At 45.6% G+C, this 57,918-nt stretch overlaps 1 protein-coding gene across 1 annotated transcript; it reads right to left on the bottom strand.

Annotated features, from left to right (window-relative positions):
* Positions 1–35,221: 35,221 nt before the first annotated feature.
* Positions 35,222–53,128, bottom strand: GPR139 (G protein-coupled receptor 139). Its single transcript, XM_050317836.1, has 2 exons — positions 52,995–53,128; positions 35,222–39,640 (listed from the first exon to the last, which is right to left on the bottom strand). Exons 1-2 carry the CDS (start codon positions 53,113–53,115, stop codon positions 38,706–38,708), a joined length of 1,056 nt encoding a protein of 351 aa, XP_050173793.1. The 5' UTR covers positions 53,116–53,128; the 3' UTR covers positions 35,222–38,705.
* Between the last annotated feature and the right edge of the window lie 4,790 nt (positions 53,129–57,918).

The raw sequence follows: 57,918 nt of genomic DNA, 5'->3' as shown, positions 1-57,918 counted from the left end.
CCCTTGTGCCTCTGGAAGAAGTGGGTGACAACTCACTTATATACTATTTGAAGCTAAATGAGTTTCTCTCGTAAGAGCAATTCTATGCAATATTTTTCTGTAAATATGGCAAGGCATTTGCATGTGTGGTCCTACCTACCACCACAGTTCAAGACGTGCAGCTTTCATGCTTTTATTCCTGTGACAGTCCTGCACATTTGGGAGCAGAGATGTGGAGGACCTTTGGGAAGTCAGGAGGCTTTCAGGAGAGAAACAGGCTTGAGTTTGTGTACTGCTTGTGTGCACTGTGTTGTGCTTCTCTATCTCTGCCCAGCATTTGCTTTGCTTTAACTGAGACCCAGTGTGGTCAAATTATATCTTTGGGAAAAAGTAAAGGAAAATCGTATTGAGTGTTTTCTCTCAGTGTTAAGAGCAGAGTAAAATGCTTAGATGAGTGCTTCTGCCATTCCTTCAGAATGCAGTTCTTATTTTAGAGAGTTTAACTTTAAAGTAAAATAACTTTGTCAGAATTATATTATTAGAGAAACTTCCTGCTGGGCCTGAGCAGTGACTTCTAAAGCTTCCAGGAAACTTCTTAGCTTACACCACTGACATGTTGCAGAGATGTCCTGACTAAATACATGCTGGGAATCTCAGCCAGTTTAGCCAAAGCCCATCCACTGTTCTCAACAGGACAAAGGTACTGGATTTACGCAAACTCAAGGGGCTTCATCACCTGTCTCCAGATTCCCCAGCTGGTACAGTTGGGTGCCAGACCCACGTCTTCCCATCACTCCTGGTGTGACTGCCTTGGCTCCAACAAGGTGTTTTGGGATGCTGCATCCAGAGCAGACGGTCCCCAGTGGCCGTGGCCACCTCCTGCCCAGAGCCGCTGCCCGGAGCCGGGTGAGCTGCCCCATGTTCCGCTCCGGATGGCTGACTGCACTCAGCCGGGAGAGAAGCGATCCAGAAATCTCTGACTTACCTCACAGCAAGCAAATGAAGCGTGCGAGAAGCTTAATTAATTAATGCTTGTAAGACAGTGAGCTCTCCGGAGAAAAGCAGCCAGGCGGGGGTGGGGAGGTGGCAGCCAAGGGCGGCTCTGGGAATTCCTGAATTTTCATTAGGTCTGGCTGAAAACTTCCTGTCAAAACACTGAGCCGTGTGGTTTCTGCCGGTTGGAGCTGGGTCAGGTGCTCCTCGCCTCGGCCACCCCAAAGAAGGGGATTATTGTAATGTCTGCACAGCCAGGATCCAGGGATCAGCTGCAGGTGCCAACCTGATGTGTGTCAGTGGGGCTGTTGAAAACAATTGGCTGAATTTTTCCACCATGAACACAACAGTTTTGCATAAATGTGGTGACTTTTCTGGTGTGGGTAATCTAAATTAATTTTAGTCATACTCAAATCACATCCATTTCATTAAGAAAGTAAAAATAGCAAAAGAAAGAATCTCTATGCAGAAGAGGGCATCTCCTGTCCCCAGATTCCCCACTCTGCTGCCTCTCTGCTGGTGTAAGTGCTGGGCATCTCCACTGGCCCAGGAAGTGTGACCTGCCAGGCACTGCAGCCTCTCTGCTGGCCAAGAGAGAGTCCTGCCCAGGGGCTGACAGTGAGCTGATGTCCAAGCCTGGCCAAAGCCCAGCTCTACCCAAACCCAAGCAGGAGAAAAGCACTGTCATTTCTGTGCCAGCTGAGTTGCCAGGCTGGAAAAGTCATTCATGTAAGTAAATGATTTGCCACTATCTGATGACTCCATGGTCACCATCAATAACCCTAACACAGTCTGTGATTATACCACAAGAGAAGAGTAAAATAATTTCCCTCCAAAGAGACCATAATTAGGTGCACTGATGTCAGCACATCCTCACAGCTCCAAGGCTTTGACATCATCTCATAAATTAGGAAGATTTTCAGGCCAGACAGCACTTTAGTAGTCTACATGGGCATTGAAGGGCTGTTGTAATGAGCCTTGTAAAATGAAATGCTGACTATAAAAAGGAGGAAACAACTGATTGCCTTCAGCATTCAGGAAGATGTATGAGGCCAAAATAAGTTTAGCAGATGTAATCAGCTCCCATCTCCTTTTAGCGTGTGCCTGAGTTGGTAACTTTGCAGTTACCAATGGCAGGGGAGAGAAGAACCACCTACCTAAGACACATAGGCCATGGTAGCAGAGTAAGGAGATGAGCAGAAGAAGAGACTGTAAAGTCTTGCTGTCAGAGAGAAGCAAGGCTGCAGTGAGGTGGAATAAGTGTTTCTTTGCTTTGCAAACAAATCATGACCTTGGTTATCTGGGCCCTGATCTTGCTTTCCCTGAAGCTGGTGCCAAAGTGCTCCTTGTGCTCCCCATTGCACAACAGGCTCCAGCCTGTTTAATCCGTAAGGGATACTCTGCCCCTGCAAATGATCCGTGTGAGCAGGGTGGGGAGCCAGTCAGTGTGGTTCCCTGTGCCAACAACAAAGCTGATCTCATGGGAAGTTACTGTGCCAATGCTTTTAGACAGTAAACTTTTGGGCAGAAGTCATGCAAACGTTCAGATTAATTTAGATACGCAAGTAGCCCAGGAAAATCGATGGAATCACTTAGATGATTAAAATTACTCTGTCCAAAGTGTCTCTAGCCTCTGTACAGGTCCCTGGTCTGTATGGATGGCTTGCACGCAGATCTGTGCACTTGTGAAGATTAAAAAAGAACTTTTTCATTAAGAGAACTTGCTCTGCTTGAATGCAGAGAAGGTGACTGAATAAAGTGAGTTATTCTTTTCCCACTGGCATGTGTTGTTTCTAGGTCTTTGTGTTGCAGTATACAGATACTGTCTGTGAGAGACATGGAAAACTGTTATGCCAAGCTCTGAGAGTCCCTGGTGCTTGCAAGTGTGGTTTCTTTATTTTTAGTATTTCCTGGATAAGGGTTGAATCCATCCATGTGCAAAAGATCACAACTGACAGAGAGGGGAGGCATGCATGTGTTTCGAGACATGTGCCTGGGGTGGCTGTGGTTATATAAGGGCTCTTTTGACACGGCCAATTACATAAAATGGTAATACAGGAGAGGAAGGCAGTGCGTGGATGCAGAGAAGGAATTTGGCTGTAGCAGTGGAGCCTGTGTCACCACAGGTGATGGCAATAAAGCAGGAGAAGGGTCACCAGGCAGGTATATCAGGATTAGGCCTGCCCAGTAATCCCCAGGTGCTGCTGACTTGGAGCAAGTGAAGCAGGAATCCTCCTGCTGCAGCCCCTGTGTTGGATGGCCATCAGCAGCCATATGGCAATGCCTCTGCAAGCACTGGGCTGAATGAGGCCATGAAGCATCCCAGAGAATAAGATGCAATCTTTGGAAATCTGCTTCTTTCGTTATGTTTTTAACCAAAATGTCTTTACCGAGCTGCAGGACGCAGGGCAGTTCTGCCACTGCAGTGGCAGGAGGGGGCAGCAGGACTAGTGCTTGTTTAACGAGGTGTGTGTGCACAGCCCCCAGAGGACATCCACGGGGATGCCCAGTGAAGCATATGCTCTGGCGGCAGGAGCTCAGTCCCCAGGGGAGGATCCACTGCTCCGAACTCCCTGAAGCTGGGACATGGCACTGGGAAAGGTTTTCCTCAGTGAAAAAGAAATTCAGAATTGTCAGGGCAGGCGGTAGTTGATCAGCCCAAATCATAACGTGGACTCTTCTCAGCATACAAGGAGGGTTTCACCGCTAGAGCCTGCTCATCTCTCTCTGTAGGTAACACTCTTGCTCTGGCATCACCCCTGCCTCTCTGGTGGATGGCACTGTGCCTGCTGGCAGAAAGGGAGAGAGGATGAAGGTTTGTGCCACTTGGCCTGTCCTACTGAATTTCAGACACGAAATCAGAGATCTCCCATGAGAAAGCCATAACATACGTGTACTTCCTGTGTTTTAACCTATGCCAACCTTTCCAAGTGTAAAGGCCAGCACTGTGTGCAACCAAAGGGTCACAAAGGGCTAAATTTTGTCACTAGAGCAAAGCTGTGATTACCTGCTGTGCAGATTCCGATGAGCCATACTGTCTCTGCAGCTTGTGGCATGGACTCAGGACGTGGTGACCCCTCTGTGACACAGCTCTTCTTCATGGGGCAGATTTTTGTTGGTAATAACCAGGGTGAACCGGGACACTGGGGCTCCTACCCCCACCCTGCCTGCCCGCCCGTGTGAGCATGGCAGGGTGTCACTCTCAGCATCAGCTGGGAGCGTGTGGTGCAGGCTGGCCAGCTTCCATGCGTTCCCAACAGATGGTGCTGCGATGCCACGGAAAGCTGAAGGCATGCATGAAGGAGGAGAGGTTTTAGGGAGTTTCCCTGCTCCCCGTGCTTTCCCCCACGGTTTCCCAGCTGAATTGCAGTGGGTTTTGTTTTCCCAGAGCAGTCTCCACAGGCTTTCCCTGGCTTCAGTGTTTATTCCTAACAGCTCAACAGCAGGACCCAGCCTGCAGAGCTTCCACCTCTCTGCTCACTCCACTCGTCCACCTGCTTTGGTAGATGAGCTGTGACCCACGACAGATTCATGATGAGCTTGATGGAGACATCCCATTACATCCACAGCCTGTGACGTGGGAGCAGCTCTGCCACGTGCCCTTGGCACAGGGGCTTCAGCCAGCCCCTGCCACACTGTATGGATGTGGTTTGGCACTGCCACCCCTCCTCCTGCCTAAACATTATTTATATTTTACAGTCTTTCCTTTCTTGATATACTGGTGGGGCTTTTAATGTCTCAGGGCTTTGAAGTCTTATGGGTTTTAGGGCTGGCAGTGGGGGAGTGTTCACAAGCTGTGATGAGCAGTTATGCTGGCAAGGAAGCCATCTGTGAATGGATGGTTTGTGTCTTGGACAGATATTGTGTCCTGGTTTTTCTCTCCTGGCACCTTTAAATCTTCTGCCCACCTGCTCAGACTGTAGGGGTGGTAAGATCCTGTTGCATGGACCTTCCCCAGGAGACATTTCTCCAGCTCTGCGGCCACTGGGGGCCAATAAAGGTCAGGTACCATCTGCAGCCCTGGGTACCTCCTGCCTGTCCTGCCAGGTGCTTGTCAGGGCCTGATTGCACTAACAGATCTTAAGTGTCTTAATCAGCTTTACCTGGGGCCTCCCCTTGCCCCCATGTGTGCTGGGAGCTCTATTTAAGCTCAGCCCAGGGGCTGTATCCCATTTCTGAGTTATATTGTAAGGGTGGGAGTCTTGATCTTGCCCTGCCTGGCCAAGAAGCTGCTCTGTCACTGTGACCTTGCCTAGTGACCTCAACTCCTGCTGGAACCTGGTTGTGCTCTCTGCACCTGCCCTGCTCAAGTGTCAGGTACTGTGGGGTGTCCCTGCTCTGCAGGCTCTCATTGTGTTTAGTCCAGAGGGTGCAGACCTTGCTGTGTTCTGCCATTGCTTGTGCTCTGTTTCTGAACCCAAGGGAAGCTGCAAGTGCTTCAGGCAAGGGAAGAGGCAATTAATGGGATATTCATGTGGTTTGATTTCATCAGTGCAAGGGGAAGGGGAGTAAAGTACATCTCCATGTGTGCTGTTAGTACTTACCTGCCTGCTTCCTGCTGTTGTTACTTGTAGGAGCTGTGCTTGAGCAGCTCAGTTGTTGCCTTGCTGGAGGTGCAGGGTATATCTGCTGACCCTCTCTGAACCTTCTCCTACTTCTTCATGACTTTAGAAATGCATTTTCCTCTAGTGTTATGTGACAAAGGTGTGTTAAGCCAGGGTGTTAAGCTCACAAAAGACTTGTGAGTGATGGAGAGCTTCCCTCTTGGTAGTGGAGTATTTCTTTGGGAATGTGCTCCAGGTTGAGCACCCAACCTGGCACCAGTGCAGCTGCTGGGGACCCGTGTGGGAGCTCTGATGAAACATCAGCTGTTCATGATTTTTGAGAGACTATTGGAGTCAACACGTGTAAGTTTGATTCATATCTTCTTCATTTAAAAATTATATCCTTCTTCTATTCCCTTTCCTCTGGAAGATCTGATACTTTCAAAACACTTTAGAAACAAATTAAGTAATCTTTAGGGGCTACTACAGAATGACCCTGGGAAACTGAACTGAAATGGAACTCTTTTGATAAGGGCTGGAGATTCAGCCTCTTACCTTGGTCTCATGTCAACATTGGCTTTAAGACCACCACATAACGTCTACAGTGAGCAGGAATTTTGTGGCTGCACTGAGTGAGAATTGTTGCTGTCTTTAGTGTAAGCAAATAGGTACCTGTTAACCCCCAGAGCTTTGCTCAGAGCCTGTGCTCTCATGCTTGAGAGCTGTGTGAAGGGTGATAAAGGCTTTGTATCTCACCAGTTCTGACCTCAGGGCTTGGCTGGAGCAGGGTCTGGGGAAGGGTCTCTCTGTGGTGGCAGGCACAGGGGTTAGCTGTGCACCTCAGGGAGATGCTCTCTGAAGAGGGAGGCTAACGAAGTAACAAAACTCAGTCAACTTTAAGCTGAAAGAGTGGTTTTGCTGAGAAGCCTGCAGCAAGGTGTAGGTGCTGGGCAGTGGGATGCAGGCTGGAGAGGTTACAACCTGGGGAATATACAGTCATGTTGTGTTTAACACAGCAGCTTGGCTCTGCTGGCAGCCAGTAAAGCTGGCTCTGGTCTAGGAAGGGTGCATGGACTTTCCCCCCCTTGCTCCCTTCAGCCTGCCCTGCAGTGAGGTGCTCCTTTGCCCTGGCTTGGAGAGGAGTCACCTTTCTCCCCGCACTCTGAAGTCATGCTGGCTTTTGGTACAGCCTTGCTCAGGAGTGCCTGCACCCTGAGGATGCCTCAGGGAGGTGGAGAGGACGCTGTCTGCCCTGGGAACACACTGTAGAGATGCTGTGTGTGGTTCAGGCAAAGCCTGTGCCCAGCAGGGTCAGGAGCTGATGGCCATGGTGTGCTGAGGCACACTGCTGTTACATCCACTTGTCCCTAGAAGCACTCCTGGCCCTTCTGTGGGTGGGATTGACGTGTCTGTTCCTTCCTCTCTCTTCCCAAACACATGTTGGGAGTGTCCTGGTGTTCAGTCTGGCTGTGCTGTGATGCTGAGTTATGGTGACATCAATCCTGGAGAGGTGGTAGTGCAGAGACAGCAGATGTGGCAGGGTGCTCAGGGGGTGGTGCTGGGAGCAGCAGCAGAGGGATGTTTTCTGCCTTGCTTAGGTTGATGTTTGCCTGAGTGCAGACCTGCACAAACATTCAAACCTGCTCACATGCCTTCCTCGTGCTCCCTGCGTGCCGGCTTCTCTGCATCCTTTCAGTCTGCCTGCACTGCATGATGAATTTACTGTTGTTGAATTGTAACAGTGCTTAAAGAAGACAATAGGGAAAATACAAAAATACGTTTCAATAAAGAACTGAGCATTCAAACTCACTTTACAGGAGTTCCTTATGTCCCTGCCCAGCCCCTTGCACAGCCTGTGTGGCTCCTGTCACCAGGAGACATCGCTGAAATGAGGTGAGCCACGAACAGCCTCTCAAAGCATCGATCAAATCCAATTATTAAGAGACTCAAAAAGGAGCTTGGGCATTGATCTGTGAGCTGACAGCACTGTGCTGCTTGGCCAGGACTTTGATCTAAATGAGCACCCCGTCTTTCAGATCCAACATCATTCTCTTGCCAAAAATTGAAATTGCCCTTTTGTATCTTGAGGCCATGAAATTAAGTGATTCCTTTTCAGGTCATGTGCACCCCTGAAAAGCACAGACTGGGTTGATTTTCCAGAAACCCAGGGGAACCCTTGAATAAATGCACAATCAAGTGACTAGTTCCCCTAATTAATGCTGACAGTAAAATTTGATTCCCACCTCTGTGTAGAAGAAATGATGCTGATATCAATTCACCCTAATTTAGCTGAAATTACCTGAATGTATGCATGGCTGCACTTCAGAATAGTAAGAACATTTTGGCTCTATTCTCATATGAATATTTTTCCTTTGGATGCAGTCTCATTGAATTCAGAAAGACTTTTCAGCACTATATCCCTTTAAACAAATACCTGTTAAAATTAACCTAATTTCTTGGGTTGAAGTATTGTCCTGGAGGGAGAGCCCTGGTAGTGGTGGTGGTTTTATTGTACTTTTGTGTGGCAGGTGAAAAGCTCAGCAAGGCAGCCAGTCTCCTTTCTTCTCTTCCTCTGCCTTTGGCCTTTGAGCTCCACCTTGTAGCACAAAGAGATGAGAGGAAAATATCTGCTCAGTGGGGTATAGAACAGTAACTTGTACCCAAGTCAGCCTTTGTCACATGCCACCAGTTTGAGGAGAAGCAGGCTGCCTCCTTTGAACTTGCTTCTTGCATCCTGCCCTTACAGCAGCATCAGTGGACTGTGGCTCTGGGCTTGGTAGAGCTGAGGTTTTGCTCTGTGTCCAGGTTTTGGGGATTTGGCTTCTGCCTGCACAGGGAAACACTGAAATCTGGTGGATGTCTGCATAGGGTCTTGCTCAGCCATCTGGTGCTCTGTGCAGGCCTTGGTGATTGGGATCTTGGCTAACCCGTCCAGGATTGACGCTGTTGCAATCCTGGAGCATCCACATTATTCATGTGGCTCTGCTGCCGCAGTTGTGGGAGTGGGTGACTGTTTGTCACACATGGACCTCCCATGGATGGGCCCCTTGAAGATTCTAATATCTGCTGGTGTCACCACAAACTCATCTCCTTTTGGCCCTCCGTGTCTCCCCTGGCCCTGACATTCCCACTGTGCAGCCCCAGTTACAGATGATATTTCCCCGATTCCAGGAGGTCTGATAGTTAAATTACATTCTGCAGGTTTTCAGGGCCCATAAGGTGAGTTTTTAACCTGTTGCCTGTGTCTGATATGATTTCTGGCTATTCTCAAGTTTCAGTCCTCCTGGAGGGCTGAACACTGGGCAGCCCTGCTGGGAGTGCAGGGGCTCTGTGGGGAGGTAGCCTGGTTGAGTGGTAGTGATGGGATCTTTCCCCTCCCTTGGAAGAAGCACAGTGAAGGCAGGTGATGGGAGGTTAGGTTAGAGGTGGCTGCTGCAGTGAGCAGGAGCACCTGCACAGCTGTCCTCTCGAGAGCATGTCCCTGAGATCCTGGACCCCAAAACTCAAGAGGAGTTTTGCTCTTGATGGCTCCCTCCCTTGCTCCCCAACTCCCTTCCCCAGCGTGGTGGTGGGTGATGCACCCATCCCACTGTGGGCTGTCTGCAGGAGATCTGGGCTTTAACTGGCCCGGGCTGGACCAGGGAGAAGCCAGTTTGCCCAAGAGGGTGGGAGTGAAGCATCCCTTTGCAGGGAGACCCGGGCTGTCCAGTACCAGGGCTGGTGGCACTAGGTGGCACCACTGAATTGGGATCAAGGGGATTGGACACGCAGGACTCGTGAGCTGGCAGCTGTCTCCCGAGGGACTTGGGGAGAGCTGCTCAGGGGTATTTGAGCACCAGAGCTGCCTTTGGCCCTGGCCTCCCTGTGCTGTTGGCCTTTGGAACTTCTCCCTCTTCCCAGCCCAGAGATGTGGGGTCAGGTCCCAGCAGGGCTGGAGGAGCTGTTGGTTCATCAGAGCAGGAGTAGAACACAGCTGCTGAATATTGCTGGAGCCTCTTAATCCCTCACCAGCACTTTGTGGCCTGGATGGGTAATTAGCCCTTCTGGCAGCAATTTGTGGCAGCGGGAAGGAGGGGATTTTCCTTTTCCCTGTTTCACTTTATCATCTTTCCATTTCTGGCCTTTTATCTTGGTCCATCATTACAGGGTCTTTGCTATAAGCTCATGCTTTGCTCCGAGCCAGCCTGTACAAAGAACTCGCTGTAGGTGCTGCTGACAGGGACACAAGTAAGAAAACTGCAGGAAGAGCTACTCAGAAGATTTTTTTTTTCTACAAGCTTTTTATTAGAACATAATATTAATCAAAGCCTTTAGTGGAACATCTAGTTTTTGAAATTGGAAAGCAATACTTTCTGGGGGTATTTTTGTTGTAAATATTTAATGTCCCACTTCTGTAATGCAACCCAAGTATAAAGTAATGGAAAAATAGTGTTGGGAAGGATAATAGACTGCATGCAAGAAAATTTGAGACTAATTATCCAAACTAATTAAAATAAGTTGCTGTAACTGAATAGTGATTGATTAAAATTTGCTATTATGCTATGAGAACAAACATATGCAAAATATTCTTTTGTTGTGGGAAAAATTATTGCTGCCCACTTGTTCCCTGCTGCTCACACTGTGGTGATCAGGAGCAAACCCAGTGAGCAGGGCTGTGCTGCCTGCTGCTGGAGGGGAATTATGTTTCTTGTGCTAGTGCAGGGAGTAGGGTTGGTCGTGGTTCCTTTGGGAAGTGCACAGAGCCTGCAGGGAGTCCTGGGGCTGGTGGTAACAGCAGAGTGTGGGGCAGTGTGACTTTGCTGCTCTTTGCATTTGAGCATCCCTATTTTGGAGTTGGACCAGCCCCAGACCTGCCCAGGGAGGCCCTTGGGCAGACTCAGAGAATGCAGCGTGAAATTCCTATAGCTACTCCTGATGTATTACTCAAAGCTTAGATGGTTATTACATTTATTCTATAAATACATTATCCTATTACCCACAGTAATACCATAACTATACACTAATATGTTATTATGTGCTTAGGTTTTTCTACCTCTGGTGCAAACTTGTCCCTCTGTGGAAAATCACTCTGAGCTTTCCTCGTGGTCTGCCTGCTGTCTGCTCCTGCCTGCCCAGCACTGACTCCAGCCTTGTCTGACTCCCATTCTGCCTCCTCCCTGGGAAGGGCAACAGCTGAAATGCAATGCAAGAAAACTCATTTCCCCTTAAAATATAAAACATGTCAGTGATGTATAGCAGCTGCTGCTGTTGATGTCAGTGAATTCTTATTTAGGTTCAAATGTGTTCAGCTTTTTGACTTTCCATTCAGAAAACGTGAGAGGGAATAACAGTGGATGAGTAAGCACAACTTTTGGCAGTTGGAGTTAAAGATGTCACCTGAGATTAGGCATCAGGAGCTTTTTAAAAAACTTACGTTATCTCTTTCATGCCATGAAGTATCAGTTAATGCACTGAATAGACTGTCACACAGGGTATCAGAACCATGATTAGGCAGTTTCTTAGAGCTTGCCTGTCAGCAGAAAGATATGGTCTTGACATCTCTTCCAAAATACTTTCCTGAGACTTTGTTTTGGGGAGAGACAGATAAAGTTTTCACTGATTAGATGAGGGGGACTTGAGAAACCAAATGGCAGGAGTGATAAAAACTGATGCATGATGGTGGAGGAAAAAGCTCTAGAGGCTGCAATGGATAGAGCTAGACTCAGGTGGGAGTAGAAAGAATCTGAAATGAGGCTAAACAAGCAATTGGCACTGTGTTCATCCTTTCTTCCCATTTTTCTCTTTTTCCAACCTCTAGCTGATCAGACAAACTGACCCATCCTTATTCCAAAAGGTCATTTCTTCTAAGAAGTGCAGAAGAGATGCTGAAATCAGCACTTTGCTTGTTTGTATGTGCCAGTGTCAGTATTTAGCACTGCCTGGTGTCAGTGACACTGGCTGCTGAGTCTGTAGCTGCTGCTTTCCAAGGGAATTTCAACTTGCTTGTCCCTGCTGTGCAGTTTGTCTCTTTGCTAATGCTTTACTGGGTTGGAATCTCACCTTTAGGGAAACCACTCTTCAAATGAGACCCCACAGAGAAAAAACAACTTGGGAATATTTCTCTGTTTCTGTGTTTTCTGAGAAGTGGGGCAAGCTTCCTAGAAGATGATCCTGTAACCTGTCCTCCTCTGCACGGGTACAGTGCTGTGGGCATGCCTGTCTCTGGGTTCTGAGCCTTCCAGGCTTGGACATGTCTAACATCAGCCATGCATCAGCTTACCTTCATCTGCTCCTTAGGAAAGGAAGGAACAGCGAGTGTTTTGTGATGCTAAGCTGCTATTGGTTCTTAATGGGTAATCCTTTATTAGCAGAGGCAGAGCCCAGGAAAACCTAGACTCCTTGAATGAAAAGCTTGCTGACAGTTCTGTTGACCAAGGAAACTTATCTCCCCATCTCAGGCTTCATCAAGCAGTGGAAGGTGTGGGTTTTATTTGTTTTTTAGCATGGTGAAGCATGGGGAATATGAAAGCTACTGTTCTTGAACATCACTCTTATAGAGCCAGCGTACAGTGACGATGCTGTGGCTTGTGTTGCTGGAGTGGTCTGTACAAAAGTGGCTTGAGTTAAATGAGCTGGTCCTGAGGCCCCTGGGGACTTGCTTGAGGGTGACAACTTTTACAGCATGTGGTACTTTGCCAAAGCCATGCAGAGCACCAGGCACTTATCCCAGCGTGGCAGTGGAGCCTCCAAGGAGCGCACAAGTGGCTCAGCTTCCCCATGGAGTGCTTGTGTTGGTGTCTGGCAGCTGCATTAGCCTCAGCAGGCTGTTGCACAGCATGTATGGCACTTCAGGGTAAAGGAAAAGGAAATAATGGTCTTGCCAAGGTCACTGTCTCAAAAGCATACAGTCTTGCTCCACTTAGACTCTGCACTGAAATCGATAGTTCAGCAGCCACCCTGATCTTGTGCTGCTGAAAGTCTCTCCAATCTCATTTTATGTAAATGTTCCCTGTTCTGTCTTTCCTTTTAAGTAGTGTCTGTTTTCAGACCAGAAAGAGTGTGAATGCTGCACTAAGGGCCATCAGGCCACTCTGAACTAGGATGGATGTTCCATGCTTGGCATGTGAGATGAGTGGTCTGTTTTGGGAGGATGGTACCTCACGAAGAGAGATCCTGCACATAATTCTGTCATTTTCTTATGACTGACACCACTTCCACCCCCTTTTCTAATCTAACATTGTCAGACTTTCCATAGTAACAGTGCACACTGGTTTGCTGCATACTGTTTTGTGTTGTACAGTCCATCACTAGGTTGGTATGATCTGCAGTGTTGCCTTCTCCACTCTGCAGAGGTGCCTGCAGGTGTTCAGCAGCTCGTGCTACTGTGTGCAGTTCACCTCCTCGTCACCACCTCCTGCTGCAGCCTGTGAGCTGCCCTTTGGTGTGTTATCAGTCCTACTCCCAAGCACTTACCACATGTGTTCCAGGCTGCTGGAGGGCTTTGGCAGTGGTGCTCCCTGCCCTCCCCTCTGTGCCCCCACCAGCTCTGCTTCTTTCTCCATGCGCTTTGTGCCACCAAACCACAAAAGGATGAGAGGTGTGGAGTCCTTTGTGCAAGTGGCCCACAAAGCCAGGCCACCTAAAGTGTTTAGTGTGGTTTAGAAGGGGACTAACCTTTAGACAGCAGGTTTGAGCTTTATTAAACAGCTGCAGCTGTTCTGACAGTTGGCTCCTCTGGGCACTGGAGAGGGCTGAAGCCAGTCTGTGCTGCTAATTGCAGATGCTCATCCTTCACTGAGAGCCAATATCTTTCAAGGGATCAAGCCACCCCACTGCCTTCAATATGGGCAGGGCATGGCAGGTCACTACACCATGGAGATGCAGTTAAGCAGAAAGTTTCTGCATGCCTATTCTCTTTGCTTAGTAAAAAGTGCTCAAGGGGCTTTGACTGTTGCTAGTTATAGTGTGCCTTGCTTAATTTTTATTGTAGGAAGAGCTCAGTGTGAATGCAGAGAGGGCTTGAGTGTGTCTGGTGCTGTGCCTGGGAAGTAGGACATTCACAGACCTGCCAGGCAGAAGTTCCTCTCTGTGTCTTGGTGGTCCTTCTGGAACTCTGGGGAGATGTAGAGCCTTTGGGTGGTGATGCCACATCAGAGAGGTCTGGGTTACCTCACAGAGAAAAAGAGAAAACAGAGTCCAAAATCTGCTGGAGCGTGAATGAACTCTGGGGTTTCCTCTGTATTTTATGGGTAGGCTTTGCAATGCTGAGCCAAGTGTAAACACAAATACTTATTTACTACTACTACTACTACTGTGTTTTCCCTACCCAAAATCATTCTGCAGCAGTGTGCACTCAATCATGTTGTTAATTAGGAATGGACTAGTGCACTTCTGTTATTAAAATTCTTCCTACTTCTTGCCTTTTAACTAACTACAGTGTCTTTGGGCTTGTGCCAGCTTCAGTTTTAAACCTTTGAGGAATCTCTAATCTGCTCAGTGCAGACCAGCCAATTATCTTTTATTTTTTACTATTTTTAAACAGTAAATATTCATTGAACACAGATTTTTCTTGATGCTGATGGGGATTCCTCTTAAAATAAGACCCATTTTTATCTCCATATCTTCCTTAGGATTAAAAAACACTTAGGAGATGCACTTCCATCAGCCTGGTACTGAGTGGGAGAAAAGGTGATGGAAGAGCAGCTGTTTAAGACAGACCATTAGGGTGAAGGCAGCCATGCTGGAGATTTGCAGTGCATTCAAATGAGAATAATTTATCTGGAGCAGATGCTGTGCATTGTTTTCCTATTAAAGCATATTGGAAATAGAGAGCAGTGACTCTTTCAGGATGGGTGTTTATAGGTCTGATCCTGGGCTCAGGGGTCAGACATTGCATGCCACAACATCTACGGAAAAACAGAACTCCACGGGGTTACCAGTTACTCACTGATTTATTGGGTAGGGTTTGGGTTCACTGTAGTTTTATAAGAGCTGAGTCATTTCAGGTGAAACTTTCCATGTCACCTTTGCATTTTGGGAAAGATTACTTTTTTTTTGCATGGATGAAAAAGAACTGAGATTAAAGTAAAGTTGTGCCTGTCCTGGGTGAACCCAACCACCTGATGGTACCTCACATCACTTCAAGCATTAAACCTGAACAAGCATTTAAACAAGCTATGAATTATGGCAGGTATTAAACTTTGGTTCCAAACACAGTCTTTCATCATGTTAGCTTTTAGCTGAAAAGGCAGGGGTTTTTTTTCTATTGCATTTTCTTGTGTAAGCAGGTCTGTCCTCATTACTGCAGACTTGTTCTTATTTTATTCTCGGGGGTTTTGTACCATAGAAAAATGTTATTTGGGATGTAGTTTCATACCGATAAAGAACAGGAAAATTCCTAGATGTAACCCAGGGCAGGACCAATGCTGACCTTTGGAAAAGTTTTTGTAAGCCATTCATGTCTGTTCTTGCTTTGTAATATGTATGACTGAGAAGCAATGACCTAGGAGAGCTCCTGAGGCTGGAGTTAGAAAAGCCTAATTGACACTTCCCAAACTGATGCTAGGGCCCTCTATAAAAGTGCAAAATGCATCTTCCTCCCAAGATTTGCTTGGCTTTGTTCTTTCTCCTGCAGATGTAACATCTCATCAAGAAACAGCAGTCAGCCACTGCCTGACCCACTTCAGATAAAGCTCAACTCAAGAAAATGCATTGTCATCTGTTAAATAAGAACCATAAAGGGGAAGCCAAAGCAGGAGTAGCATCCCTGCTCTTCTCTACCTGCCTTGAAACTGATGGCCCTGTATGTTTTTCTCCAGTTCTGCAGCAGGAAAGCAGCTCTGCCCTCTTACAGGGATGTCAATGAAAGGGCTTTGCTGGGGTAAACAATAACATTAATTATCTTGACAGCTGGTAGCAAGAGTTAAGAGGCTCAAAACTTTCCCAGAGGAGGAGTTAAGATGAGAGCAAGCAGATAGGGTTAATACAGTCTGCTGTTGGTGCCTTGATGCCTGGAGAGCTGAAGTGATGGATCAGGATGGCAGGCCTGAGGGCTAATAAGAAACGGTGCTTATGTGGCTTGTGCTGCCCTCCCTGGGTGGGCTCTGCTGGAGCCAAGTGATGTGCTGTCAGCAGTGTGGCTGCAGCCACAGGACCCCCAGGAGGGGACTCATCAGGTGCAGGCCCTGCTTCCCAGCTGGACTGCCCAGCCAGGCTCTCACCTGTGATTCTGTTAATTCCAGCTTCAGGTGGTTTAAACTTAGCTCAGGTACAATGCTTGGTTCTTACACCTGGGCTGTGGGCAGCATTTCCCTTTGGGGAAGATGCTTAGGAGGTCAAGGCACCACGTTTGCAGCATCACCTTGAGCATGTGCTCTTTGTTTAACCTTCCTTATCAACACAGGTGCTCACCAAGTCCTGAACCCCAAAGTATAGCCTTGCTGGTGTTAACACCATGTGGAATAGCTCAGATGTTTGTTCTGCTAGTTTTTGTGCTGTGTGATGATCACATAAGCAGTCAAATTACTCCCTGAAGTGAAGTCACCCTTGGCAGTGGTCAGCTGAGGAAGTCTAGAAGACACAATTAACAAGGTGACTTTAGCAGACTTAAAAATAGGTCTGTGGAAATGCTTTTAAGGACCTGGAGGGACTTATGTCATCTTACTGGGGTGCTGAGGGCTGTGGAGGAGGAGAAAGCTATATGGAAAGGTAAAATGGGAATGTAAAATGGAGGTCAGTTCTTATATAGCTGTTACTAATTGTTTTAAGTGTTTTTGGGGTCAGCAAAGATCCGGGCTTTTCATTTGATTATGGCACTGAGCAGGTAGTTAATCACACAAATGAGAACCTTGTGATGCTTTTAAATAAACAATACATATAATTTAACATTTGTGGCTTGTAAGCACTACAAGCTTTGTTACTGTCTTTAGAGCATGGCTGTGTGGTTTATAGATTGGTGGTCTGTGGTGCTCTTAAATGCATGGGAGCTGTACTAATGAAACCTGGCTGCTCCTATGGTATCAGGGCTGTACTCCCCAAGAACAAATCCTTCAGATGACTTTCTGGTTCTTCAGAAGCCCACTGTGTGTGTCACCCTGACAGACAGCCAAAGAGCTAGTGCTCTGCTGGGAAGCATCACTGAGGAGGGGGAAACCTGAGCACTTGACCCCAGGAACACCAGGACAAAAAAACTATCAGAGTTCTTTTTTTTACAAGCAAACTGCAAGCATGAAGCTTTTTTGTGTGGTTGAGAAACAGGCAGAACATGTGAGTGAATCTGAAGCAGCCCCTGGAGTGTTAATCTGCCTCTGAGGGGATGTCCCCCTCTTTATAAGTTAAATCTTTCATCAAAGTGGTCCTGTCTTATTCAATTCAATATGTAAGGAACTTGACCATGCACTTCATCTCCCTAGAGATGAAGAACTCCCAGAACTGTGAGCTGGGAGCAGTTAATAGTTGAAATAACGTCCCAAGCAGAAGAAAACTTTTTAATGGAAAGGGTGGCTTAGGTTGCTCTTCTTAATTCTTTAACTTTTACAAAGCAAGCCCAAGTGCTGGTGTGAGACTGACTTGCAGATGAAAACTAATGAGTGAAATTACTGCCTTAATGAAGAAAATGCTACTAGCAAGTTGTGGAAAGTACTTTAATCATAATTAATGGAACAAAATTAAAACTGAACTTTGACTCTTCTCTGGTGCTTTAATTAATAATTAAGTTTAATATTGGTTATGGCACATCTTTCCATGCTCCCAAGCACCTGTGTCAGAGCAGTCAGGAGAGCATAGCAGTTCTAGAAGCTTCTATGATGACACATTCATAAACTTTAGGCTGGAGGGACCTTTTTGATCTGCTTGCATAAATAACCAGCCCTATAAGATCAGTGGACTGAGATATAACATTGCCAGAGCATTTGGGTCCAGTGTGTTGTTACACAAGGTGTAGTTGACAGTCTGGTGCCACAGCTGCCTCATGAGCCATTTCTATTGTTCTTCAATCTGGTTTGTATTGAAAGTGCAAGTTCTTTCTCAAAAGTTGCATTTATCATCCCTTTAGAGATTGCTGCAGCTCCCCTGTAAAATATTGGCCAGGGGGTGATCTCTGGTCTGAGGAGGTTTGGGAAGCCTGTGGGCAAAGCAGATGCCTTGCAGGAAAAAGCACTTAGAAATAAAATTTTCCAACTTCTAAGGCCTCTGCTCCAAAAACTGTGATGGTGGGTGAGGACAGTGCTGCCCTTGGGTCACCCCAGCTCATCCTTCCCTTGGGGACCAGCCCTGTGCTGACTGCTCCTTGGCGTGGTATGTCACAAACATGGGCTAGGGAATTTGCCAGCTAGCAAGGGATGGTTCTGGGACTGCAGAATTCGGAGTGGTCTTTGCTTCTCTGGCCGTGCTGATTAGAAACTCTTCCATGGCAGGCTGACTGAGAGGACTTCATTTATAGAGGAGGGGGATGTGTTGTCTCCTTTGACCCACAGTGTGATAACCCCCTATCAAAATGTAGGCTTGGTTCTAAATAGCTGAGGGGTTTGTAGGAACACTCCTGCTTCACCTCAGTGGGCTGCCTCCCATGGGAAACATGCCTTGCTCATGTGCTGTGCTCTCAGATATGTCCAACTTCAAAATGAAACTGGTGCATGTCGTGGAGGTTAAAAGATGGGAGATGTGAGGGAGCTGAAGTCCTCATCCAGTGAACATGTGGGACTTTACAAGACTGGAGCTCTTCCTTAATGAGGCCATTCTTATTTGTGCAGGAAGATGGCTGAGAGATGAACAGTTGCTTTCAGAAGATCTTTACCTTTGTCTGCAGTGCTTGCAAAGCCTCCTATTACACTGATCCAGAGGTGAATGTGATTTAGAAGCATTGCTTGGAATAGCTGATTCTTTCTGGTTTTACAGGATTATCTTCAAAAATAGCAGAAAGCCCATGCAATTCCATACCTCTTTCACCTCTTCTCCAACCCTCAAGCTTCCTTAATGTTTGCACTGTTTCTGTGTTCTTTGAATGTTCTACGAAGGTGCAGAAAACTGTAAGGAACCATTAGGAGTTGGTAAAAAGTGAGATTTGGCAAATATTTATACTGGGATGATGACTCAGTTGTTATCTAGTCAGAGATTAAACCACTATTGAGTTACATGTCAAATCTAAACTGCACCAGAGTTTTGAATTTCAAATCTGAACCACTTGCAACACAGTTCTCATAAACAAGTCATGGATCAGAAATTAGTCACCAAAACCATTGTGACTAACTTTAAATAACAAGATAAACGGGGGGCAGGGGGGGAAGAAAAAAATCTGCGCAGAGGTAATTTGCAAGCTGAATAAAATAGTATTAAAATTATTCATTAAGCTTATCAAGCTTCATTCTTGAGTAATGTTGTGTCATTGCTAGCAGGTGGTGAGAGAAATGGCACAGCATACCGTAATTAGTAATAGCTATGTATTTTTGATGCTGGTTTGTCTGTGTGATTTACGTCCAGATGGTTTTGAAAATGGAATCAAGATAAAATACAACTTCCTGGATCAGAATTTGCATCTTAGTTAATGACATAATTCAAAGCTCATTATTGTTTGAAAAAAAATTCTAAATTGCTAAGGAAGAGTATTAAATATTGGGATTACTTTTTTAGCTCAGTATTGCACATGATCACCACCACAGGTATGACTTACAGTGCCATCTTTTGTGGCTGCATACACAATTGTTTCCTCTTGGTGCAGATGCTTTGCCCAACTTTAACTACTGACCCTCAAATGTTACCAATGGAATAATGGAAATTATTTTAATGGAAAAGATGTTTGATGTGACCTGTGATAGCAAGCACTGTCAGCTTTGGTTCAAAGGATGCTTAAATAGCTGTTTCCTCAGGAAGGATTGTTAGGCAGCACAAAACTGAACTGGATATAGCAGGAACTTCCTCAGTTGGGCCCAGTCCTCACAGCAGTGATGTTTATTCATGATATTTGTTTGCTGGGTCACAGAGTTCTCATTTACATATCTGTAGCTTTTCGTAATAAAATTTTGCATTCAAGTAGCCTTCATTTCCAGCCAACATTGCCTCAACTTGTTGAAATCTCTTGACTTGGTGTACTTAGACATCTGCAGTGGAAGTGCTCTGTCTTCTAGGAAATCTCCAAGTAATTTCTTCTCTTCTGTTTATGACCCCATGGGCAAAACCAAAATCTTGCTTGCATACATCAGTAGTGCTATTTGTGGATAACTGCAGTGTGAATGTGCAGAATTTTAGTCCCTGTTCTAGCTGAAGAACACTGAGTTTCACATCACCCTGAGTTTAGACATCTGCTAAGTTTAAGAAATCTGTCTAAACTTCTATATCTAGTACAGAGAATCAGCTCCAGTTCCATCATATTTCAAGAGAAGTGTCTGAATTGCAGCCGCTTGCTTAGGCTGTGAGAACTATTTACCACTTAGTGAGATGAGATGAATTCCACCCTACATTTCCAGGTGAGCGCAGTTGGTCACTAGTTAGTATGTAAATGTAGGTATTAAATAACCTGGCTCAGTTTTAATTAATATATTACAGTGCTGAACTTTGAGTTTATATCAGAATGACACTCGGGGTTGGGAATAAAGGGATGGGAACAGAAATCCTCTGTTATTTGATGTTCTCTGTTACTCTGTGCTGGGCAGCAGAGGTGAGTAAACCTGCTGTTAGAAGTGTTTGCCATGAAGTGCTTGTTACTGGGAGACAAATCCTTTGTCAGTGCAGCTGAGGAATATCACATCTACAACACTGGCAGTAGGGAAACACCGAGAAGTGCTCTGGATAGACAGGACACTTCAGACATTGTCCTTGAAAGCAAACTGCTTGTTGCTCTGCTTTGGCAGTTGTTGCTCTGCCTCCCCAGAGTGACTCCACACACTCATTTCAGCCATGGCTAAGCTTAGCTCCTCAGGAACTCCCTGAGACTGAAGTGGGCTCCTAGCATAAGAAATGGTTCTGAATTTGCTTTTGGAAGCCTTTTTTTCAGGTAGCACAAGTATTTCAGAAGGATACTCACATCTATTTATTTCCTGACATGAGTGTATTTGACTCCTAATCCTCCTTCCATGTGCAAAGTAATCCCAATTAGCCTCGTGGGGCACAGTGTCTCTGGCTGAGGAGTGTGCTGGGAGGTGTGTTGGGCTGATTCCTGGCTCTGACCCCTTTTCTATGATGAGATCTACTTTATGGTCAGTCTCTGGGAGTGCAGCACCCAGCTGTACCCAGCCCAAGGGAGCTGGTTCTTTGGGGTAACATCAGAACAGCAGCATATAGAAAAGCAGTATACAGGGAGTTATAATGCAGATGTATGTGGAAGTTGATGCTATTGCAAAAAGAAATAACCTGTTACCAAAAACGGGATTACCTCTGGGATAAGAGTTAAAGCAGTTCAGTGAGTCAAAAATAACCCTTCTACCTGGCTTAAGATGCAAAAGGAAATCCAGGTAAAAATGTTTTGCCATGAGTAGTCAGATCTGTGTGGGTTGTGGAAGTGAGCATCCTTATTGGTGAAGGAAGAAATGGTTATGCTTCAATTTCACATCCCTGTAAGATGGTACCCTTGGATACAGGTACCATCTGCTGCCCTTGCTCAGTTCAGAGAGGGAGAAGAGGGCCTTGTGCTGAGAGATGTGGGTTTGCAGCCCTGGAGCATTATCCTTCTGCCTTGAGCTCCCAGAAAAGAGATCAAGCAGTGAATGTGTGCCCTTTTCCAAGTGAACTCAGTAAAGTTTGTTCACAGGAATTCAAACCTCTGGTGGATAACATGTTCTCAGGCAGAACAAGAACAAAGCAAAAATAACCTGTGGTAGGTGTCCTCCTGGGATGCAGGTGAGGAAGATGCTTCCCTGAAACAACTGTCGTGGGGCAGAGGAGGCTGTGTGAGGTCTGGTCTTGAGCAGGGTGAGTGAATGCCCACTCACAGATCATTTAAGTGGGCAGGGGGAAAAACATGCCTCTATCAAATAGAACTGAGGCAATGTGGGTTTGTTTAATCCAGCTAATGTTTGTGTTTCCAGAGATTTTGTTGCAAGAAACATTCTAGCTTCTAGAAGTAGAAGTAGATATATTAAAACTAAACCTGGGTGAGATAGGATGGAGACAGGAAACCTGTCAAAAGTAAATGACAGGATCTTCTTTCTGAGACAGTGGGGGGGTGTGGGAAATCCCCATATCTCTGAAGCTGAATTTTGAAAGCCTTAACCCTCAGCTGCTCCTAAAACTCTTTCAGTACCTGTTTTCAGCTGAGCTGTCTGTCAAAGGATGTGGGTGTGTGTCTTTGGAAACAGATTAATACAAGTTAAAATAGATATGGCACAAGTCTCTGTAAAACATCTGCCTTATCTTTACATAATGAATTAACAAAGATGAGCTTGAAAGAAATGTAATAAATTATTCAAAAACCTCCTATGCTTTTGAAATGCTAACAACTCAAATCCTTTGAGACTGCTTGATCAGATTATGGTGTATCATACAGTAAATCTAATTGGTTATATTCAGTACTGAATTATCAGATTTACTAGTTTGGCCAAAATAATTTAAGCAGGGCTAAAATAATTCCAAATTATTTTAATTAAAGTAAATTCACTTTCACAAAATAAGGAACTCTACTCAAATTCTCTACAGTTTGGGAACTGGGAATAATTTTCTCTTTTACCAGACCTCTGCTCAGCAGCAGCGCTCAAGGCTTCCTTCTCACTTTTTGTTGGGTGTGCAGCTTGAGCCAAGTGCCTCAATCTATTGAGTAGGTGCCTGGGACTTTCTTAGAACCAGACTTCTTTTAAGGCAAACAACAATAAAGACTAAAAATTCAAATGGAGTTTGAATTTGTGTTATTTGATTGCTTGTGACCTAAATATTACCATGAAACATATGCTGAAGTAGTTGACTTCAGGCCCAGCCACATTTCATGGGGAAGAAATAAACTTGCTGTAGGGCCCACGCCTCAGCACCTTCTTCACATATGGGTTAGGACAGACCCTTGCACTCAATTCAACTGCACTTAGGGCTGTGAATCGCATTCTTCATGATGACCTAAACTGGAAAGGGACATTCCTCCTGCTCCTCCCAGACTGCAGTGAGTGGAAATGCCTATAAAGACACAGGCTTTCCATTCCACAGATGGAGGTGGGAAATGCTCTCCTGTCCTGCCTGTGTGACCACCACCACCACAGCAGCCCCTCATGCTAAGGGGCACCTGCTTCTGCTTCAAAGAAGGGCCTTGGAGGGGAGGAAGGATTTTAAGGCAATATTGAGTTGACCTTTGTGGACATGGATGGAGTTAAAGCTACAGCATTTCTGAATGTAGCTCTCAAGGTGGTTTTGTTCTGTAGCCCTGTGTGGTGATAGAACCAGACATTAGTGGTGATTTGCTGCTGTGTGGGCTGTTAACTACTCAGATGATCCGCTGCAGATCTGCTCATTGAAGATATTACCAGGTCTTGCTTTCTAGGTGATGTGAAAAACGTATAAAAGCTTCTTTAGGCTCCTACTGGGTAAAGATGCTGGTCCAAATCCTCAGCTAGTGCAAATCAGTGCAGCTCCACTGAAATCCATAAAGATTGATCGACCGACTGTGTTGGAGGATCTACCCTGCTGGCCCTCACTGAAATTCTGCTAAAGTTACAGGGCACTTCACATGGGCTTTTGCTCTGGGGTAGGACAACTGAGTGGTTTGAAAGCAGGGAAATATTGATCTGGAGAGATACAACTAAGCAGTTCATCCTAGTAATCAATTCCAGAACAACATTAGCATGAGTCAGGAATAGGGAAGAAGTGTGGCATAGTACAATCTGTCCTGCAAACTGTGCTGGCTGAGAGACTCCCAAGATGGGGTTTAGACCTGCAGGACGAGGAAGGAGGCCTGAGGGGCAGAGGGAAGGACTAAGGCTTTCAGGTTTAGTATTTGGAGGAGGGTTGAGACACACAGGAAGGTTTTGTATAAAATTACATCCATGTCACCAAAGACAACTCAGTAACTTGCAGGTTTTTCCCTGCATCTCTCTTCCCCCTTGCTAAGTGGTGTGTTGAAGGCAGAGCTCTGACTCTGGTTCAGAGGTCTTGATTTGGGCACTGGCTTCCTGCCTCCCCTAGCCCTGAAACGAGGTCAGCAATGGACTCTGCACAAACCCAGGCAGTCTTGCTGATGTCGGCACGGTTTTGAGGAGTGTGTTTGAAGAAGGACTCTCATCTCTGCACTGACACTACTGATGATGAATAGGCCTTACCAGAACACTTGCTAAACATGTGCCTTGTGCATGGAAATCGTATTTAGTGTGGGGATAGCATCCATTTATCCTGTTGCCTCAGTGAATGTGTACAAGGAAGTGGGAGGGCACTGTAAGGAGTGTGGGCTGTGCCAGCTGATAGCTGTTGGCTTGTAATCTTTACTCGTGTTGGACAAGACTGCAAAGACTTAAATTTGGCACATGTATGATCTGGGATTGTCTGAATAGGAGGAGGTTGTTCATAGGAATTTATTGGAGTTAGAATAATTAGAAGTCTGGCTTTAGAAAGATAGCAAGTTTAGTCTGGTGACTTTCAAATGATGGGGTCCTTGGCAATCTAAACTTCATGGAGTGATCATCTTTAGCAGCTGACTGATTCATGAACATGATGTGTTACTCATTCTGTGCTTTTTGGAAAGGTGTGTCTACACAAATTAACCTTCCCATCTTTAATCATGGGCTTTACTGTTTTCCTTTTGAATCCAGTGCATGTGTTCTGTCTACACATGCACACATCCACAGAAAGAGCTGTGTAAATGTGGTGTGGGAGTTATTTTCTGCATGTAAAAAAAAAAAAATTTTACCCCGTGTTTACTCATTTCACACATACACAGAAAGCTGCCATTTTGCTATTCCATCTTCTATTTCATTTTTCCCCAGATCCTGGCAATAATTGATTTGTGACTTTTTTTCTCATTTGTTTCTTTCTTCAGACACTGTAATTTTGACTTGACACTGTAATTTTGACTTGTCCCAGGATCTATATTATTGATCTTGTGTGGTTTGTCTCACTCTGGCAAATATTTCTATTCCTATTCCAGTCGGATTGACTTTGGTTTGTTGGTCAATTTGTGAGCTGGCAAGCTCCTAAGTGACTCCTGGTGTCTATGTAATACAGTGAAAAGGAAGATTCAGCTGTAGTGTTTCTGAAGGGGGGTATTTATTATGGCTACTTGGTGTTTAGAGGATCTTGTACTACTCTTTCTAGCCCTCAGGCACATTAAATTGTTGACTGTTATCAGTGTCCCATAGTTTCCATTGGCTGGGCTGGGTCCTGGGGACTATTTAAGTTACACAACCTGCCTTGTGTCCTTAGAGCAAGAGCTTGCCCAGAAAATCAGGGAAAACTTCATTATGTTAAGTGTACAAAAGCATGACAAAATTCTTGCATAACACTCATTTGTGCTAATCAAAGATTTTCTACACAAAAATGTGTCCTTTTCTATTAAAATTGAAGAAACCCCTGCTGCCCATAGTGGCAGTTGTAGCCATGATGGTGTGGTTGGTCCCTTCCCAGGTCAGCCAGCACTTCCTAACAGGAACAGGATGAAGCGGCGAAAACAGCCTTGAGTTTTGGATGAGACACTGAGTGGCTGTTTCTTCTTCAGCTCCTAAGCTGCCCTTTTGGGGTTTGTACCCTGAACTTCCCCACTCTTTTAGTTTAACTAATGGGTATGTCCCCCTTATAGACTGGAAAAACTGTCTTTGTTTCCCCATCCTGAAGGTGTGCAGCTCTGCTAAGAGGAACTGCATCCAATCAACAACATCCCTAAAAAGTTGCAACGAGGGTCCATTGAGTTTGTCTGTGTATTTTTTTTCAAGGAAAAGCATCAAGATCAAAGTCTGAGAAAACCATTTGATCTTCCAGCTGTAAACAACTACTAAAAGAGAACATATGCTATATTTAATTACCCTCCATTGAGGTGCTTGTATCCAAACTCTGACAGCTACTTGAGTTTCTTTTCCCCTCGTTTGGAAGAAATGGGTAGCTACAGGGGATGGGCATTGTGAGAAAAGATGAGTGAAGAAGGTAGAAGAGTTGAACAAGTTTCACTCCTTGACCCCTTCTTATCTCCTGCTGGAGCTGGTAGAATTCAGCTGGGATGTTGGTCTTGCTTTAGGAGTGTACCCACGAGTACTGGCTCTCCCATTCCGGTACCCATTGGCTGTTCACAAAAATGTCATCCAGAAAGCCCTTGTGTATGAGTCCTTATCCTCAGACGTTTTCTTTTGTATGTATCCTCCCAAGAGTAAAACTGACAGATGGCTAAATTTGAATAGTAGTTCCCAGTTTTATAGCTAATTATCAAAAAGGCCTTGCTTTGCTTCCCTCCCTCTCTTCCCCCACACTCATCAACTACTTGAACAAGATGAAGTGGTGACCTAATCACACCAGAACTGTGGAGTCTGTAGTGAAGATGGAGTCAGGCTGGTCTAGTAGAGGGTTTGTGTGTTGAACTTTCAGCACATCGATCCCTGACTCTAATGGAATTATCTGTATTCTGAATTCACGCCTCCTTTAACATTTTAGAGCAGCACCCAGGTGGCAAAATTCAGTAGAAGGCAGTGGATTTCGTAGTAATTTGTGTGAATTATTGAGTCATTACTATAATGAGAAGTAATTATCTATGTTACCTTGGAAGGTTGATTCACTGGATAGCTGATCAATCTGGAATATTTCCAGTGGCAAGGAGCATTAAAGAAAAATAGGTAAGCAGGTAAAGATGCAACACAGCAAGTGTCCTATATTTATCATGAGGAGACCTGCTGGATTATTCACAGGGTTTATATCAACAACATTAACAAGGTTTAAGGTTTGACAAATTCTGCCTCAGTGTTTGATACTCTTGAAGTTATAATAAGTAGTTAGGCTAAATTGCATCCCAGGAAACTTATTTTTCTTCTTCATTCCCCCCCTCTTCCAAGCTTCTTAGGTATGATTTTGTTCCAAAAAATGATGCATAGCCATGAAATGGCTTTGCCCTTTATCACTCCAGCATAGGAGAAGATAAACCGAACAGACCTGTTTATTCATTTTGGAGGAAAAAAACAAAATTAAAAGGCTTCTGTGTATTGTGGTAATGTAATTCCTAATCAATGACAGTGGGTTTAACAGAGATTTATGGGTTTTTAATTTGTAAGATTAATGGCTACATACATTGATCCTGTCAAAATGACAGTATCATGGTCACGTACCTCATGGAACAGATAGCGACCTCCTGCCAGACACGTCCTTAAGGAAATGCAATTATCGCTGCCCATTTTACAGTGCTTAACTTTTTTTCTCTCAGTAAGTGACAACAGAAAGGGTTTTGAGCATAAATTAATCTTTCTAGATGAACTGTTAACCCTTCATGACTAGCAGCTAGTTTCATTAACTCAATGCCTGCATACTGTTTTCCGGAGTGGCCCTGGCAAATAAAATAAAGCAGTGCCAGAAGTACCATCTGGAGGCTCTCTGGAGCACTCTGCTCCAGCAGCCATGTGGAGGATCAGATCTGCAATGTGACTGTCTCATGCTGGACTTCATTTCTGCAGCAGTCACCAACAGGGCACTTGGCAACGTGACTTTTCCAAATGTATATGTAGGTACACAGACCATAAAGGTGAGCTCTTACTGTGGACAGGTAGGAAATGCAGAGGTGGGAGGATATCTGCTCTAGCTGTGTCTGTTCCTGGGACAGCAGAGTTGTCATAATGTCTGGTTATGTGTAATTACAAGATTATCTGATGGCCTGTGCCCCAAGAGCTGAGTGAGGTGCCAGGTCTGGGACGAGGTCCAGGTGAAGAGCTGCCATCAGTGTCACCGCTCTGCTGCTGGGTGACTGAGATGTCCTGTGCTTGCCTGTAGATCTCCCACCTTGTATTGGGCTGAAAGACATGCCACAGCACAATCTCTTCTTGGGTCTGAAAATTGGTTTCTAATAAAATGTGTATGAAATGTTGTGAAGGGGGATGGAGAAGTCTTAGCGGGGGCTTAGAAATCCCAGCTGACATCTCAAAGGTCATCAGGAGGACAATATTAGTGCTAATCCCAGAGCACTTGGTCCCCAGTGCTGTGGGGAACCACTGTGCTGTCCTCTGTTTCTGAACTGGTCTGATCTTCTCATGTTTCTGCTTCTACTGTGATGACTCCCACGCTTCTTAAGCTGTAAGTCCATCACTTTCTTTTCAGGCTGTTTCTTTTTTGGGAATGATCAGGCAATTTCATCAGACATTAAAGTATTTCCAAGTAATAGCCTGGCAATGGTTTCAGACAGGCAAGAGAAGTGTCATGAAATGTAAGGCTGTTTTTGTCCAAAAGAGTTTCCAGCCTATGTTGGTTGAAATGCTCATAGAAGCAATTTTTGAATATCTATATGCATCTCATCAGCAGTCAGTCAGTGAGTTCCTATGTTGAGAAGCAGATTCTGCTGCATAGGTAGGTCATCAAAATATTATAACTTATGGGGAAATCTGCTGAAAAACACAGCCAGAGATGTCAGCAGTAAGTAACAACACTGGAATGTCTTAAAGGTCCTGAGAAGCCAGGAGGCAAAGTCACTGATGATTGCGAGACTTAATTCAGCATAATTTCCTGCATCTTTTTCATGTCTAGGGTACTTATGTCTCAGGTGACATGCTTCAGTGTGTGGAGAAAACTCTCATATCCTAAAAGGCTTCTGCTGAGGGAAAGAGTTCAAGGGCTATGTCCAAGCTTATTTGAGAAGTCAATGGCACAGCTGGGAACAGAATGGAGACATAAATCTTCATTGGCACCTTTTAAACCTGAATTCCTCCATCATTTTATATGAAGCAATGCTACAGGGAATTTGCTGCAGTTACTGACACCTGCCAAACTTGATGCAGGATGTGCTTTTTCTCCATGTGAGCTGTTACACTGAGATGAAGCATTTGTTCTTGGAATTCAACAAACTTATGCTGTATCCAGAAAGAAAGGCTGGGATTTTTTTTTTTTTAAGTAAAGTATGAATTTAATCCTCAGTCACATGTTTTTTGTGATGGTAAGTAGCTCCTTAGGGGGAACTGGTCTTCCTTGTTCACTTCCCCTTTTTACTGTTGTTGCCTCTGACAGGGTGCAGGAGCAAAGGGAGGCTACAACTCTTATTTGCTATGACATAAAGCTCAACCGGTCCTTTTGAATGTGTGAGAATTTATAATTGCCCTATTGAAGTTTAACACTGCAGTTGGTTTCCTTGGCTTTCTTTATTTCATACTGATGCTTTAAGACAGGAAGCAATTGTAAGCCTTACTTTGTGCTTGAATGTTGTTTGTTCAGGACTTGCTTGTGGTGGTGTTTCCCCAGGGACTTTAAGATGGTAGAAATGGTTGGAATGCACTAACAGCCATCTTGGGAAACTGCACCCTCTCCTTGTCTCCTGGATTTTACAGCCCTGGCTCTGTTTTCACAGTCAGTAGCCTTCTGTGCATTTGTGATTTCTCTTATTGTTTCATCTTAGTCTTTCATGTGCATTCAATGCAAAAAATGTTGTATGAAGCTCTTGGCTTCTCCCTGGTATTGGCCTGGTTTGATGTGTTTTAGGGCTCTGTCCTCTGGAGCTGGCTGCTTGCTCCAGAGCAGAAGACAGCAGCATAACAAGGCCAATGTGACCTAAATTGCTGACCTGGATGCTGGCATGCATTCCCTGGAAATATGCAGGTTTCTTGTTCCTGAATCCTTAAACTATTGAAAAGAACCTCAGCTTTTCCTCTTCAGTCAAGCCATGAAGGCAAGTGTCTTTGCCACAGAAACTTGTCCCTAGTGACCACCCATGGTACTGGCAGCATTTGATATGAATGATGAAGCCACATTCAACTTATTACAGCTTTGCCAGGTAACATTAGCTTTAGCACAGCTGTCCCTGCACACAGGGGGTACATCGTGGTTACCTGAGGGAGCCAGGGATCTACTGGAAATTGTGCATTGCCTTTAAAGTGGCTCTTTAATGTAGGATCATCTATTTGCAGCAATATTTCCAGCAGGTTTCTGCATCAGTGCAGTTCTCAAAGCAAACTATTTATTAAAAACAAAAATAAAAATCCAGACAGTGCTCCTGGGGAGTATCCCCACATCCTGGAGAGCAGCTGTCCATCCTAACCCCAGGTGTTGAAGCAACTCCCTATACCTGCTGAGAGGCCAGTCAAGACTTAATAGTGTGCCCAGTTCTTTATAAACTGTGTTCACAAAGCGTTCATGTGCCTGCAGGTATCAGCATGTCCTTTACCTGACTGCACTAACTCGGCCTTCAGCTCTTGCTTGTTTATTTACGTCAAGGAAAGGTTGGTTTTAGGAACTGTAAAATTGAGATGTCTTGGTGAGGACAATGTGATTTAAAAGGCTGATCCAGATGAGCTGCTTCTGAAATATCATTTATTTGGATCATCCAGCGCTTAGCTGGGAGCTCACTGGACATGAGCAGCTCACATTTCTGAGCCCCTCTGTGTATGAGCTGTGTCACAAACTTCATCAATGAGCATCGTGTGGCCAGTGGGAATATGCTGGTGCTGCCTGAGGAGATGGGGCTTTGCAGGTGCAGGGAATGGCTTTGCCAGGAGGTGAGGTCAGGGGGGTGGCACTCACCACTCACACCTGTCAGGAGGCTGGTATGTACCAGTCTGAGAACCCACAGCAATATTCATCTCTCCACCTGCTTCCTCATAATGTGAGAGCTGTGCTGGAGGCTGCCAAACTCTAATGGCCCACGAGAGTTGTGTGGAGTCAGTTGAGCTGTTTGCTACAGAGGGCTGGTGTGGCTCCAAGTAAGGGTGGGAATGATGGATGTACAAACTGGCTCTGAAGGATAAGGTCAGAATATCTGTGAGAATGCAAAAGATGGATCTTCCCTACCTAATACCTGCTGCCAAAAGGTATTGATTTACAAGAAAGGGGTCAGTGTTCCTCTTCATGACCCACTGATGTAGTGAGAAATGGACGGGAGGGAACATGCTGTGGTCCCAGTCTGGCTGTGGGTAGATGTGGGACTCCTGAACTGAGAAGGATATCCAATGGCCTGGGGAGGAGAAATGATGGCCACGGAGGCAGGAGGACTGTATGGTGGAAACTAATCATACAGAGGTTTGCCTTTAGGAAAACTAAATGGAGGAAAGTATAGCAAAGACTTTTAACTTGAAATTAATAGTTTGTTTTCCAGGAAATGTGTGCAAAGTAGATTTTAAATGCTCTGCCTCTTATAAACATGTGAGGATGAGTTTTGTTGAATCCATGTAGTAGTCAATATTTTTTATCTCCTGGAACGTTTAAACCTTTTAACCTGGTTCCAAAACCATGCAGAGCTGCTTGAACTATGGCTTAACTCAGCTCTCCTGGAGTTTATCCACAACTCCAGTGGCAATTTCTTGGTGTTCATGAACCTGAACCTGGGTCTCTGCAGGTGAGTCCTGCATTGCTGAAGGGGACACAGTGGGAATGCTGGTGGGCAGCGTGTTCTGCCATCTGGGGCTTTCTCTCCCTGATACCAATCAAACACCTCACTAAGTGGGCAAGGCTAGGAATGACTCACTGCAGAGAAAAATGACTTATACATCTCCTCCAGAGTTTAATGGACGGGGGAAAGGTGATAACCAACAAAGATATTGATATTTCTCCTTTGCTGCTTTGTGGGGTTCAAGAGGATAGCTAGTGCAGAGAGGCCTGAGTGGAGAATGGTTTGGTTTTGTTTAACGCGCATTAGCAGCACTGATAAATTGTCACCTCTGCCATTGCCTTTACCTGCCAGACTGTGGCTGAATCCACTCTTGGGGGTACCTTGCAGCATGTTTGCTTGATGTGATGCAGTAATTGTACCATTTGGCAGACATGGGGGCTTTACCCAACGGGTGGGAGGTTCTCTCTATCAAGTGATGCTGTAAATGTGTAAGATTACACAGAACCCTAAAACTAATGTGACTGTGTGCTAATGTCATGAGGTGATGAGCTGCAAGGGCAACTCCCTCTGTTTTGGGAGAAGAGCAGGGAAGGCTGTGCTGCAAGGGAGTGCCACCTGTGACCAAAATCTTGTTACTCAAAACCAGTATAACTTGGAAGCAGCACTTTTCCTCCATAGTGCTGTTCTCCTACTCACTCTGCCCCAGAGGAAGACAAGAGTGTCCAAGCCCCTCTCTGTCTGAGGTGGATTATGGGGCAGCCCCTAAAAAATAGCTCCTTCTATGTGGTCTGCAGCACCCTTGGTCTCTGTGGGGACCTGGTACAACACCTCCAAGTTGGTGATCAGAGGAACAGCCTTTCTGCTGCTTTTTACTGTGGTTGGACTTAAGAGTCTTTTTCAACCTAAATGATTCTATGATTCTGTAGTGGCCTAATCCTTGCCTTTGTGCCTTCTGGATTCCTCCCTGCAGAGATCCGCTGGTGCTCCTGAGATTTGTATTTCTTTTATTTACACTAATGTGTTCCTGTATTAGGTGACAGCCTTATCAGAATGGCCACTGCCCTCTGCCCATGAATTCCCCTGTGCTGCTCTTCTGTTTTCCCCGCTTTGATAATTCCTAGTAGTTTAATTAAACTGCAAATTTCCTCCCTTCCCTGTTCATTCTCGTCTCTGAATAAGTGGTGCAGTAGCTCACAGTGAGTGTGGTGGCTTTGCATGTTAAGCAGGTCTCTCCAGCTAGTCTGCAGATGTGTAGCCTTATCTTCACCCCGCGGGCGCCGCTCTCCTCGGTGCTCCCAGACAAACACCGAGCGCTGTTCTCCTCCTCGGTGCGCACCGGCTTTGGCTGCGAGCGCTGAATTGTCGGGCAGGAGCCTCCCCGCACGCAGCTGCTCAGCTTTAGTGCTGCTGATTGCTGGAGTTTACACACACTCACTCCTGGAAAAAAAGGGTCATGCCAGTGCAAGATTGGCTTAAATGAAAACTGGTTTATTATGCACGTGGCTCTTCCTACAGGCAGCTGATTAAGTAGCCAGCTGCGGCCAGATGTCTGCCGGAGATCCTCCGGGATGCGCGGAGCTCCAGAGCACGGTTTGGATGACTTGCAGTTGTGCCTGCTTGTTGGCTCAGCCAGACTGGTGGTACTTTTTGTCCCAGTTTGCCCCCTCAGTCAGTGAGGGGCTGCTCGTTGTCGCCGCTGCTGATGTGTGGAGCATCAGAGGGAGAGGACTCACCTCTGGTTCACTGGGAGCTGTGCTGGCACTGAGGGGGACTCACAGTTCAAACACTTTTATCTATCAGAATAGTATCTTGGTTCTCTTCACTTGATTTGTACTTTTCTAACCTGAGTCAGCTGTAATCTATAAAGCAGCTTTCAGCTAATTTTTCCCTATATGACATCAATTAATACTAGTTTTATTAAAATATTATTTTTATTAATAATGTAAAATAATTTAATTATTTTAATAATTAAAATGGCAAGGACATCACCACAGGGTGCCTGTTTCTGTTCCATGTTATTTGTTGGCTTTCCCACAACCCCTTTCCAAGGCTAACCTGCCTCTGATGGACTCCTGGAGCAGTAGGCTCTGCCTGGACACCACACATGTCCCTGCAAAGTCCTCAGGCCAAGGGCTGTTTCTTTATGCTGCTGAACAGCACCAGCCAACACTGAGCCATGCTCAGCTGAAGGTCTTCAGTACCCTCTGTTACAGCAAATTAATCTTCTGACTGTAATATTCAATATCATACTTTTGCCTGTGGTTCATCTTGTCCATTTAGTCTGCCAGAAGAAGGCGTAGAGTGAGAAGTGGGTGGAGCAGCATTTCTAGCCTGTTGGTAAGGCAGGGAAACATGACCCTTTAGTATTTTTTTTGACACAATTTTGTAATTGTAATAAATATTTATGTGTCTTTGGTCCACTGTAGAAAGCTAATACTAAATTCACTTTTGATGCCTATTTATTACCAAAGGCTGGAGCCTTTCAACCCCCTTGTGTCTGGTAACTCCCAGGAATTAATTGTGTGCTGTCAAAAAGGCAGATCCCACAAATCCAGCCCCAGACTGCTAAGAGAGGGATTATCATTTAATAGTTCAGGACTGTATGGGTCTGCTTTTTATTCTACTCTTCTTGGTGTGTTTAAAGAGGTTTTTAAAGAACTGAAAGCTGAGGCAGAAGTCAGTGAGTTCAGTGGGGAGGGCATTGGAGTGTCCCATCTGCAGCATCCACTGCAAGAGCTGCTGAGAGGGCTGTGGCTGCATGCAGGAATCACTCAGAGTAGCTGCTCGCTCTCAGGGCTCTCATATTGTCCCTCAGAGCAGCCCCAGTGGGATGACCTGGCTCAGGGAACACCTCAGCTGTCCTTTGAGCTGCTTCCAAGGAAGCACAGTCCCTGTGTGTTCTGCTGCCTGCCTCATCTCATAATTCTGTGCATCAACCCACCAAACTCTATTTAAAACCAGTGGGGCTGCTAGGAAGGCTTTTGCTGAGCCTCCCTGCTTCAGTCAATAGCCTGTCTTCCAACTCCCAGGACAAATTTACCTGAGGAAAATTCATAACCACTTCTTGTTGTTCCAGCTGTTACATCAAGTTCTTCTGCACTGCTATTTATCCCTTTATATACATGTGCCTATAGCACATGAAGACTTATAAAATGCAATTAATACTGTGCTGTATCTTTAGAAGTGTCTGTGATTACATTCTGGGATTTTTCTCAGCTGCTTTCTGTTGGTGACTCATCGTCATTCAAGCCCAGCTGGCACAACTGGGTTCTTGGTTGTTTCTGGCTGCTGAGGTTTTATAGCAAATGTATTGTTAAAGGCAGACAACTGGAGAACCTTGTGTTTATTACTATTGAATTCATCCCATTTTTATCACTGCCATCTTCAAAGTCATCTGGTTCTTACATGAAATACCTGTCCTTCAGTCCTCTGGTATATAATTCTGGCAGTATAATTCCTTTTTTAATAACCCCTACATTTCATCAGTACTTCTCATGCTGTAACTGTTAATGAAAGTATCAAGACAGGCAGATCCCAGGCTCCTTCCTTGAGGAACAACTCCGATAAGCTCCATGACATCTGACATTGACCCTTTCTGCAGTGCCCCTTTCCCCTGACTTGTCTCTGAAGCTGCCCTTTAAAACCTGTTCCCAGCCTTTCAGAGCAGGGAAATCTGACAAGCAGGTCGGGCATTGCCTGGATGGCCCTCTCCTCTAGGGTGTTCAGCTTCACAGTTCTTGACCTCTAAGATACTGGATGCTTTCTGGGCAGTTTTGTCTCTATTCTCTGCTTAGTTTTAATATTTTCTTTAATATTCTTTTTGTGCCCTTTTACTTCTCCAGAGAAACTAGGAGCTTGGTCCTAGCTCCACAAAGTTTTACATTTGCCAGGGGTATGAAATCTGCATAGTGTCAATAACTTTCATTTGAAGAAATGTTGGGCTTCTTCCACATGCCCTGAGGTCCTGACTCCACTTTCTATCTCTAGTATTTTGTATTTCTCATTATAGTTTTGGTTTGGTTTTTGTTGTTTGGTTTGTTTGTTTGTTTTTTTTAACTTTCTATTCCTGGTAACAGTACAATACATTTATCATGTTCACATATTTGACAATACCCAAATCTGTAGGTGTGTTGTTTCATGAGGGATCCTTATTCCTGCAACAGCCTGAAATACCCTACAGGACCCTATGAAATCCAAAATGTTTGGGATCACCAGCTGATGTAGCCAGGGGCTCTGCATGCTTATCTCAAACTGGGAGGACTGGTAAAGACAGAAGACCAGTCTGTAAAACACATAGACCCATAAATCAAACAATAGCTCCACACACAGTAGCAAGTTATGCACCATCTCATAATTTATTATAATACAAACAAGTTTGTCAAACACAAGATATTGTCTACTTATGAAAATATCAATATTCACAATTTAAATAGCGGATAGGTCCCTTAATTTTATATACCAGCAAGTCATCTAAAAAGTATTTTGTTCCTAGCTTGTGGTCTTCAAGGATGTATGCCTATAAGTAATTGTAAAACTGTCCATTCACAGCTTATTTTTCCTAATTGTAGACATTTGAAATATAAATTAGAGTACAAAAGAGCATCTCCACAACAAAGATGGTTTTGTCTCCAGGATAATTTTTCCCTAAATAATGACACTATATGTGCTTGGTTAAGGTTTTTTACTACTGGCAAATTGGGAGGTACGAATAATATAGCAAGATATTGGCTAGTTAGCAACAGTCATTGCAAAATGCTTCACACAACCAAAAAAAAAGGCAAGTATTATCAACAGCAGCTCCCATATGGCAGACTAAAAAGTCAAGGCTTTATTATCCAAACTGGCTTTGAATGTCTGTTAACAAGATACAGCTTGATCCAAAGCCCTCCTAAAATAATGGCGATTGGAAAAACCAACCACAAAGCCCACTAGCAACCTTCCCTTTGACTTCAAAGGGCTTTGGAAGGAAGCTTTTAAAGCCCTAAATTATCAGAAGTGAAATGACCAATCCACTGTACATGAAAATTGCACCTTGTCATTTCTAAAATGATATGGAAAAGTATTGTGAGTTTTTCCAAATAAGTTATGGGAATTTAATGGGCTGTTATTTTTCATGGGGAAATAAAATACACAGAAAGATTTTTTTTGTTTTTAAATATGGTAATTTACAAAAATACATTATCAGGACGGAAAGAATCAGACAACACTGATAGTTTGCAGGATAAAGATTATGCTACAAAAATTAATAAATCACAGCATGTGAATGGCAGAATATGCCATGCACTTAATTGAAATTTTTTAATAAATAAAAGCCCTAGACAGTCACTATTTTCTTTAGGTTACTATTATATTAAGTAGAATAGTGAAATTCTTGTATAAATAGGGTTTTTTTCCCAATAGATACATTCTCAAAAATGAACCACTTATCTATACAGATATTGCACTTCAGACTCATTCACATGTAACTCAGACAAGCATTCCTCATAACAAATGTAGAATAAAAATAAGTTATAAATACAGTGTTTTCCCAAAATGAGACATACAGTAGCTTTCCCATAAGGTAACTTTGGTTACTATCAACTGACAAAGACCAGAGAGAGGTTTGTGAGAGGAGGGCAGAAGGGATGGCCGCAAAACTGAATTTCTGTAAAACACCAGTAAAGGGAGCAATAATTTCAACCTTTCCATGAAAAATACAGCAAGGCTGAGCATCCCTTTTCCGCTTTATTATTGCAAGGGTGAAGCTTTGAGATCACAGACTGAGAGGCTCTTCATTTCCCTTTGGGGATGTTTAGGTGGGTACCATCCCCTCGGTGGGTGAAGGTGGAAAGAGTCAGCTTTTGCTCCCAGCCCCCCATGTCCCCAGACGTGCCCCTCTCCTTGCTCTGACCTGTGTGGTCCTTGGGGTGCCTGAGCACCTCACAGAGGAGTGCTGAGCAGCTCTCCCAAAAACTCTGCCAGTGGGAGAGGACTGGGGGGCATGTGCTCCCCGAGGTCCTGGGCATCCCACTTCTGTGCTCTGGACCAACCTGAGTAGCCTCGATCTCTCCTGAGAACAGCCCTCCATGCACGAGCCAGCCCTTGCCTGGGGACCCGGTTTTCACACCTTGTGCCTTCTGCCGCCCTTCCCCTCTGTGCTCAGCTTTGGTGGGTTTAGCTCTTGCAGGATGCCACTACAAGGCATTGTGCAAACCTGTGGCAGAAGGGAACCAGGCTGTTGTCCTCAGCACGACTTCTGTAAACTTGGCCCTTCTTAGGGAGAATGCACCAAAGCTGAGCCATCTGTGGGTTTTAGAGAGATGCTTTCAACACTCAGATCACCCCCATAGTGGGATTGATTGGATCCCTTCTGAAAGGACCTCTCTGTGTTAGTCTCTAATGCACCATGAGCTCTCTGCTGGCATTGGAGAAGGGCACAGGCACAAATGCAGTGCTAGCACCAAGGTACTGCTTATCTGCAGTTACTGAGGAGCTGCTGTGTCCACTGACCACATTGTGCTTGTGTTCACCATGTACCTTCACTGCTCTCACATCAGTGAGGCTGCATTAAGTGCCCAGTATAGAACAAAAGCTTGTGGTGTGTGGCTCCTAAGAGACCACATGCAAAGATTTGAAAGTGAAAGAAATTAAAAGAAGTGCATTTCCAGCCTTCCTGTAAATCTCTGCTTATTTTCTACACTCAGCATTGATGGGACGCTGTTTTTTGAGTGTGAAGGAAAAGCAGCTAACCTACTTTAAGTAAGTGTAATACTTAGATCAGCTTAGACTAAGGCTTTTATGTTTTTACGGCTGTTGGGTATTTAATGAATTTATTCCACATTTTTTTTAACAATTAAAAGACAAATCTGCAATAGAATGGCAGAATCCATCAGGAGAAAATCTTGGGTTGAGGTTTTTATATGTTAATCCCTAAAGGCCTGAACATGGAGGATAACTGAGAATCTGTCTTGATTAAGAAGGAACTTGAAGGCTCTGGTCACTCCAAACCTCACAGGAGCAGCTTTGGTGGGAGCTCTGCATCTGGCAGGACTTGGTTTCAAACTTGAAAGTCCTTAGACACCATAACTGAAATAGCTGGGAAAAGATGCTGCTTTTGTTCTTGGCTCTATAAACTTCCCTCTCTCCCTCCCTCAAGCTCCCCTGTCTCAGTCACATTCTTAAATGACAACTTTAAACACATGAACATTGGCATCTTGGGGATCACTTTCCATGCCAAAGCTGCGACAGGTACTGTATCGGTCCTTGAGCCTTGTTCAAGTGAGCCACAAAAGGGCTTGTCACCACTTGTGTCTCACAGGCTGCCTCCTGCAACGAGGTCTTGACAGCAAAACTGTGCGTGGTGGCATTTCATGTCAGATTCAACACATAATTTTTGGCAAGTGCACACATCAGAAATGGCACCTTCCACAGTACACAAAAGCATCCATTCACTTTGTCGATGGCAAACTACACAGTCGAGTAAGGTTTTGTCGTTGTGTTTTAAAAGGTTGTAATTAAACACTGCTGTGGCTTCGCCCCTCCAATGACTTTGGACTGCACTGGTGCTGGGATGCAAAACGTTTGAGGGCGACTGAACACTAAGACTTGAACTCTGAAGCATATTCAAAATGCTATATAAGAGATGGAGGCGTTTGCCTTCTCACTTTCCCTTCTAAAATCAAGTGCTCCTGTTCCTTCCTGACAGTCTGCTCTGCCCTTGGTCTCCCAGGGAAATGAAATCAAATGACCACTCTTCAAAACAGCCATTTCAGCAAATTACATCCCGAAGATGTAACCACTTGAAAAGAACTTGCACCCAGAAACTTCAACTATTGCCCTTTTCATGGTGATATTTTTATAGGCTTTCCATTCTTATCATACTGGTAAACAAGCATTTTGATGCAGTGAGAGTTCGCTGGGGAAATCCAAGGGCTGCTTGTTATGGAAAAGTTATGGTTTGTATAGAATTGCACAGGTTGCTTCTGACACTTAAAGAAGGCTTTCAGTGTGGCAGCTGCCATTGTGCGAAATCTTTTGCTAATAAAACAGTAGAGGAAGAAATTAATTGCAGTGTTCAGCAGTGCAAGCATGTTGGCGATGTCCGACACGATATGCACCACCCAGCTGTTGTTTATAGGCGACACGTAGAGGTGATACAGTATCATGATTATTCTTGGTGCCCAAAGTATGGCAAAAATAGAAGTTATAGTAAACAGAATGGCTGTTGTTTTCCCCGTGGAGTACCCTCGCAGTCGGAAATTGCTCTTTCGCCGCAGCTTGTACACAATGATGGAATTCAGGATGAAGAAGATGGAGCAGGGCACTAAGTAAACAGTAAAGCAGTGCACCCAGATGAGGACGTGATGCATCGATGTGCTTATGTAGTCTTCAATCCAAATATTGGGCCACCAGTAGTAGGGAATGCTGGTCAAAAAGCAGGTGACATAGACACTTACTATGACTTTTCGAGTACGAGCAGGGTAGGAGACTGTGTGGTACTTCAGCGGGTGGCACACAGCTATGTACCTATCGATGGTTAGTGGAACCGTAATCCAAATGGAGGTGTGGATGGACGAAAATTCCAAGACCTCAATTATTTTGTCCAGTACCTGAGGCATCTGTTTGTTTAAGATGAAGTCTTCCATGAGGAAGTCAACAAAGACGATGAAGAAGAGAACCAGGATGTCAGCAGCAGCTAGAGCTAGAAGATAGTTATAGGAGGACTTCTGCCTGCGAGCTACAAGCTGGGAGAGGATGATGACTGTCAAGATGTTTGCTGTGGAGAAAGAAACACACAGTTAAGCTATTAAGATGTAACACCAGCTTTTCTGAGCACTTGTTTGGAGCTGTTCAAGCATTTGGCAACATGATACCCTTTAGTGAAGTTCAAAAAACACCACAGTCGGGTCCCTCAGAGAAACTGTTGCGATGGGAGGAACGTGTGGCCCTGCTCTCAGCTGTGGAATACACATCCTGAGCAAAGGGGTACTGGGACCCCTGTCTGCACACAGAGGCAGGGGTAGCAGGAGAAAAAAGCTAATAGCTCACATGAACATTTTCTCTTATTTCTCACCTTGCTTTTTTCACTTTGTTGTTTAACCAGGGACAGATGAGAAGGGTGGAGTGGGCTCTGGAGAGAAACACATTTTGTCCCTCATCCCAGCTTGTGGTACCTGACTGTTTTAGAACTGAAATCAAAGCCACCTGGATTAGGTAATTCTCTCTTGACTGAGTGGGATCCCAATCGAGAGAAGGACTTTCAGGGAAACAAATGTCCTCAGCTCTTCCTGAGATTCTTTTGTAATTCAGTCATTCCTGTCTGATGTGCTCTCCTACAGATGGGTTCTGAGAAAGCATCTCCCTTCCCACCACTGAGACAGTCAGCTCCACAAAGACCTGCCTGCTTACCCTGAGCTGCTCTTTAGAAGTCCTTCAGGCAGAAGGCATTTTTCCTCTAAAGTGATGTAATTTAGCCTTAAACGAAATCCTGCTGGTCACATCAGACATGATGGATGTTCTGATTCAGCATGAGTGTAAACATCCCTGAATTTCCCGAAAAGCATCTGTTTGCGTCTCTCTGGCCACAATACAGACCTGTCACCTAGATGTACTGCATGACAGTTAAATAATATTGTGCTGAAGTGTCTTTTCTCTGCTCTTTCACTGTCTGGTTTGCCTCAGTTTTCTAAAGCTTTGGTTAAACTTAGATACACTTTAATGACTTCCTGAACCAGTGCTACAAGGGATCAGTCCTACAGCCCCTGGCCAGGCAGAGCTCCCCATGAGTATAAACAGCCCTTGCAATTCTTGAGAGCTTTCCTGGTGCACTAGAGTGCAGCCAAATTTTAACTACTTGCTCTTGTTTACTAGAACTTACTGTGTAGTCTTAAAGTGGGGGAAAAAATAATTCTATTATTCCTACTATCAGCATGGCTGGAATGAGACAGGCAAGATTGTTCCCATCAGAAGTTGGTATCATTTGGCTGGAATAATACCTGAAATAGTGCTTAAAAATCAGAGCTCTGGTTTACTGTACAAGAGGCTGCCAAATGTTTGTAGCTGATACTTTGCTAAGTGTTCTATAAATCACCTCTTCTGTGCATTCAGTGCTTCAAACATTTCTGCCAGCTTTGATGGATTTCCCAAAACAAATCAACAATACTTGTAAGGATTCCTTTAAATCAGAGAGAAAGGAAGTTGCTGACATTAAGGTAATGATAACTTAGGACACATGTCCTACAACTGAAAATGTTCATTTTTAAAAAACCTGTTTTACTTGGCACTGAAAAAAAACCTTCCTCCTTCATAAATGCCTTCAAAGCCTGCTGTCTGGGAGCAGATTTCTGCCACCAGGGAAATGAAGTGCAGCAGAGTGAATGATCTTGAATAACAGCCCTCACCTATTTCTGTATTAACTTAATGTATTAATTTTGTATCTTGGAACAAAACTAAACCAAACGTGACGATCAACGGACTCCTTCCCTATATTAAAAAAAAAAAAAGGCAGCATGATCTTTCCAAGGTATTGTCTCAAATTGCCTTCAGGGGAATTTTCCCGATTCTGTCCTCCATTAATGGGAATGCAACTGCATTGATTTCAGCTCAGAGCAGACGTGGGAGACAAGAGGTGATATAGCCAGAACTGCTGTGTCATTTTTCACTTACTTGCTTACGAAATGCCTCTGTTGTGCCTGCTGATGAGCCCTGGAGGTGCAGTGAGTGATGTACTGTCAAGGAAATCCTCGAGCTGGAGTGTTTATCATGGCTCTGCAGCCACTGCTGGTTTTGGCCAGACAGACTGACTGGCTCGGCTTCAGATATTGGATGTGACCCATGGGGTGCATCTTCTCTTTAAATCCTCTGGATTTGACTCATTCCAGTGGCAGCAGCTGGAGTCAGCGTGCAGCAAGGGGGATGTCTGAAGACACTGGTCCCTGCTGGTAACTCTGGCCTGACTCTCAGAGCAGCTCCTGCAGGGATGCTGAAGCCAAACTGTGTCCAGGCACAGCAGCCCCACTCCCCACACTTTCTACTAACCCCACTCAGTTTTGCTACAGGAGCACATTTATGAGCAGTCCTTTCCTCTGTACCCTCTGCCTCTCAGGGTTTCCACCCACAGCAGTAACAGCATGTGCTGAAATGCAAGTTATTCATCTAAGGCCAGCAAAGCCTTGCTTGGTGAGCTGGATTAGAAAATTGATCTGACAAAGTACATGCAAGCTCTATCCCATTTTTTCTGCAAGGGTTACTGTATCTTGTACTGGAAATGCTTTCCCTGGGATCACATTCAAGCTTTTTCTGGCCGGATGATATGAAATACAGTAACATCATTTACTTTGTGAAAATGGATAAATACTGGGGTGCAGGAGGAAGTTGCCAGTGTGACAGTGTCTTAGCACAGGGTCTGTGAGTGTTCTTCCTGCTGCATACTGTATAGGGAAAGTGTAGATGAGCTATGAATGTCTCAGTCCTTCAACCATTTCCTAGCCAGTGTTGAGTTAGTCCTTGGTGTGTCCTCAAACACTGCCTAAAACTCAGTAAAATGGAAAATGGGTGAGCACATGGCTCTGTGTGATCAACTGTGTCCTTGTGCCAGTGTTTCTGTAAGTCCTGGGTACCTATTCAGCGTCCTGCTCTCCTGTGGGCAAAAATTACCTACTGTGGGTGAAAGGTGATGGAAGAGTATTTGTAACCATATTTTAACCTGGCTGACTCTAATTCTTGCACTGATATTGTAGACTTTGATGAGGACTATGGCAGAGATGGTGATGATGGAGATAGAAAAGTATCTGTCTCTACTGTAACATATGTGGAGCGTTGGATAGGTCAGCACCCCTAAATTGTCCTGGACAGTACACTGTCCATTTCTTGCAGTGTTTTTGCTAGATACTAAGTGGTTAAGATCATTTGAATTTGAAAGAGATTGATCACTGTGCTGGGAGATGATTAGGGGATGACAGATGGGAATTTATGCCAGCGTCGCTTGCTGCAGTGCAGTATTCTGAATTTATAAATATCTGGTTGAGAACCAGGGCTTGATTAGGGACTAGCTGGCTGAAGCCTTGAGGTGCTGTTGGCAGATGATTACAAGCAACTGTATGAAATGGCAGTCTCAATTCTTTCCCTTCAGGCCTGAGGATGCCTTTGAGTCACAGTGTCTGAAGGTCTCGGATACTCAAATACCTTTGGCTCATACTGCTCAAAATACAGCAACCTTCTAATTCAGCCAGGCTTCATCACAGGACACTTACATCTCTCCTTTGCCATCTCCCCTGATTTTGTCAGCCTCTGAGTAAAAACTGTAGCACTGAAATTCATTCCATTGGAGATCCTACATGTTTGAGAGGGATCTCCCTTTAGGAGTAACTTTGGTTCTCACGTGGATTCGGGTTTACTTCCCACACCAAAGCCATGCTGCCGTGGCTGCAGAGCCCAGGCAATCTTCTGTGCATCCTCAAAGCAGTGCCTGTGACCTAAGGGCACAGCTCTTTCCCCAGCTTCTTATTCCATGGATTACAGTCATCGCTCCAATAGTGTCTAACACCGGCCTTTGCAGGGGATTTGAGGAGCTCCTTTCACTGACTATCATCACCACGTATGAGCCTAAGCAGGAGCGATTGTATCTGTGTAAAGAAGAAATAGGCATATTTCTGGGCTTTCTGGTTTGAGGGTTTTTTTAACTGAGAGCACTTTGGATGAACACAGCAGCCTGTGCAGTGAAACAGCCATTAGAACACGAGCAGCAGTGTTGCTGCGCTGGGGACAAGGCTGGCTGTGTGGTTCAGCAGCATTATAACAGCATTATAAACCACCCAAATGAAGTAGCCACGAGTGTCGCTTGGTGAGCGTGATAAACATTAGGTCACGGAATATAATGGGCACCTTTCACCCAACACAGTTGTTGCTAGGATCCCCACAAATAACTGTGAGATGTATGAAACTTCTCCACGGGCCCGGCGTTAGTCACCTGACTGGCACAGAGAGACAGCTCACAAATGGGAAATTCTGAGTTGCTTCAGAAAATACGTTAGTAACGCCTCGCTCTTAGATTTAGAAACTCGGAGAGTGGAAGGACGACACGCTAAAAAATATACGGTGAGGAAAAGGGATGTTTTGGCTTGAAGGCAATAGATGGTTTCCTGTAAACTAGGAGGCAATATTCAACTGTAAACAGGTTCTGTGACCTGCAGCCAGATCTGACCATGGTTACTAATGCACCTGCTCTCCAATAGTTACCAGACTGGAGATGAGGATGGCATTTAGCCCTTACTTGATGTGGGAGCTCTCTGGGGAAGCTGATGACAAGGGATGATTTCTGATGAAAGTAACAGGAGTTATTTAAAAAGAAGCCCAGAATTGCTGTGGCAATTTAAATACTTGTTTATTACTGATGTTGGCTATAGCTGGTTATGTGGCCTTTGAAAATGACCCCTGGATGCTGTTTGCCCTTAAAAATGTTAGGGCACGTCCTCATTTTTCTCTTACAGCCAATATGGATCAAAGTCAGCACTAGAGCAGATGGGGACAGCCTCTGTGAACTGTGCTTCAATTTGTTCCTCTCTATTATCATATCCTGAGATCCTTCCTTAAACTGTTGTGAAGCGTAAAGAGATACTTTATAGAATATAATTAGTGCAATACAAGCTTTTGCTTCCCTGGGAGTTCCTGTGAGGATTGATTTTTGAAAATAAATGGAGTTATTTGCTGTTCAGTTGTCTGAGTGCTGTCGAACAGCTCACGGTGAGGCAACCCCAGGAGGGAAGAGCTGTCAGTCCCTTCTGCTGGTGCCTGCATTATCTCCTAGGGGATGGAGGGGGACATAAGCAAAAAAAAATGAGCATATTAAAATGGGGTGTGGATGGCATGGATGTAGGACTGCTACTGGAGCAGGTTTCACATCTTGTAGGAAGGCTCTCATGTGGTTTATGCTTAGAAATCCCATGTGCAGGGACAGACCACACCAGTTCTGAGGGTGAAAGAGAACTGAGGTAGAGGATGGCCAAGCTCCTGCCCAGGACAACCTGCACTCCCTGTTATATGCAGGAGTCTGGGTTAGTTATTGCCAGAGAAAACACAGCATGGCCTTGCACTTACAAGTCACAAGTGAATGAACGAGTTAGTGCCAGAGGCCACATTCTGGCAAGGAAATCTGGCCTCTGGGGCCATTTTTCTCACTAACAGCATTTATTAGCTGAGACGGCTCTGGGGAAGGATGCAGTGAATGAGGTACTCTGCTCTGCAGTTGGCTTTAGCCATCAGTGGGTCATGGAGGCCAGAGAAGGATTTTAATCCAGCAGAAGCACTTCCTCACTGTTGGAGGCCACAGATGCAGTAATGGCATGGAGATGCCAGTGGCTGGTGTTCACTGTGAGCCTTGCCAGCCACTGAGGCTGGAGTGCAGTAGCTTTGTCTGGCAGAAAGATGTAATTGCACTGTGCTGTTTTTGGCTTTCCTAGACCATTGGAGTACGGTTTTTCCATAGTCTTTATAAAATAGGGCTATTTCTGCAGTATGAGAACAACCCAGAAGGGACACTGGGCTAAGACACAGGAAGGTCTGGTTTGTGCTCTCTGGTGACACATGTGTGTGAATGTGACAGGGATCTGGTTCTCCTTGTGCCATCTTCACCCTCCTCGTCTGCCTTTCCTGAGCTGGGCCTACAGCGCAGAAAGTCTCTAATGACTCTCAGGAATTCCCCCCTGCCTCCCCAAAGCCTTTCTTAGAGGCACTCATTACAAGGATAAAAATGTCTAAAATGCACATCTCAAAATCTAGCCTGGCATCTTGCTACCACAGCAGTAAAGCTTTCTAATGGAAATTGATGCTGGGAAGAGAAAAAGCAATCTGTGAAATAATGCAGAAATCATAAAAGGAGTTTGGTTATTCATGCAACATATTTGGACAGACAAAGATTTTCAAGGCAATTCTGGTGTCTCATTTGGCAGGTGTCTGTGGCTTCTACTGTGGGCTGTCAGCACAGTGTAAGAGGTCTCAAGCTGAGTAACTTGAGCTCAAGGGTGACAAAACCATTCTACCCTTCTGATACCAAACGCCAAAGCACTGAGGCAGATGCCAAAGGTGTTTCATGGGATGACTGGGATGGAGAGAGGATGTGATTTCATAAGGGCACTGGCATGTATTCTTTACTGAACATGAATAATTAAGAGGATTTTACCTTTGATTGTGGTTTTGCTAAAATAAACCAGTCTTTATGTCTTCCTAAAGCATTAGCTAATGCAATAGCAGCTCATGCTTGCAAACCCCATGGCCAAGCTTTCTCAGAGACTACGCCAATTTTACACAATATGCAGGAAATTACAGACTATGTAAAACCATTGCAGTTTGGCTTTATTCCCCCCACGGAGAATATACTGCATCCACACTGGATATATCACTCTTTGGAGTGCTAGTCTGGACATTGAAGAAAACACTCTTGGAGGGAAAAAACGTCTGAGAAATATCCTAGTCTGATGTAACAGACTGACGGGTAATTTGTCTTGAAACCAAAAGCAACCTCTAGTGCACCTGTCCGTGCAGCCAATGGTCCATATGATTGAAAAGAGAGAGAAGTTAAATGACTGTACATTGCAAGGACTCTCTGTTTCAGAAGGGAACAATTTCAGTGAAAAAGATGTTCAGTGTTTCAGTAGGCAAGCTTCTCTCCTCTTCTATGGTAAAGGGGTAGAACTCTTTTTTGTCATCTTCTGTACCACTAATTCTGGTCCTACTTGGCTGCCTCTACTTCATTCTCTCTGCACAACCATACTGGTGTCCTGGGGGGCAATCCAATACCATCTTCTCCCATCAGGTCACTCTGAGAATAGCACTAACAGCACTCCAGACACTGGGGTTTAGGATCCTTATGTACTTATCTGTATTCTGCAGAATGAAAACTGATTTGTGTGTAAGGTCTCCTGTGCTCAAGGAGTTAATTCTGGCTTTGTTTCCTTTTCTGGTGTCTCAAAGCTAATGGAAAAAGAGATCATAGGCTCAAAAAGACCAACAGAAACAGGAGGTGAAAGCTTTTGTGGACAGGGATTGCTTTGCACTTGGTGTTTGAAAGAAGAGAGGGCACCTCATCAGGACATCTCCGTGTTGTTTGTTTGCCTATAGCAAATTGTTTTGGCGTATGCAGATGAAGGCCTTCTCCTGCTGGCTTGTTTCTGCTGATTCACCCCCATTTTATGGAAGTGAGCAGAAAGAGGATGAGGAGGAGAGAACTAAATAAGGGGTGGATGAAGAACAGCAGGATATTAGACTGCCTAGTGTTTCTGAATGTTTTGACTTCTTCACAAATGGGGGCTCAGCATTACCCACCTACCGTGAAAACTGGCTGTGCTCTCTCTTTTGTGTCGTTGTCATTTCAAGGAAAAATCTCCTCTGGAGTTTTTCCTTCCCAATCCATTTTAGCAGCCTGCCATGCAAGGTTGTGCACTTCATAGTCTACTGAGCCTCCCAAATATGGCACCTCATTATCATTACCGCCCTGACAGCGTTGTTTCCTACTGACGTGGCAGAAGAAAACCAAAGCTAGCAGTTGTACTCTGTAAAGGCATCCAGAAATGTGGAATCAACTTCTCCACAATCCATGCATTCACATGGGTTCATCCACATGCTGCCTTTCAGGCTGCAAGACTTTAGTGGCCACAGTCTCCAGATGTACTGACCAAACTACATCACTCCCATCTGCACACCTTGCTGTCACCAGTTCTGTACAGGAACAGAATGAATTTATTCTTTTTCAAGATGATTCTTCTTTCCTTACAGAACAAGCATTCATTTTACAATAAGAAATGACTCATTTTAAGCATGTTAGCAGCAGTTTTGTTCCCCTCCGCCCAGTACTACTACTGTAAATGTGCTGTAGTGCCCTTCAGTTGCTCCAATAGCTGAGCTAAAGTTCTGGCAATTTATTCTTCCTCTTTTAAGTAGGATGCAATGTACTGGCCTTGCATCCAATTCAGATTTTAAGTCAGAGAAAGGATGGTCTTTGAATAAAAGGGTGGCTGAATCAGGTCTCAGGAGGGTTTGGTTCTTATTCATTGTGTGAACTCTACCTAATGAGCGACAGCTGAAGAGTGCTGTTTTTTTCAAGGTCATAACTGTACATGTAACAATTCTCCCACTCATATTTTCAGATCTTCCTTTAGCACTTCTATTGTTCAGGTGTGCTGTTATGAGAAAGGCTATTTATTCAGGTGCTAGAAACGCTCTCTTTAATCAGAAGCCTGTACTGTGATTGCAGAAGAATATACGAGGCAGCAGATGGCAGGAATCCAAAACGAGTCAGACACTTCTATACTGCTGTGTGCTGTATGTACACCTACCCTCTGCCTGCTTTGGTGTTTACTGGGTATGACAGGCCACGTGAGTCATCAACAAACATTGCTACCTGTCTCCCTTCCTGCTCGTGGTACTAACTGGGTTGCAGCTGTAAGCACAGAGCTGGCAACACTCTTTGGGTCTCGTCCCCCCCATCATGCCAAGGAGCGGAGGGAACACAGCTGGGCTCTTTGCATGCCGGTGGTCTCTTAGATCAGGGGTGCTCAGCCCACCAACAGGACCTGCCTTGCCAGGATGATGATCCTGGCATGCACGCCTCCCACACAGCCTCCTTATTCCAAACTTTATACGAGGACAAGGCTCCAGAAGGACCAGTTCTCCATTGTTTCAGCTTTCCTGTGGCTATACTGCAGTTTGCATGGGCACAGTGCACCTGTGTGTCAATCCAACATCCTGGGAAGCATCTGGCTTGTTGAGCAAGAACAGCCAGTCTGTCATCTGTTAGGGGAAGGTCCATAAAGTGTCTCTCTCTCTTCACAGTGTGTTAAAACAGTTAGGCACCCCTGCTGAGCTTACATGTTCTTCCAGGTCAGGACTACAGCTTCTCTCCCTCTGCATGGAGCCCTCTGAGTGCACTCTGTGCATGGCTGGGCTTTGAATAACCTGGGTTGTCCCCATCTCCACAACACCTTGTTCAGCAGCTGGTCTGACACAAACACTGCCTGTCTGTACCCTCCAGCTATGAGCACCCATGTGTGTCCCAGCTGCTTTCCCAAGCTTGTGAAGTCCTGAATCTGCGACTGGTTTTATGTAAAAGCCTAAAGCATAAATAAAAGAAACAGTTGTGGACCAGGCTCCTAAAGTTTGGAGTGGATGTTCCCTGGGGCATCCCCTCCTGGGGATGCTGTAAGGGTGCTGGGTATGTGCCTGTGCTTTGTGTCACTGGCATGCGATGACCCCAGAAGCCAAGGTGCTTCCCAGGTAGGCGACTGACTGGGGAGCAAAGTGGAATCAGTGATCCCACATTAGGAGAGCCAGATTTCAGTCTGCCTCTTGCATTGTCAGGAGGAGATGAGCCCTGGGAACATTGATCAGGCCAGACTCTGGTCTAGGAAATGTTGCCACTCTGTCTTTTCAGGACCAATACACTCCCGATGGAAAAGGTGGCTGCCTGCAAGGCAAGTCTGTTGCTGCTGCATCTTCTCATGAAGCAGGAATTAAGGTCAAAGCCAGGTGTCTGCAGCAAGCAGTGTTGCTTCTGTGCCTGACCTTCATGGTTTTGTTCAGTGGCCTGGCCATAGCAGGAGCAATTTTGTGCAGCTGCTTTGCACAGCTCTCACTGACAAATGGACAGACTGAGTGGTACCTGTTGCTCTTTACTTTCTTACCTTTACCAGCTCCCTCTTGGACTGAAACAGAGCAACTTATTCCCTCCCCCACATCCAACATTATCTCTTCCTTAGCATTTTCTCTCACTAAAGCAAGAAACACTTCCATTAAGACTTTTTGCAGTCTCTCTCTTGCTTCCCAATTAACTGCAGGTGCTTCAAAGGTTCTCTCTGACTGACAGACAAGGGGAGTGCAGGGTTAGTAAAGCAGGGGCTGCAGAACAGCTCCACAAATGAGAAACCTTCCCCTCTAAATAGGAGAATGACCCCACTTCCAGTGCCTCTGCCTTGCTCTCCTCCTCACCCTTGTACCGGCAGTTTCTCCTTGTTCGATGCATCCTGCTCCTGAGGCACACCACTCCTGGTAGCACAACTGCACACTTGTAGGACATCTTTGCACATATGCACTCCTAACAAGTTTTGAAAAACTGTCTCTGTGTTGTCAGCCTCTGCTTAGAGGGAAAAGAAGCAGCCTCCTGCCCCAGCTGATCGAAGGCACAATCCCCCCTGGCAGAGCTGTAACCACCTTCGTGCGTGGTACCAGCCACACTGGGTGGTGTAGTGCTGCCCTGTGGTTTCCTCTCTTTGCAGGGCACAGTCTGGCCCTTGCCTCTGTGTGCTAATGCCAGAGCAGGGGTGCAGGGAGTCCACTTTGCTCTCTCTCCTCTCTGTCTTTTACAGACCTTCTAGTGCCTAGTTGAACAGAGAAGGCAAAGGAGCCAGTGCTGTGAACAGGCTCTGCTGAGGTGCCTGGGTTATACACGGGTGGGAGGGGAAAGATGCTTCTTCTGCATGCACAGTCAGGCCTGGCAGCGCTTGGCCTCAACGTGGAGTTGTTGAGTTAGTGAAATTTCCTTCAGACACTACAGCAGGAAAGGCAGAAACAGTTAACTGGTTTCTCCTCTTATCAGTCTTTCTCCAAAATTTGTGGCAATGAGTTAACTTTCCATTTCAGCAAAACACTGCACCAGTGCTGTCTTTGAGGAGAGATCCTCAACAGTGTTTCTCTTAAATCCTTGGCACCACACAAAGATAATTAAGATCCCACATACTTCAGGGCTCTTTTTCTAACAGCCAATAAAGTCTGCTACCTTTACAATTTTCTAATGTTGGAAAATTGAAGAGCAGCTTCAAATTAAAACATGAAAAGCTCTTTTTAGCACTTTTCTTGCCCTGTAACCTATCTCTGACGAAGCCTGGCTGTGTGAGTCTTCCCTTAAACATATTTAGCTTGTTCTCATCTCTGTGCAGTCTCAGGGTGAGAATCATGAATTTCTCATGCACTCACCATACTGTGCATTTATTCAACATACTGTACATGTGCAGTGAGTTTGGGTGTTAGTGCCAGTGCTATCCTCAGATCACTGCACTGAGTACATCCATACCTGATATAAGCCCACTCAGCAGTGCTGCACCACCAAATGCTTTGGCTAGTTGTGTTGAGCACTGTCACAAGTGTCACTGCTCTAATCAACTGATGTCTGATCCCTTGAGAAATGCATGTCACCATTGCTAATTTGGATCGTGTACCGATTTTAACCATGTTCTTAGAATGACAGCATTAGGTCTGTAATTACAATGCAGTATCCTTAGGGAGCTGGTGCAAGTATGTGCAGAACGCTCATTAAATTTTTTTCTTGTCTGTGCACGTAAGACTTTCCCCTGTTTGAGAGACATACAAAGGCAAGCTTAGCCACAGACTGCTTCATGACAACTTCTTCACCTGATAATCTTGAGAGGGTCTTGGTCATTTCTTAGGGGACTAGTGTTAAAATCAGAGCTTGTCATATGGACATCTAAGCAGCCCCTAAGGGATTAATGAAGAGGAAGCTACGACCTCATCCCTGCTGGCTGGATCTCTTTGGGTCAGGGTTGAGACTTGTTGATGCTGTAGAGCACTTGTCTGTGCTCTACATCCTCTGTGGGCTAATTTAGGACTTAACTTTCCAGTTCTCTGAACTGTTAGCCAATGTTCAAATTTTAATTATAAGCCAGGAAGGGAAAAAACCCCAAAACACCACAAAGAACATCAATTCATATGCAGAGCTGTAATTGCATATGTGCTGTTCAGAGGAAGGCTTCTCTTCATGTCTGATTAAAAATTTTTCTATGAATTAATTGCTTGAAGAAGGAATTAAGGTGAACAAAACATTTAGAATTCGTAGACTATTAACTATCATTGCTGCTTTCCATTCCACATGGCACTTTAAATGTAGCTGTACGTAGGAACAACCAAACTCCCTAAAATACTGTTTCATCTTGGTGCATGAGATTGCTCTAACTTCTTCCCGACTCATTCTGCCTGTCCTTAGGATCACCCCAAGTTACCCTCAGGTTGGAGGCGTTAAGCTCTGCCCACTGGAGCCCAGTCTGTAACTACAACAGCTCTCCGTGGTCCTGAGTGCCAAGGTGTCTTGCTGGCAGCCACAGGCAGCCCCCTGGGGAGGAGGCACCTGCTCAGTCCTTGTCTCGGCTGAGACAGTAATGCTGATGTGATGCTCGTGCAGCATCTGCACGTTTTGAGCTGTGGGTACCTGTGTGCTGGCAGTGGTGTCTCACAGGTGCTCACACACAAGCCTGAGACATCCTTTCCTTCCCTGTTTGGGATGTCTCTAGCTTTTCTCATCTCCAGCATCTCTGTATTGTCCTTGTCCCCTTTATAAGTAGGAAATTTCTCTCAGAGTTACACAGTCTGGAGGCTGCTGCCTGTGAGCTGGGACTTTCTTCCAAGCTCTGTACTTGTATTCAGGGGTCTCAGTGTCAGCATTGCAGTGCACTGACACCAAGACTGGACTTTTTAAGTACTGTCCTGTTCCACCAGCCACAGGGATGGGCTCACGAGCATGACAAGTGTCTGCTAACATTCCGGCAGTGTGCTCCTTCCCCAGCCAAGTTCTGTACTGGTGGCATGTTGCTCCTAAAGCCAGCGCTGCCCCGGGGAATAAGGCGGAGATTTGCACCAGAAAAACTCGGTAGCTACACTTGTTCTTACTGCTGGCCCGGCACGCGATCGGCGGGGACCAGACCCGGCCGTCTCGGTACCGCTCTGGCACTCACACGGCCAAATTGACAATGACAAGAAACTTCACGACAGGCTGACTCTGTATTGTCAAGTTCAAAGTCAGGGTGCCCGAGGCCGGGTGGGAAAGCGACCGCAGCAGCAGCAGCAGTGCGATGGCAGGCAGGGACAGACCCCGGAGAGGGAGGCAGCGCCGGGACGGCAACGCGCCGGGCGGGGAGACACTGCCTGGGGAGAGAGATGCTGCCCGGAGAGAGAGATGCTGCCCGGGGAGAGAGATGCTGCCCGAAGCGCCCGCGTTCATCCCGCGGGGCACACGGAGGCAGCGCGCCCGGGGCAGCCCGAGGACGCTCATCCCGCCCCGCCCCGCACAGCGGGCAGGAGCCGCTCCGGCGGGCGGTGCCGGGGCCCCGCAGCCTCGCCCGTCCCGCGGCACTCACCCGGCAGCCCGAGGCAGAGCAGGAGGCTGTAGTAGACGACGGGTGCGTACCCCAAGCCGCAGCCATAGCGGTGGTGCGCCAGCAGGGAGCCGTTGTGGAGGTGGAGGTGGTTGTGCTCCATGGACCCGCTCTCTGCCCGCTGCCGGCGCTCGCTCCGCCGCACGGGCCGCCCCGGCCGCGCCGCCCGCCCGCCCCTCGCACGCTCCGCGGCGGCGGCGAGCGCGGCGCGGCCCCGCGGCGGGCGGTGGCACATGGAGCGGCCCCCGGGCAGCCGGGCCGGGCGGGGCCGAGAGGGGCGGGACCGGCCCCCGCCCCCGGCCGGGAGGGGGGATCTCCCCCGGTGAGCATCCTCGGAGAGCATCCTCGGAGAGCATCCTCGGAGAGCCGCCGCCTCCCGGGGGGCAGCGGGCTCGCCCCACAGCCGGGAGCAGGAAAAAGGGGGGTTTTCCTCCAAGTTGGTGCAGGAGTCAATGAAAGACTGACTCAGAGCAGAGGCGGGGGTTGCCAGCGGTGTACGCTTCTGGCAGCCCTGGGTCGTGGTTCAAGCCGGCTGGGGAGGCCGGGGTGCATCCCCCAATGGGCATTTTGTACCTGCGGCATCGAAACGCAGGCCCGGGTTAACTGCATTGTCCCTCTTCTCCCCGCAGTGCTGCGGGGTGAGGGACGGGGCAGCCATCGGTGTCACACCATGCACCAACATGGTCATACACCCTGCTCCAGCAGGGACACGCCATCCACCAGGATGGACACACACCCTGCTCCAGCAGGGACACACCATCCACCAGGATGGACACACACCCTGCTCCAGCAGGGACACAGGGCATCCACCAGGATGGACACACACCCTGCTCCAGCAGGGACACAGGGCATCCACCAGGATGGACACACACCCTGCTCCAGCAGGGACACAGGGCATCCACCAGGATGGACACACACCCTGCTCCAGCAGGGACACGCCATCCACCAGGATGGACACACACCCTGCTCCAGCAGGGACACACCATCCACCAGGATGGACACACACCCTGCTCCAGCAGGGACACGCCATCCACCAGGATGGACACACACCCTGCTCCAGCAGGGACACAGCCCGTGCCGCCCCAAGCGGCAGGTGCGGGTGCAGCTCCCACAGGGCAATGCTGAAGAGGAGTCAAAATTTGGAAACCTTTCTCCCGTTCCTCAAGGCTTGTGTGTTTCTGTACAGAACCTCCTGTGAAACTAGTAAGGTGGTGAGCCCTCTGCTTTGTGCTGCTGATTAGTGGGCTGGACAGATGTCAGCACACTGATATGGCTAGGAGGTCATGGTTTAGTGATAAAGTAGATGTTAGATTACAGTGCGCACACCTCCTGAGCAGTAAACAAGATGTTTTTTCACCAAAAGGCTGAGCCCCACATCATCACCGGGAGCAGGAAGAGCCCCATCGGTTTCTGTGGCTGCCAGAGAAGGCCAAGGGGGTTGTACATTTGCAGTGCATGTGAGGTTGGTCAGTGAGATATGTCTGATGGGATATGCACGAGACACAGTGGGTGGGTTACAAGACTAAACAAAGATGTGGTCCTTGCTCTCCGAAAACACCCAGCTGCTTAGCGTGGGTAATAATATAACATAAAAAGTGTGTTGCACATGGTAAGGCACCATCAGAACAAGTGCTGTAACAGACCAGCAGGTGATTGAGCAAGGACTTCTGTATCTTTGGGTCTTGTTTGAAAAGTAGTTTAGCTTCTGTTTGGAAGCACAACTATGGGAAAGCAAGGCTCTGGTCTTGCAGGGACTTGAGCAGCTTACTTCACTGGGAGAGTCAACAAGGTTATTCATTTGATTAAATCTTTAATAGAAAAGGTCTTCTTGAACTGTACAGAAACTGCTGTCCATCTTCCCAGGTTAAACATGCTGGAAAAAACCATGTTTTTCCTCTATTTTTTCAGTTGATCTCTTCATAAATGTAGCCTAGTAGTAAGAGCCTACTAGTACAGCTTTTAAGTGGATGTGTTCCTTTTGAAAAGAATTTCTTTGAAGCCAATAATTCAAATAACCAACAAGCAGTGAGGTGTGTGTGGCTATATAGTACAAAGTCCTGTGAAGTCAACTTTGTCTTTTTTTTCCCCAGCTATTTAACCTTCAGGGGCTTTTTTTCTTGTTATTTTAAAAAGTGTAATTTCTCCTCATGTTTCTGCAACAGAGTCAATGAGGAAAGAGATCTTTTATTGCCTCCTAAAAGAGAAGTGATGATTCCTGAAGCCTTTTCTTGGGGGGAGTAAGTACATCAGCAGGGCTGAAAGTGTGACTTGCAGTTTTGAAGCTAAGTGAAGTTTATCAGCAAAGAAAAACACTAAAGAAAGAGATGGCAGGGGAGCAGTACCTTGGCAAATGTTGGTTGAAAAGCCTCACATCCAGTCCAGTTTGCAACACCACGAGTCTCTCAACTTCCCAGTTAACAACAGTGAAATTCTATAAAATCTGGATGCTTAGGAAGAGCCTCTGCCATCCATTTTCTACTGTGCTGTTACCAGTATTCAGACTGGCCTAGTTTTAAACTTCCTGAGCAATAGGGCTTCCCTGGAGAGGTTTCTATAATAGCAGCATTTGCTTCCTCAGAGCTAGAGTTGTCTCCAGGGCACAGTTCAGGTAGATGCTCATGTACTGAGAAGAACTGTTGGTAGTAAGAGAATATTTTTCCATCTCCCCACCTGGAACACTCACTAGAGCTTCACAAGAGGTTCTGCTGCACATGATGTTTTCTTGTTCTAAGGGGAAAAACCGGAAAATTAGCTCACATTCACTAACACTTCCCTCTGGCCTGCCCTGCAAGTGGAGTGGCCACAGAAAGTAAATCTGCTCCGGGTACCTGGGTTAGCTTGATTAAAGCTTCTCGAGGAACTTTTCTGCTTGCACTGTGCAAAGAGCTTCTAAGGTGGGATGGACCAGGTTACCACATCTGATTTACTTTTCCTTCACTGAATTCAAATCAGTGAAATACTTTGTAATACCAGAATGAAGGGCCCAGATTAAAGGTGAAGATTGCTCTTGTGTTCCATGTCTAAATTGTGTTTTGAGGGGTTTTTGTCCTTCAAACAAATTCAAAGCAATTTTTAGCTTAAATGAAATGAATTTGGTTATTCTGCCCTCTGAATTATGTGGTAACAGAGCCCTAGACAGGTATTTCAATAAAGCCAATTCAAAACTAAGCACAATGCTTGCTTCTGCTTAAAGCTGTTTATTTTTAAACTTCTCGCTGTTCTCTAAGGGGATGACATTTATGTGTAGCATCAGGGCCATAGTGAGAAGAGCACTGGTCTGCTGCTGAATCAACAGGCAGAAAGCCTCAGGAGCCTTGAGGAGGATGGTTTCTGAAGCTAATCTCGTAAACAGCCACATGCTCAGACAATGAATGACTTTTATTTCTTTCCAAAGAGCAGTTTATTCTTTGCATGACACACTACATAGCAATACGAGGTGGATGTACTTTGCTTTAAAACTCCAGAGGCACTTGAACTTGGTTAGCTTTTTGTTTTTCAGAGGAACTGAGCCTCCCTGGAAACTGCTTCCCCCCTTCCTGGGGGAAGGAAGATGACGTTGGTCACACAACCCCCATGCACTTGGGCCGTGGAGCAAAGTAATGGTGACTTCAAGAGACAAGAGTCGTTGACTGGAGGAGTCGGGAAGAACTTAATGTTGTGTTGTTGCAATACAGGTGTGAGTAACATGCCTGGAAAATAGCAAAGGTGAAACTGGAAGACTGATGCATGGAGTGTGTGCAAGGGATTGGGAGAGGCAGTGTGAAGGTAGAGAAGTCTCTCAAAGGAAGAGGTATCATCTGGTCACAAATGTGGGGGTTAACAGTTACAACAGGCCAGGGACATTGGAGAGAACCGGTTTATGGCCTGATCAAGGCTGTTTTACCTCTGTAGCAGTGCTGCAGGAATTAAACTCAGAACTGCTACAGAGAAAATAACACCTATAAGAATGACAAGTCTTAGGTTATATCTTATTAGATGCTTGTATATAATTTTGCTGCAAGGAAACCCTTCTCTTCAAAGCAATATTTTTATCTTTCCTTACTGTTAGGTTGCAGAGTAATTGAGTCAAATTCTGCTCCTCCTGAGTTAAAGGACTGTCTTTGTCAATAGCATCCTACAGGTCTCTCCAGGCTTGGAAGGGGAGGGAGACCTTTCTGTGTTCTCAGAAAAGCCATTAAGGAAAAATGTGATTATGAAAGTTCTTTACTGGAGTCTTCTCAGTGTCTGTGCATAGGCAGGCTCCAGTTTTACAAGAGAACAGTGAAGATTTATTCATTTTCAAGGTGAGAAATTTTTCTTGTGCTGGTGGTGATTGCCAGGGAAGTCTGTGGGGCCAGAATACAGATTCATCAAAGCTTCTCCATCTTGTGCTGCAGGTCCATAGCCTTCACCTTCAGGCTCCACAGCCCTGTAGACTCCTCTTCATCTCTTCTTCCTTTGACTTCGTATTTCCTTGGAGACCCATGAAGTTTGCAACAGGTCTCAAACAGTGTCTGTAATGAAGCTTTGCCTATTTGAACCATCTGAAAAGAAGTTCAAAGCTTTTAAACACCAATTATTTCCTTCTTTGTTTATTCCCTGAACTCCCTTTTAGGTTTCAACTGACAAATCTCATTGTAATTAATTTGAGCACGATTGTGAGTATACTTTCCAAGGGAACAGAAAACAGATGTGATAAATGCCTGAACATGAGATTTAATGGAGCATCTGTTGTTTTAAAGAAGAGTTACAAAACAAACTGTGTTTTGTTTGTGTTTAGTTGGTAGATGATACACCTGATTTTCCATCATACTCTTTTCAGGTTACATTGAAAACACCTGACAGAAATGTTTACTGAGATAAACTCATTTGACCTGTCCAGTTTGCAGTGGTTATGACAAATCAGTGCAATTTTTGAAAGAGTCAG

The sequence above is a fragment of the Myiozetetes cayanensis genome, unplaced genomic scaffold (assembly GCF_022539395.1).
Source record: "Myiozetetes cayanensis isolate MyiCay16 unplaced genomic scaffold, myiCay2020 scf20-37, whole genome shotgun sequence".
Taxonomy (NCBI): Eukaryota; Metazoa; Chordata; class Aves; order Passeriformes; family Tyrannidae; genus Myiozetetes; species Myiozetetes cayanensis.
Note: the sequence above shows the minus strand (reverse complement) of the source record. Positions and strands in the feature narration are given on the sequence as shown.

Excerpts from the sequence above, each read along its gene's own strand:
- GPR139 (XM_050317836.1), bottom strand. The coding sequence starts at position 53,115 with ATGGAGCACAACCACCTCCACCTCCACAACGGCTCCCTGCTGGCGCAC. Across the intron at positions 39,641-52,994 it reads GCTCTGCCTCGGGCTGCCGG|CAAACATCTTGACAGTCATC; the intron begins GTGAGTGCCGCG and ends CTTTCTCCACAG.